The sequence below is a fragment of the Mus musculus genome, chromosome 4, assembly GCF_000001635.26.
Source record: "Mus musculus strain C57BL/6J chromosome 4, GRCm38.p6 C57BL/6J".
Lineage (NCBI taxonomy): Eukaryota > Metazoa > Chordata > Mammalia > Rodentia > Muridae > Mus > Mus musculus.
The window spans coordinates 155,704,142-155,772,700 of NC_000070.6; the positions used below are offsets into that span (position 1 = coordinate 155,704,142).

General features: G+C 47.9%; 4 protein-coding genes, 2 long non-coding RNA genes and 1 other non-coding gene across 14 annotated transcripts in view; 3 read left to right on the forward strand and 4 right to left on the reverse strand.

Moving 5' to 3' along the window:
- The first annotated feature begins 673 nt into the window (after window positions 1–673).
- On the forward strand, window positions 674–29,738 carry Ssu72 (Ssu72 RNA polymerase II CTD phosphatase homolog (yeast)). The gene is made up of 5 exons (NM_026899.3): window positions 674–1,320; window positions 11,321–11,464; window positions 27,184–27,323; window positions 27,786–27,904; window positions 29,332–29,738. The coding sequence occupies exons 1-5, from the start codon at window positions 1,241–1,243 to the stop codon at window positions 29,431–29,433; spliced, it is 585 nt and encodes a 194-aa protein (NP_081175.2). The 5' UTR covers window positions 674–1,240; the 3' UTR covers window positions 29,434–29,738.
- Gm22573 lies at window positions 15,899–16,000 on the reverse strand. Its single transcript, XR_003955440.1, has one exon. It is a non-coding gene; the product is annotated as a U6 spliceosomal RNA (small nuclear RNA).
- On the reverse strand, window positions 21,198–30,329 carry 1500002C15Rik. Of its 2 annotated transcripts, none has more exons than XR_001784583.2 (2): window positions 30,244–30,301; window positions 21,198–27,463 (listed from the first exon to the last, which is right to left on the reverse strand). It is a non-coding gene; the product is annotated as an RIKEN cDNA 1500002C15 gene (long non-coding RNA). The 2 variants fall into 2 exon arrangements; XR_391033.3 differs by lacking the exon at window positions 21,198–27,463 and adding an exon at window positions 29,582–29,697 and having other exon boundaries at window positions 30,244–30,329.
- A 333-nt stretch (window positions 30,330–30,662) lies between these two features.
- On the forward strand, window positions 30,663–36,423 carry Tmem240 (transmembrane protein 240). Its single transcript, NM_001101506.1, has 4 exons — window positions 30,663–31,005; window positions 31,257–31,363; window positions 35,423–35,631; window positions 35,705–36,423. Exons 1-4 carry the CDS (start codon window positions 30,949–30,951, stop codon window positions 35,851–35,853), a joined length of 522 nt encoding a protein of 173 aa, NP_001094976.1. The 5' UTR covers window positions 30,663–30,948; the 3' UTR covers window positions 35,854–36,423.
- A 75-nt stretch (window positions 36,424–36,498) lies between these two features.
- Atad3a (ATPase family, AAA domain containing 3A) lies at window positions 36,499–56,983 on the reverse strand. 4 transcript variants are annotated; one of them, XR_003954863.1, is made up of 16 exons: window positions 56,661–56,983; window positions 52,951–53,027; window positions 51,920–52,021; window positions 51,538–51,597; window positions 50,616–50,685; window positions 49,741–49,906; window positions 49,426–49,495; window positions 47,296–47,451; window positions 46,727–46,783; window positions 46,332–46,457; window positions 45,991–46,115; window positions 45,016–45,067; window positions 44,530–44,600; window positions 43,173–43,340; window positions 41,888–42,188; window positions 36,499–37,211 (listed from the first exon to the last, which is right to left on the reverse strand). XR_003954863.1 is itself a non-coding variant. In NM_179203.3 (16 exons), exons 1-16 carry the CDS (start codon window positions 56,860–56,862, stop codon window positions 37,047–37,049), a joined length of 1,776 nt encoding a protein of 591 aa, NP_849534.2. In that variant the 5' UTR covers window positions 56,863–56,957; the 3' UTR covers window positions 36,499–37,046. The 4 variants fall into 4 exon arrangements, 1 of the variants encoding a protein (NP_849534.2); XR_003954865.1 differs by having other exon boundaries at window positions 41,888–41,996; window positions 46,332–46,506; NM_179203.3 differs by having other exon boundaries at window positions 41,888–41,996; window positions 56,661–56,957.
- Window positions 56,984–57,050: 67 nt separating this feature from the next.
- Atad3aos (ATPase family, AAA domain containing 3A, opposite strand) lies at window positions 57,051–59,419 on the forward strand. Of its 2 annotated transcripts, NR_027972.1 has the most exons (3): window positions 57,051–57,145; window positions 57,244–57,636; window positions 59,229–59,419. It is a non-coding gene; the product is annotated as an ATPase family, AAA domain containing 3A, opposite strand (long non-coding RNA). The 2 variants fall into 2 exon arrangements; NR_027971.1 differs by lacking the exon at window positions 59,229–59,419 and having other exon boundaries at window positions 57,244–58,119.
- Window positions 59,420–64,353: 4,934 nt separating this feature from the next.
- Window positions 64,354–68,559, reverse strand: part of Vwa1 (von Willebrand factor A domain containing 1) — a 6,199-nt gene continuing 1,993 nt past the window's right edge. For 2 of the 3 annotated variants that reach the window (XR_003954953.1, XM_011250256.1), the window contains 2 exons: window positions 66,604–66,899; window positions 65,159–66,524 (listed from right to left, as the gene is read on the reverse strand). Coding sequence is in view for 2 of the 3 variants with exons in the window: in XM_011250256.1 (XP_011248558.1) it covers window positions 66,187–66,524; window positions 66,604–66,877 (612 nt within the window). In the remaining variant the exon portion in view is untranslated. Of the gene's footprint in view, window positions 66,525–66,603; window positions 66,900–68,559 lie in introns of all 3 variants that reach the window. The other variant, NM_147776.4, reaches the window with a different exon arrangement.

The window sequence follows — 68,559 nt, forward strand, 5'->3', positions numbered from 1 at the left end:
ATACTTTTATAAAGGAGGGAGAAGGGATGAAAAAGAAAAGAGGAAGATACAGGAATAATAGGAATAAAGGGTAGATTACTGAATCTACGGCTTTTTTTTTGAGACAGGGTTTCTCTGTGTAGCCCTGGCTGTCCTGGAACTCACTCTGTAGACCAGGCTGTCCTCGAACTCAGAAATTTGCCTGTCTCTGCCTCCCAAGTGCTGGGATTAAAGGCGTGCGCCACCACCGCCCGGCAAAACACAGCTTTTGTTATACTTACTACACATTATCTACCTTCTTGTCCCTGACAATCTCATACTGCTCCAACTTTAAAGGAGTTCTCAGAATCTCCAAACAACTTATCTAATCCCCTTCACTTCTTGACCATTCCATTCGAGCTAGAGGGGACAGGTCACCAGGCAGGTAGGCCGGCTGTAAGTCGACCTGATTACCGAGTTCTAGGATTAAAGAAAAGTGTGAGGCACCACGCCCAGCAGCAACTCTATTTCTCTCTCCCCCTCTCACTTGAGATCGAGCTCTCAATAGGCAACCTAAACTGGCTTCCAACAGAGAAGCGATTTTTCCTGCCAGTTTTCCGATTGGCCGAACTTGAAGAGCCCGCTACCTCACCCATATTTTTCATATCGTTTACATGTTAAGCTGCAACGGGCTCACAGAGGAAGTGACGTGCTTCTAGAAGTCCAGTGACTCTGAGGAAGGTACTCGTGATAGAGATAGGGCACAAACCAAGTGCTGGAGCCCAGTGCATCTATGAAATTGGCAGAGTGACCACCTGGAGGAAACCGGAATGAAAAACGTCCCAACCACACCAAGAGAAGCCGCGGAAAGGACTTGAGACTCCCCGGACCCGCCCCAACGCCCGTCCCACTGAAGTTTTCAGTATTGCGCAAGCGCCGCGCCTAGCGCGTCATCCGAGGCGACGGTACATTAGGACGCAGGCGCGGCTCACACCGCTCCAGTTGCCGGCGCAGGTCCTGTGACGTCACGCGCCGGCGAAGGTGGTCCACGACCGCCGGCCTCGGCTGCTCTCAGGCTGATTCGGCGTCGGCCGGTCGCCCTCCCGCGCCGGCTGCAGTACGAGCCCAGGAGAGCACCGTCGGCCTCCCCACGCGTTGCGTTGCGTTGCGTTGCGTTCACTTCCGTGTCGCAGATTTCCGGTTACCGCCATCTTCCTCGCGCGGAAGCCGGCTTCTAGGTGGGAGCTCCGTAGCGAGAGCAGTGGGTAGTTCGGTCGGTGCCATGCCGTCATCGCCGCTGCGGGTGGCGGTGGTGTGCTCGAGTAACCAGAATCGGAGCATGGAAGCACACAACATCCTCAGGTAGTGCAAGCTCCACCTGCCCTCCGCCCCTCCCTCCTCTTTCCCACAGATTCTTGTCCAGACCCCGACCCTGTACTGACTGGGCCGCGGAGGTCGGGCCACGCCCGGCTTCCACGCTCAGCGAGCCCTCAGTGGGGTCCGTGCGCGCGACACCCTCGGTAGTGTAGGCATCCCCGTAAACCCTAGAGGTGGCCACACGACAGCTGGGGCCCTCTGGGTGCTGGACGACCGGGCAGTATCACGGGGTAGGCCAAGGTCTTTCCGTGCTGCGAAGGGTGCCTGGTGTTTATCTTTCCCGTATATGTGTCGTCCGGCCACCTTGGAAAGCTCTCCACACGTCACATCAAGATGGAACGAGTCTGGAAGCAACAACAGTGATCTGAGGTGTTAACGTCAGGGACTGTTTATTGCTGTCTTCGTTTGCAAGTCTCATGCACCAGCCACCACCCCTCTCAGCCCCATAACTTTAGTCAGTAATTTCTGGAGCACACGAATTCATTTGGTTCAGTGGGACCTCCTCATATTTCTTCACGAATTCACCAGTTTCTAGTAGGGCATTCATCTTTGATAGTATTTTATCTTAAAAAAAAAAATCTCTTGACAAAATGAGAAACTGATGCATTGTATTACAGTTAAAATGGGGGTTTGTACATTTCAACTTAGTGCAGTAGAAATGTCTTTTTTCCCCCAGAGTTAACTGTTTGTGAACTTTTAAAACTTTTTTAAATATTATTTTTTGGCAATTTCGGGTTTTTTTTGTTTTTTTTTTAACCCTCAAAACAGGGTCTCTGTGTAGTTCTGGCTGTCCTGGAACTCACTCTGTATACCTGGTCGGTCTCAGACTCAGAGAATTGCCTGCCTCTGTCTCGCAGCTACTGCAATTAGAGGTGTGCTGCTGGTTTTGAACTCACTTTTCACCTGCCTCCCTTGTGTTGTTATTACTAATAGGAGTTTGCCACCATACCAAGCACTGTCTTGTGTTTTCTTAGTCACCCAGAGTGTTAGTTGCCTATTATCTCAAATTCTAAAGTTTCATTCTTTGTAATGCTTAGTACATAGACCAGTAGTTCTCAACCTTCCTAATGCTGCGACCATTTAATATAGTCCTCATTTTGCAGTGACCCCCCCCAACAATAAAATTATTTTTGTTGCTACTTTATAATGCAGTTCTGCTTTTATGAATTGTAGTGTAAATATAAGTATGTTTTTTGATGGTTTTAGGTGACCCCTGTGAAAAGGTGGTTTGAGCCTTAAAGCGGTTATTGACATAGGGCATAGCCTTTACTTAGTTTTGTTTGTTTTATAGATGGTGATGTGCTTTGAAATTAAGCAGTAGGCGCTACAATGTATAAAGCTAGCCTGGACTGTAAGACACCATCTCAAAAAAAAAAAAAAGTGGGGTCGATATCCTACTTCAGATTGTATCCTTGAACTAAAATTCATCTTGCCTCAGTGAGAGGATCACTAGGATATGATGCCATGCCCTGCCTTTGTGAGTTATCAATACACACATACACCTACAGGTCTAAAAAACACTCTATACCCTGCTCTTGTTGAGATACTGTGGACTTAATAGTTTTAGGTATTTTTACATTTGTACCTGGAGATAGAACTTTGGTTTGTGTTATCCTCAGTAATTCAATCTACCTACTTTTAGACAGGTTCTCTCCTGAGTCTTGGGACTCAAACTTAGGTTCCTGTGGCAAGCTCTGCCTCAATACTGACCCATCTTCCAGCATCCTTCCCCCACCCCACACCCTTTTTGGGCTCATCTCACACTGTAGCTCAGGCTCCCGTTGAACTTGTGTTTTGGCTTTACTGCCTCAGCTTCCCATGGTAGGGTTGTAAATGTAATACACAGTTCTCTGCTCTTTTTTCCTCTTTCATATTTACATGTTGAATTTAAATATACTAATTCATGTTTAATGAACAAATGTGAGGTTAATGAGTAGTCCAGGCTGACCTTAAACTCAAAGATCCATCTGCCTCTGCCTCCAAGCGCTGGGATCAGAGGTGTGCTCCACCACTGCCTATTGCCTTCTTGAAGTATACTTACTATTTTTCTGTTTTGGGGTTTAAAAAAAAGAAAGATTCTTTCTTGAGACTGAGAGGCAACGGGAAATGTATAAATATGCAGTACTCTGGAAAACACCCTTAAAAACTGTAAGAATGTGAAATATGCCTACCATTTGTTCAGTGATGCCATTTCCAGGAATTTATGCTAAAATAGTAACCAGAACCTGTGCAAAGACTTTTATACAGCACAAGGAAGTTGTCACTTAAGTTAGAATCTTCTGATTCTACTTGACTAAAGAAGAACAATGACAAAAATCAATGGCTGTAAAGAATCTCATCCTGGAACTCACTCTGTAGACCAGGCTGGCCTCGAACTCAGAAATCCGCCTGCCGCTGGGCGTGGTGGCACACGCCTTTAATCCCAGCACTCGGGAGGCGGGGGCAGGTGGATCTCTGAGTTCCTGGCCAGCCTGGTCTACAGAGTGAGTTCCAGGACTGCCAGGGCTATACAGAGAAACCCTGTCTCCCCCCCCCCCCAAAAAAAAAATCCGCCTGCCTCTGCCTCCCAAGTGCTGGGATTAAAGGCGTGCGCCACCACGTCCGGCCTTTGTTGTAGTTATTACATAGAGAGTTGAGAGTTCCAGGCCAGCCTGGGCTACATGGGACCCCATCTAAAAGTAAGAGACAGAGATAGACTTGTGATAGGCAAGCAGGTGTGAGGCCTAGCTGAGTATGTGTAAGTCCCAGAGTAGGAGAAACAAGCTTAGGAGAGATGGTCTGATGAGTGCCTCTGAGAATATTTTTCTTAAAGCTGTTTAAGTTCATCTTGCCTGTGTGTGTACCTGTAGTGTGGGGGTGTGGAGGCCAGAGTTAGTTAGCCTCCTGCTGCTCTCAATCATGCTTTGAGACAAAGTCTCAAATGTATCTGGAGCTTACCAATTAGACACACTGGCTGACAGCAAACTCTTAAGTTTCTGCTGTCTCCATGCTAAGATTAGCCAAACACCACCATGGCCAGTTATTTGTTTGTTGGTTTGTCGTATTTAAAGATTTAAACTTGGAAGCTCAAACCCCAATTTCTTCCCCCCCCCCCTCTCTTCTCTTTCCTCTCCCCTCCCCTCCCCTCCCCTCTTCCTTCCTCTCTTTGTTTCAGACTTATTTACTTATTTAATGTATATGAATACAATGTAGCTGTCTTTAGACACAGCAGAAGAGGGCATTGGACCCCGTTACAGTTGGTCATGAGCCACCATGTGATTGCTGGGGCCTGAACTCAGGACCTCTGCAAGAGCAGCCAGTGTTCTTAACACTGAGCCATCTGTCCAGCCCTAGTACTTCCTGTTTTGAGATGGACTTGTTTTTAGAAGCAGTGGATTCAGGATTTCAGTGCTCTGCTAAAATCATAGTTTAAAATCCCATTTATGACTGCCGAACATTAAGTGGTAGGAGAAAACCAGAACCTGTGCTAGCTTTTGGGACATTTCCTTTGGCATTTTACCATTTTACTTTCCATCTTTGGTACAATAGTGAAACAGTTTTGTTTGCCTTTAATGTAGCATTTTCTACAAAGAATTCACTAATAGATTTTTGATAGGTGTGAAAGACATTTATTTTTAGACAGAATAGTTGCCCTTCAGGCAAAGCTGTTGGTTGTCAGGAGTATTTTTATAGCATTCACTGCCTTTATGTAAGAAGAAGCAGATTGTCACCATACAAGATGGGCTGTTATGCCAGTTTCAGAAGTTTCAAAGAAAGCAGAGCTTCTGTTGCTAATTAGCCTTTTTGCCACTTGGGAACAGCTTTTTTTTTGGGGGGGGGGACCTGCATTGCAATTTAGTTTTAATTAAGATGCTTAAAAGTAATAGTTCAGAAAGTTGGGGGAGGGGAGGCACTTCCTAATGTGATGGGCTCACCATGCAGGCAGCTCTTGGGCTTGCAGTCTCATCAAGGCGAGGGCAGGTTGTTTGGGGGATGATGGGCTTGTAAGAATGTAGACAGATTAAAATGGAGAACGCTCCCTGTGGAAAATGCAGCATCGGCCTTAGAACCTTCTGGGGATTGTGGCCATGTCTACCATGCACTCTCCAGTGTTCTTGGGGACCTGCTTGGTTGTATAATGAGGATGTTATGTGCATTTAGAGTGACTCTTGTCTCCTACCTTACTTGGTTTTTTGGGATTCCTAGACTAGTCTCAGAACCCTGAGGTCAGGTTGCTTCCCCTGCCTTTTAGCCTTCTGAGAAGCTGAGACTTCAGGCCTGAGCCAAAGGGGCTCTCTCTGTATCTCACTTAAAGTGCTTCAGGGAAATGACCGAAAAGAAACGAGCCTTATGCATCCGGCCTTTTTTCCGAGACAGGGTTTCTCTGTGTAGCCCTGGCTGTCCTGGAACTCACTCTGTAGACCAGGCTGGCCTTGAACTCAGAAATCTGCCTGCCTCTGCCTCCCAGGTGCTGGGATTAAAGGTGTGCACCACCACCACCACCGCCTGGCTCTAGCTTTTTACTTTGTTAAAATATTCTGGTAATCCCTCTAGTGTAGATTTTAGGCAATGGAGGAAGGGACCTTTTGGGAAAAGTGGTCTCAGCTCTTTCTTGGTTTGACTCACTTAAGGTGACTTTTTGAATACCCAGCTTATTCACACTTGGTCACAAGTAGCTTTGGTTGTAAAACTTGAGATCTTTCACCTCATTCATGCCTGTGAAGAACATGCCAGGATTCAGAGCAGAGCCTACTCCTGATCCACACCGGAGAGCCTTACTTAGCTAATAACACAATGGCTTCTTATCACTTCAGACACAGGACTCATTGCAGATATTTTCAAGTCTGTATAATTCTCAGTTCCTGTTACAATGCTTTACTGTGCAGTTTTTGTAACATGTAGGATCTTTTAAGATTTGCTCTTTTCAGAGATGATCGTCCCTTCTTTCTGGGCATTGCTACCAGTCAATTTTTGTAGTATGATCTTCCTTTTACAAATTTGTGTGCACCACCACTGCCCAGCAAGAACAAATATTCTTAACTGCAAAGCCATCTCTTCAGCCCCTATACTTGTTCTGTTTTTAAAACACTCGTTGGCTTGAAGAGGCAAGTCTGTCTTGTGATCCCTAATCCCAGCACTCATGCAGAGCAAGCTCATGGAGGGTGAAGTCTTGTAATTAGGGCGAGTAATTGAACTGTAAAGCAGCAGAGAGGCAAGCAGATGCCCTAACCGGATTGTGTTTCTTTGGACCCCTGCCACCACACCTCATTCTTGTTCGTGTTTCCCTAAAAAGTAGTTCTTTTATTGTATATTATCCTGGTTGGTAAGCAAATGCCTTGACCCTCTCAGGAAGGCATTGTGTTTCAATTTCCTGTCACATGTCCCAGTTTGCTTGTGTAGCCTTTGCAGTTATAAACAACAGCTGGCTTTGTTGCTTTCCTACTCACTATTTGTTGGAACATTGGAGATTTTGTGTTTCAGGTTTCATAGTTTGGGTGTATGCGGATTTAGGACTTAATGATGATTCTCTGCTTTAGGTTGTATTCCTTTTGTCATACTCTGGGGGGCCTGGTTGTACAGCTTGGACATTCTAGAAACAGGGGAACTGACTCAGCGTTTTATTAACCTTAGTGGCCTCAGCTGAGGTGTCCCACAGAGCTAGCTCCAGGACACAGAAACCAAATATATATATTTGTATATATTTGTTTTTTTTTAGAATCTAATAAAATATAACCATATTTGTGTGTACATATTATATATATAATATATGTGTGTGTGTGCTTGTACATATGTGTATATATGTATGTATATGTATATATAAAAATATATGTATATAACATATTTTTTAATTTTTTGACGAGGTTTCTCTTTCCTGGAACAAGCTCTGTTGAACAGGCTGTCCTCAAACTCAGGAATCTATCTGCCTGTCTCTACCTCCCAAGGGCTAGGGTTAAAGGTGCATACCACAGAACCTAGCTAGAATTATCTTTTATATGTCTGCCTTTGTGACTCTTTGTAAGTGATGTGTGTTCTGATCTAGGACTGTGTTGCCTGGTACCAGTTCTCTTTTATTAATTAATTATGCTCCTGTTTTGGAGATGATGATATAGAACTTCAAAGGATTCTGCATAAACTTATAACCAAGTGGCTTATAACAAATGGCCTTTTTGGTCACAGGCAACACTTTGAATGTCTTTTGTGTGTCCCCCTCCCCCTTTCTATGTTTGAGCTTCTGGAAGTGAGGTTCTGGGTTTGCAGGTGTAGGTGGTTTTATCCACATAGGTGTGAACTCATCTACTGTAAATGCTGGCTGAGCAGCCTTGTGTCTAGCTGCACTGAGAAATCTATCTATCCTAGTTCACGTCGTTGTGCTGCTGTCTGTTCACAGTCCCAGTCATTTCCTTTATACCTGCAGCATGCTACCATATGACATCCTCAAGATAGAGCAGTGAACTTGTCTGATTGGTCCTTCCCTATTTGTTCCTGACTCTGTAAGAAATAACTCAAAAACAAGCCTGAGCTTTCAGTTTTCCTTACTCTTCTTTACTGTCATATTTATTTCCATCATTACTTTTTAAGGTCTCAATATAGACTTTTGTCCAGTACAGCCTCAGATTTATGGTCCTCCGGACTTAACATCAAATGATGGTGGAATAGGTCTTCATCACTTCCTTTTTCACTTTGAACTCTTAAATGGAATAGTTGAAAACTAGTACCTGCACATTTTGTTTTCCTCTTACACATGAAATAAAATATTGTTAGATGTACAGGTCACTTTCTTAATTCTACGTTCATGTTAATTGTCCCTTCTGTGGGGTTATGAGTCATGTTTCTTTTAGCATTTGGGTCTGGATGGATGAGTCTAAATAAGCTCCTGTCCTGCACATATCAGGACGTTGAACAGCATGCTTACCCAGTAGTGACAGTCAAAGACGTTTTAGATAATTCTGAATGTACTGAGTTACAATTAAATGAACAACAATGAAAACAGAATTGCGTGTGTTGGCTTCAAGGCTAGCCAGATAAATATAGTGAATTCCAGGTCAGCTTGGGTTACATACTGAGACCCTGTCTGAAAACAATAGCAAAAATACAGAAAAGCCGTACCAGAGTGATACTTTTATAAAATCATAACGATTGAGCTAGGCATGGTGATACCAGCCTTTAATCTCAGAGTTAAGAAATCAAAGGCTGTTAGATTTCTGTGAGCTCAAGGCCAGCCTGGCCTATTAAAGAGTTTCAAGACTGCAGGGCGTGGTGGCACAACGCTTTTAATCCTAGCACTTGGGAGGCAAAGGCAGGTGGATTTCTGAGTTCGAGGCCAGCAAAGACTACATAGTGAGATCCTGTTTCAGAAAGCCAAAAGTGGGGGGGGGGGCGGGGGGGGGTGGAGTCCGCTATGAGTTGCATTTTGGGAGCTGGAGGGGTAGCTCAGTGGTTAGGAGTATTTGCTAATTTTAGAGGACCTAAGTTTAGAGTTTGGTTTCCAGCATCCACATGATGGTGTGCAATCATCGGCAACTCCAGTTATAGGGGAATCCAATGTTCTATTCTGACCATAGACATCATGTAGGCAAAACACCCATACACATAAAGTAAATAAATCTAAAAAAACATTTTTAAAGATTTATTTGTTTTATGTACATGAGTGTTCTGTCTGTCTGTATGGTTGCATACAAGTAGAGGGCATCAAATCTCATTATAGATGGTTGCGAGCCACCATGTGGAAATTGAATTCTGGACCTCAGGAAAAGCAGCCAGTGCTCTTAGTCACTGAACCATCTCTCCAGCCCCCCATTTTTAAAAAACGAAATTTTAAGGATTCTACTTTTGTTAAGTTTAAAAGAACCCAAGTCAGTTGAGCTTTGTTTTGTTGTTGTTTGTTTTTTGCTTTTTCCGAGACAGGGTTTCTCTGTGTAGCCCTGGCTGTCCTGGAACTCACTTTGTAGACCAGGCTGGCCTCGAACTCAGAAATCTGCCTGCCTCTGCCTCTCGAGTGCTGAGATTAAAGGCATGCGCCACCATGGCCGGAGTCAGTTGAGCTTTGTGGCACATGCCTTAAATCCCAACAGTTAGGAGGCAAGAGGTAGGTGGATCTGAGTTAAAGGCCAGCCTGGTCTACATAATGAGTTCCAGTACAGCTAGAACTACATGGTGAGATCTGTCTCAAAAAACCACAACCACAACAAAATAAAACCCAAGTTCTATTCTAAATTAACTTCTTGTAAATGTAACCTGTTGTGACAGACAGTGGTAGGTCCCTGGTTAAACACGGACATGTCTGTTTTGAGGTGCTTTTCTCTTGATGCAGATATGGCTTGTAGGGTCTAATTAGGTTGGTCTGTAACTCTTTGCATTTTCTCTGGTTTATCAAAATCTGCACCCTGCTGGGTTCCATGAAAGTCACTGCAGCTGTTGTGACTATTTGTCCCTGCAGGACCCAGCTTGTATACTTAAGTCTTCCTTGCTAAGGTGTTGGTCAGGTGACTACAGTGTTCTAAATTTCAGTCAGTCAGCATTTTGAGTTTGGAGTAACAGCATTGAACAGCTAGAATTTCCTACATTTAGCTTTGCAATACCAATTCTCTTCTGATTGAATTCATGTAACTTGTTACAGAATTTTTTTGTTTTTGTTTTTGTTTTTTTGAAATATTGTTTCTCTGTATAGCCCTGGCTGTCCTGGAACTCACTTTGTAGACCAGGCTGGCCTCGAACTCTGAAATTCGCCTGTCTCTGCCTCCCAAGTGGGATTAAAGGCGTGCGCCGCCACCACCCGGCTTGTTACAGAATTTAAAAAAAAATGGTTTTAACATTCAGTTAACAATTTTAAAATGTAGGTTTGGTGTGGTGGCATAGGACTAAAGTCAACACTGGAGACTAAAGCAGGAGGGTCTCGAGTTCAAGCGCAGCCTGATTGGTTTGGAAAGACCAAGCCTCGATAGACAAACAAACAAACAGGTTGGGAGATGCTCATTCTTTCAAGTGCCTGCTCTGTAAACATGATGATCTAAGGTGCAGATTTCCAGCATCCACTTAAAAGTCGGGTGGGTGTGTATGTGGGTGTGTATGTGGGGGTGTGTGGGTGTGTATGTGGGTGTGTATGTGGGTGTGTATGTGTGTGTGTCCCTAGCACTAGGGCAGGTACTTTGGTTGAGAGCACAGGTGGATTCCTGCAGCTCATTGGCCAGCCATTCTAGAGGAATTGAACTACTGTCTTCTAAAAAAAAAAAAAAAAAGGTGGAGGGGGCGCTGAGGAGGACAGTGTGGTGGCTTTCACACGCACAAATGTGCACACATCCGTGAAAACCTACATGTGCACTAAAAAGTAAAAACTTAAAGCATGTTCTTAATACTTAAGGTTCACTTTCGTTGTTTTTACTGTTTTAATTTCTTTTTTAAAATATTTATTTATTTATTATGTATACAGTGTTCTGCCTGCATGTGTGCCTGTGGGCCAGAAGAGGGTGCCAGATCTCATTGCAGATGGTTGTCAGCCACCATGTGGTTGCTGGGAATTGAACTCAGGACCTCTGGAAGAGCAGACAGTGCCCTTACCCTCTGAGCCATCTCTCCAGCCCTTGTTTTAATTTCTTTAAACCTTATTTTGTGTGTATGGTGTATATGGAAGCACGTACAGTGAATGTGGGGACACTATGTGTTTGAGAGCCAGAGGACAACTTACAATGTTAGTTCCAGGAATTGAAAGTCATCAGGCCTACACAGCAAGGAAATTTACCCATTGGGCCATTGTGTCCCCCTAAAAGAGAGTTGGCGAGATGGCTCAGCTGATAAAGGCACTTGCTACCAAGTTTGATAACCTGAGATCTTTCTCTAGAACCTACATGATAGAACTAGAGACACATACATAAATAAATAGATACATTAATTAATTAATTGATAAATTATTAAAAGAAAAGTAGGCTGTTCATTTTTGATTTATGTCCTTTGGCTAAGAACTGTATGTTTTAATCCAACTGTGATGTTTTTTCTTCTTTGTGTCTTCCAGCAAGCGAGGTTTCAGTGTCCGCTCCTTTGGAACAGGAACTCATGTGAAGCTCCCAGGACCAGCACCTGACAAGCCCAATGTTTATGACTTCAAAACCACATATGACCAGATGTACAATGACCTCCTCAGGAAAGACAAAGAACTGTATCCCATGGCTGACCCTTAGAGAAGCAGAGAGGTCATCTGGTGGGTGTGATGTGTGACTGGTGTCACTCTGATCCCCCACCCTGCAGGCTGTGTTTTAGGAGAAACAGGACCTGCAAATGTGTTCTGGCGTATAGGCCAGTGGTGCCTACGTCAGTCCTTTTTTATTTATAAGAAGTCAGTTTTTCAGTTTCCTCCTTTTTTTTTCTTCCTTTTTCTTTTCTTTTCTTTCTTTCTTTTGTAAGTTTGAGATAGAGCCTCACTATGTGACCCTGGCTAGCCTGAGATTCACTCTGTAGACCAGGCTGACCTTGAACTCACAGACCCTCATGCCTCTGCCTCCTATGTGCTGGGACTACAGACATGGGACACTAGCCCAGTGGAGCATTCAGTTTCTTTCCTCCTGCCCTGGAGAGGCTAGAGCAGTGCTTCTCAGCCTGTGGTTGGGACTCCTTTGGGGGTGTCAAACAGCCCTTTTACAGGGATTGTCTAAAACCATTGGAAAACACAGATATTTACATTTTGACTCATAACAATAGCAAAATTACAGTAATAAAATAGCAAGAAAATAATGTTTGGTCGGTAGTCACCAGAACATAAGGAACCATATTAAAGGCAGCATCAGGAAGGTTGCGGTTGAAGCGCTGCTCTAGAGGCAGCCACACACGTAAAGCCTGCTGGATGTGATAGTCAGAAGGCCCTGCTCTGTTGTTACACGGCAGTGCATGGCTGAGTAAATAGAAACTGCATCACACGGTAGGCCGCCTAGCTGCTCCCTTTACAAAGGTGCGTGCACATGGAACCATTGGTAAGGCGGTTTGACATTACTGCAGCTCCTGGAAATATATTAGCTGGGTTAGTGGCTCATGCCTATAATCTCAGCCTTTGGGTGGCTGAGGCAGGGAGATTGCTGCAAGTTTGATGCCAGCCTGGGCTGCAAGTTTGAGGCTAGCTTGGGCTATAGACCAAGACCCTGTCACAAAACGTTGCTGTGTTTACCAAACAGAAGCATGAAAAAACAGTATTCTGAGAGAACTTCAAGAAGAAGTAAAACAGGCTGAATTTTGTACTGGACACTTGTGGGGAAAGACAGGGGTATTTTAACGTCAGTTCTCCATACCACACATCGTATAATGGTTAAGCTAATCAGTGCTTCAGGTTTAATGAGCAGGTCATCTCACTTGAAATTTCCCATGTTCATAAGCTTAGCCTGTGCATAGAGGCCAAATGTGTGCATCAAACAACTTGGACTTTTAGAGATCAGACCTCTGGGTTTTGTTTTGTTTTTTTGAGACAGGGTTTCTCTGTGTAGCCCCGGCTGTCCTGGAACTCACTCTGTAGACCAGGCTGGTGGCCTCGAACTCAGAAATCTGCCTGCCTCTGGTTTTATACATCCTCTTTTTTTTGTTTGTTTGTTTTTGATTTTTTTCGAGACAGGGTTTCTCTGTATAGCCCTTGCTGTCCCGGAACTCACAGGCTAGCCTTGAGCCTGCCTCTGCCTCCCGAGTGCTGGGATTAAAGGCGTGCACCACCACACCCGGCCATTGAGTCATTTCTTATACAAACTTTCTGTTTTTAGAGACATGTTCCCACTATGTATCCCTGGCTGGCTTGTAACAATATGTATAGACAAAGCTAGCCTCCATTTTAGATCCACTTCTCTCTTCTGCTCCACCTCCTGGCTGCTGGGGTCACTTGTTAGCTTCACTTTTTAAGTTTTTAGGCAGCGGTTTCACTACATTGCCCAAGCTGGCCTTGACAAAACTGTAGCACCGGTCAACCATAAACATGTTACCCTGGCACTGCTTCCCCAGAGTCTGAGGTTATAGTCTTACTCCTTTTAATATAAACGACACTTTAAGCTAGTGTAGAGTCCTAGCTACTCTAGAAGCTGAAGCACTGGATCCAGGAGCTCACGGCTAACCTGGGGAACTGGGAGGCTTGGCCTCGAGGAAAAGAGCAAGCTCTGCGTATTACCGCACAGGTCGCACTCAGAACTCAGGAAGTTGAAGTGGGATGATCTTGAGACTTTCTCAAGAAAGAAGAATATAATAAACCAAAAATGTTTATATAAGTTCAAACAGGAATTAGGTAGCTTAAAGTGTCCAAATACCTTCTAACAAAATGTAAATCCTTGTAGTCACATCCCAGTCCTCCCTCAGCTGCAGGCTGCAGTTGAACAATGGTAAGCGCGGACATTGGGTCAGAAACACAGGTGTTTCCTGTTAGCCTTACTTGCCTTTTGGGGTACAGTTGGGAGTGTTTAAGGTTGTAGCGTGCCTGTGGCCTGTACCACAGTGACACTGAACCCACCCTGGGATAAGAGAGTACTTCTGACACTTCACCCCACTCAGAAGGCCAGGAGCCTAAATTGGGGGGAGGGGTGTTTAGTATTCCTCTGAATGTTGGGTGGAGCCGGGTGTTATAGTCTCACGTCCTTTCCCAAAGAACTCCTAAGTTTGGGGTGAGGGGTGCATCTCACAACAGCTTCTTCCTGGAGCGAGCCTCTTTGGTAAATGTGATATACTCCTTTCCCTTAGAGTCACAGGGACGGAGTACCGTAAAGTCTCAGAGACTCTGATTTTGGGGGCTTGGTGTTTTTCCTTGGCTCTAGGAAAAAGTTGAGGGTTTTTTCTTTCTTTTTTCTTTTTTTTTTTTTTTTTTAATTTTTTTCAAGACTGGGTTTCCCCAGGTAGCACTGCTGTCCTGGGACTCATTCTATAGACCAGACTGGCCTTGAAAACTTTTTTGATTGTTTTCAAGATAGGATCTCTTATGCAGCTCTGTTTGTCCTAGAACTTGCTATGTAGAACAGGCTGGCCTCTGTTAGGATTAAAGGCATGCATTACCATGCCCGGGTCTTATCTGCCTTTGCAGTTAGTACTGTTTTTTTTTTTTTTTTAATTTTTAAAATATTTATTTATTTACTTATTATATGTACGTACACTTGTAGCTGCCTTCAGACACTCCAGAAGACCGTATCAGATTTCATTATGGATGGTTGTGAGCCACCATGTGGTTGTTGGGATTTGAACTCAGGACCATTGGAAGAGCATTCGGTGCTCTTAACCGCTGAGCCATCTCATCAGCCCAGTACTGTTTATTTTTGATACTCTTTTTTTTTTTTTTTTTTTTTTTTAAAGATTTATTTATTTATTATATGTAAGTAGACTGTAGCTGTCTTCAGACGCACCAGAAGAGGGCATCAGATCTCTGTTACAGGTGGTTGTGAGCCACCATGTGGTTGCTGGGATTTGAACTTCGGACCTTTGGAAGAGCAGTCGGGTGCTCTTACCCCCTGAGCCATCTCACCAGCCCTATTTTTGATACTCTTGTATTCTGTGACAGGATTAAACATGCAGTAATGCACATGTTAATATTCTCTTTATTATAAAATAAATTTTAATATTGAAACCAACAGACTTCCCAGTTTCTGGACAGGGTCGCTCTTAATATGTTTTACAAGCACCAGGATTAGGCTTCAGCTATTTAGGCAGCTCTAGAAGGAATGGAGGCCAGCATCTAGGAGTGGTATATTTTTTTATAGGGTGATGGTTTAACTGTCAGTGGCTCCCTCTTAATATGTGCAGACTATACAGAAAGGAACTACATGTATGAGCTTTTAATGTGTTGGGGACAGGAGTGGCAGGCAGGGGAGCTGTAGCCATGTTGGTAGCTTGGTGATAAGTCTTGAGTATTTGCCTGTTGACATCCCTCGAGGCGGCTCACCTCTTGGTTGGCCCTCAGGAAGCTTATTACTTATTTACTTGGTGTAGGAAGTATATTGGTCTAGGTGGGGCCAGAATGAGGCATAACAATGTACTTAATGCTTTTCTGTATTTTCAGTATTATCCTTGTCCCAAAGGAGGTCTCTTCCAGGGAATTTACTAGACAGTGGCATTAAGCCACATTAGATGAGAGCATTGTTGAGATTATATGAAGGGGTTGGGGATAGAGGTAGGATCACTATATGGGATACCCATTTGTTCCAGGGCAGACCATCACAGGGAATTGGGAAAGGAGTGATTCCTCGCTTTGGAAATAACTCTGATAGTGTTCCTTAGTCAGTAGGAAGTGTCCCTGCAAGTGTCCCTTTACATAAGAGCCATACTTTTATAGTAGAAAGCTAAAAGAATATTTTAAGATGTAACTCAAAGGTGAAAGCACTCTATATTTTCAAGGAGGAAAAGATACTTGATTAGGACTGGGGGGCCCTAGACCACCTCTGACATACTTTTTTTTTAAATTTTATTTATTCACTTAATATCTCAATATCAACTCCCCCCCCCCCCATTCTCCCAGTACCCTCTCCCTTTCTCCTCTGAGAAGGGAGCCCCCCTCTGGGTATCACCCCCACAACCCCCAAACACATCCTCTCCCACTGAGGCCAGACAAGGTGACCCAGTTAGGGGAACAGGATCCAGAGGCAGGCTAAAAAATATGGAACGGTTCATGGATTTGCATGTCATCCTTGCACAGGGACCATGCTAATCTGTACCATTCCAGTTTTAGTGTATGTGCTGCCAAAGCGATTACTCTGCCATGTTTTCTATTCTCTGTGTAGCTAGGACCTCAGTTTCTTCATATGTGGCACGTGATGACATCTGGTAAGTGAATTAAAACATACAAGCTGAGCAGAGTAGCAGCCACCTGAAATCCTAGCACTCGGGCAGCAAACATAATAGTTAAAAAAGAAACATGCAGATGCCTAGATCAGTGATAGGAATTCTCAGTTCACCTGATTTCTACAGATTCTGTCTTTGAAACCAGATATGGTGGTCATGTACCACCATCTAAGCTGCTCTGTGCAGTGAGACAGGAGGATGACCAGGAGGCGCTTGCCAATGCAGGGTCTGCCTGGATACCAGACGATTTCCCTTTCTTAAAAATGAAAGAGCCAGGCAGTGGTGGCGCTCGCCTTTAATCCCACCACTCAGGAGGCAGAGACAGGTGGATTTCTGAGTTCGAGGCCAGCCTGGTCTACAGAGTGAGTTCCAGGACAGCCAGGGCCACACAGAGAAACCCTGTCTTGAAAAACCAAAAAACAAAAATGAAAGAAAGTGGTAGACATAGTGTCACATAACCTATTTTCCCAGTATTTAGAAGGTTCAGGTCGAGTTTAAGGCCAGCCTGTGTGAAATAAGCAAGACCCTGTCTTAAATCTTCATTTAGGTGGTTTTGTTTTTTGTTGTTTTTTAATTTCATTAAGAGGAGCCCATTAGTTCTGTTTATCAGTGTCAGATGTACCTGGAACAACGTTGGTGATATGAGTTGATTTTTGTTCATGGGGAATGGTCGGTCTTACCAGTGAACTATCAAGAGATTAAGGAAGTGGGTCAGCACAAACGCTCGCCGGGAAGCACGCCCTGCTCTTGCTGCCTCTGCTCCCACTGCTAATGCGGAGGCCATGAACTGTTCATAAGACACTACAGGGCGTAGTTACTACTCTTCCTGAAACTTGCATATATGTTGAAAAGTGGACCTGTAAATCTGCTCTCTCTAGTATGCTTGGATTTATCTTTGGGATCTTGCAGTCACCTTTTGAGTTTAGAATATATTTTAGCTATCCATGTTATTTAGTGTTCATCCTCAGTCTTTTATTACTGTACATTCTTTTTCCTTGAAAAATGGTTTCTGAGATAAAAAATGAACCAGAATTGGCCTTCTGATAGTTATTCTTGTCATTGATTGGATGAGACACATCTAGGAGATTAGTAAAAACGTAGCTCTGGGTATGTCTGTGAGAGTGTCCCTTTTTTCCTATTTAAAATGTTATTGTTTGTATGAATAGTGGTGCGTGGACATGCCAAGTTAAAGTCAGGACAACTGGAAATGATTCTCGCCTAACCTTTGTGGGTCTCAGTGGGCCATTAGAAGAAGTAGGTCATAGACAGCATACCTTTTAAATTTTTTCTATGAATTTTCTTTTCTTTTTTTTTTTTAGTTTTTTTAAGACAGGGTTTTACTGTGTGACCCTGGCTGTCCTGGAACTCACTATGTAGACCAGGCTGGCCACGACCTCAGAAATCTGCCTGCCTCTGCCTCCCGAGTGCTGGGATTAAAGGTGTGTGCCACCACCACCCGGCCAGCTTTTTTTTTTTTTTTTTTTTTTTAGAATTTTTTTTTTAATTAGGTATTTTCCTCGTTTAGCCAATTTAGCTTTTTAAGAGTGCTCTCTCTGCATATACACCTGCATGCCAGAAGAGGGCACCAGATCCCAGTATAGATGGTTGTGAGCCACCATATTGTTGCATGTATGAGTGTTTTGCTGGGATCTATGTCTGTGCATCATGTGTGTACCTGGCGCCTGAGGGGGTTTAGGAGAGCATGCCAAATCTTCTGGAACTGGAGTTAACGGACTATTGTGAGCCACCCTGTGGGTGCTGAGAGTCAAGTCCAAATCCTCTTAAAAGCAGCTCTTTCTCTTAACTGCTGAGTCACCTCCAGCCCATTGGGATTATATCTTAGGCTAGTCCCTTCCTGCATTCCTCTTTCTCTGCTTCCTAACATAAGTCACCCTACCTCGCAATACCTCCTCCTTGAGATTGAATGACATCGCAAACTATGAGCCAAGTATCTTTGCCAAACTGTTTTTTTTCTTCCAGATATTTGATCATGATGCAAAAGTGACTTTAATACAGTCCTCTCGCTGAAGACCATTGATAAACACAAGAGCCATGAGACTTGATTTTTGAAGGTTTTACTAATCTCTACTTTCAAGTGAAGCTTATGTTTATCTTGCTTTTGTTGAGTGTAGGATGGGAATCATGGGCAGTCACCATATTTCTTCCTCCTGGGAGTGTGCCTGCTATGCAAACACAGTAGTCATGGTTTCCCACTAACCATGCTGTTGTCACATGTCACGGCCATGTTCCCTTTGGTAGCGTGTGGTGCCAGCCTAGCAGGCCAACCCTGACAGTGATTTTCAGTTGTGTCTCTATTTTCATCTAGTTAGCAGCTCTTTTTTCCTCCCCAGATTTATTTAATATTTATTTGTGAGTGTTGTTGTTTTGTTTTTGAGACAGGGTTTTTCTGTGTATCTTTAGCTGTCCTAGAACTCACTCTGTGGACCAAACTTGGCCTCAAATTCATAGAGATCTGTCTACATGCCTCTGCCTCCCGAGTGCTGGGATTAAAGGTGTTGCCACCACCACCTGGCCCAAGATCTACCTATGCATAAGACACTCTATACCTGAATGCTGGAAAGGGGCATCAGATCCCAGTATAGTTGTGAGCAACCATGTGGTTCCTAGGAATTGAACTCAAGGCCTATGGAAGAGTAGCCAGTGCTCTTATCTGCCAAGCCATCTTTCCAGCTTCTCTCTAGCTATACTTTTTAAAAGAAGTTTTAAAAATTGTGTGTGTTGCCAAATAAATAGCTCATTTAATTTTTCTAAAATACCGATTGTATCTCCTATATGTTCTAGTACAGGGCTGACATGGAACTGTCGTACAGGGGCTGTTTATCTGCTGCCTTTTTTTTTTTTTTTTTTTTTTTCCGAGACAGGGTTTCTCTGTGTAGCCCTGGCTGTCCTGGAACTCACTCTGTAGACCAGGCTGGCCTCGAACTCAGAAATCTGCCTGCCTCTGCCTCCCTAGTGCTGGGAGTAAAGGTGTGCACCACCACACCTGGCTCATCTGCTTCTTATTAATCAGGTTTATCTAAGCCGATTGGCCAAGGTTTGCAGTGGACATTGCAAATGTCTGGATGTAATAAATACTCTTGGGTTTCTCCTTGGATGCTTCCCTGCCTGCACCAGTGAGTGAGAAGCTGCTGCTAGCCAGTCACCTAATGAAGCCAATCACCTGTATGAAGTCATCCTTCCAAGTAAGGACTTTCCCTGGCTTTCCTGGGCTTATCCTGGAAACCCAGAGAAGCTCTCTCCTCAACCCCTATTTCAGGAAGGGTCCAGGTATGGGTCAAGCGGTATCCCATCTGGGAATGTAAGTCTCCTGCTGCAATGCTGAGGAATTAGGGTGCTCTGAGAATGGCTGAGAGACTCAACATCTCTGGTGGGATATGTGCAGATAGCCATGCCTTGTCCTGACCTTGTGTTACACTCTAGTCTTATAATTACCCCCAAAGAAGTGAAAATATTAAATCATTGGCAAAAAATCTAAACAAACAAAAAACCAGGCTGGGCTTCAGTCGGTTCTGTATGGGCAAGTATGAAAAGCAGGCTGCTGGAGATACAGGTGGCCCCATGCTTGTTGCTTACCCTTGATATACCTGAATTCAGACTTGTCCGCAGAAGTAAATCTCAGTCCAACATTAGTTCTTGGAGTTGCATTTATCTCTGCTCTTGTGATCATCAAAAGTCCTCGGTGCCCAGTTCAGGCAATTACCCCTGGCCATCTCAGTCCTCTAGACTAGGACCTCCTTCCCACTTGATAGCCCAGTTGTGCTTGGAGACTTGTAATACACAGTTCATCGTGCACTAGTTATCCTAGGGATTCAGTTCAGAAGGTAGACTTGAGAAGAGTGTGGGAAGTGTTTTGTTGGAATAGTGTATAGTGCACAGGATGTATTCAAGCAAGCCTACTTTCCACTTGGTTTGAGCCAAATAGCGATTTTGCCATCACTTGAAATTTTGTGATAAGTTGTTAACAACACCTCTGGTTTGGCCTGTGTTCTGCTATCATCTTTGGTGCCTGCGAGATCTTCAACTCTCAGGCTGTGTCCTAGGACACCTGACAGCTTCTAAGACTGAAGCCACATGCTTGGAATGAACATTCTTCCTGAAAGTTGTATTTATCTAAGTTTTTTCCTTTTCTACCAAAGTAACTTTTTTTTAATTAGATATTTTCTTTATTTACATTTCAAATGTTATCCCCTTCCCTAGTTTCTTCTCTGAAAATCCTCTATCCCCTCTCTCCTCCCCCTGCTCCCCACGCCTGCTCCCTGGCCCTGGCACTCCCCTATACTGGGGCATAGCACCTTCACAGGACCAAGGGCCTCTCCTCCCACTGATGACCGACTAGGCCATACTCTGCTACATATGCAGCTAGAGGCACGAGTCCCACCATGTGTTTTCCTTGATTGGTGGTTTAGTCCCAGGAAACTCTGGGGGTACTGGTTAGTTCATATTGTTCCTCCTATAGGGCTGCAGACCCCTTCAGCTCCTTGGGTACTTTCTCTAGCTCCTTCATTGGGGACCCTGTGCTCTGTCCAATGGATGACTGTGAGCATCCACTTCTGTATTTGCCAGGCACTGGCAGAGCCTCTCAGGAGACAGCTATATCAGGCTCCTGTCAGCAAAATCTTGTTGGCATCTGCAATAGTGCCTGGGTTTAGTGGTTACCAAAGTAACATTTGTCTAACAGTAGTACTGTTCATATTTCCTGCTAGTTCCCTTTAGCCACTCTGTGCTCACTGTTCTCCAGTAGACATTGTTTATGGGATGCTGTGAGTGAGACATTGAACCTGGGTGCTTTAGTCATCCGTGTGGATCTGGGGATTTAAGCAGCCTGAACTCACTGTGCCAGAGTTCCCACTAAATGACTCGACCAGCTCCCTTACATCAGCACACAGCACTGAGCCTTGTCTCTTTTACTGTTTATGGCTCATGAATTTTGGTTTAATGTGGCCTAGTAAGTCTGACGGTGTAGACGTGTAAGACCCAGAAGAGTGGTTTTCAACCTGTGGGGAGTTGCATATCAGATATCCACATTTTGATTCATAGCAGTAGCAAAATTACAGATATGAAGTAGCAACAAAATGAAATGGTTGAGGTTTACCACAACATTAAAAAACTGTATTAAAGGGTTGCCACAGTATTAGGAAGGTTGGAAACCACTGCCCTAGAAGGTTTGTTAAAGTGTAGTCACAGGCCAGGTGGTAGTAGCATACACCTTTAATCCCAGCACTCAGGAGGCACAGGTGCTCTGTGAGTTAGAGCCCAGCCTGGCTTACAGAGCTAGTTTCAGGACAGCCACGGATACACAGAAAAATCCCCATCTCGAAAAACAAAACAACAACAACAACAAAATATAGTCACGGGGCCAGCCAGCCAGCTTAGCAGGAAAAGACAACTGTGTTCAATGCCCCATCCTGGAAGGAAAGAGCTGACTCATGCAAGCTATCCTCTGACTGTCCGATGCACACTGACACGTGCACCAGTGCGCGCGCACATTTGACACATCCACATACAACACTTTTTAATGTATTCACAGGTAGTGAATAGCCATTTCTGAGTTGTGCCTTTGAGAATCTCAAGTTGAGACTTGAGTTTCCTCTCAAAAATTGTGCGTTAGCAGGGCAGCTGCAGTGGTGGTGCCCACCTTTAATCCCAGCACTCTGGGGGCAGAGGCAAGTGGATCTCTTGAGTTCGACCAGCATGGTCTACAGAGCAAGTGCCAGGACTACACAGAAAAAACCCTGTCTTAAGGAAGGAAGGAAAAAAACAAAGAGAAGAAAACCTAATTAATCTTCTAAGAAATGGAAAGGTAGTTGCAGCTTCTCTGGCCCAGCCTGGAAATGCAGGTACATCAAACAGCTAGCATGGCACAGACCTGCAGACATAGTTTGTGTTTGTCGTTGAGTATGATGGTGCACACATGTAACCTAACCACTTAGGAGGCTGAGGCAGAAGATTGGAGGTCACTGTGGGTTACACAGCAAGATGCTGTCTCGGAAGGTGGTGAGCAGGATGATAGCCATCAGTAAAATGTTTGAAGACCTGAATTGAGTCCCCAGAACCCATGTAATAAAAGCTGAGCAAGATGCGCTTGTAAGTCCTGTGCTGAGGACAAAGCGACAGGTGAATCCTGGGGACTCACTGGCCAGTCAGCGATGAGATCCTTTCAAAAACCAAACAGGTGGCAGCGCCTGAGGAACACCAGCTGAGGTGTTCTGGCCTGATGGTATATGTGTGCACACCACCTGAAGTGTTCTGGTCTATTGGTGCATGTGTGCACACCACCTGAAGTGTTCTGGCCTATTGACACAAAAGAGTTTGTAACTTAGCCAGAAAATGTAAAAACCGTGAGTTTAAAGGATGGTGGCTAGTACACTTGTCGACTGAAGTCATGGGCTCTTAGTGCTGAGGACACTGAATTTCTAAAGAATGTGTGACTGTTTAGTGAGCACGCTGAGATGAGGCTGGACCTGTTCAAGTTTTCAAGGCTGTTAATGAAACCATGATTCATTAATTCATTTAAAGTTTATTAGTCTTGATGGTGGCTGTTTGTTTTGAAACAGGGTCTTTGTCGCCCTGGCTAGCCTGGAATTCGATGTGCAAACTAATCTTTTGAATTTAGAGAGATTTGCCTGCCTCTGTCTGCTAAGTGCTGGGATTAAAGGTGTGTGCCACCATGCCAGGTTTAATAGTCCATTGAAGAGAACTTGGTGCCCTGTCCAGTGCCTGCCTTCTGTTTCTTTGAGGGCCTGGGAGTCCTGCAACTGCCCCTCTGCACATCACCATTCCCTAACTGCATCTCTATGACTGAGAGGATACTCGTGACTTGGGGGTGCCAGGACAGTGCAGAGGGCACCAAGGTTGAGAGCCACTCAGGTCCTGTCTCAGGTAACATTGCCATGGTGTTCTGAGTCAAGCTTGTCTTAAATTTGGTTCTGTTTCTGGGGAGATGAGGCCTGATTAGTGCTGGCCCCTTGGCTAGCTTCTGAACAGCAGGATGGGTGAGATCTGTGTGTGAGAGGGTTATGTGAAGATTTATCCATAGCAGGAGCCAAGGCCTGACTCAACCTAGGAAGTTCAGCCGGAAGGTAGCTCGATAAGAGGCGCCTGAGAGGCCCTGGAGCTGTAGGGTGCTGAGGATCTGTGTAACTCCTCACAACAGATACAGGTATTTTGTTGTTGTTGTTTTGTTCTTTTGGGTTTTTTGTTTGTTTGTTTGTTTGTTTTTCGAGACAGGGTTTCTCTGTGTAGCCCTGGCTGTCCTGAAACTCACTCTGTAGACGAGGCTGGCCTCGAACTCAGAAATCTGCCTCCCTCTGCCTTCCAAGTGCTGGGATTAAAGGCGTGCGCCACCACTGCCTGGCATAAAATTTTATTTATTTTATGTATATGAGTACACTGTAGCTGTCATCAGACACACCAGAAGAGGGCATTAGATTCCATTACAGATGGTTGTGAGCCACCATGTGGTTGCTGGGATTTGAACTCAGGACCTCTGGGAGAGCATTTGGTGCTCTTAAGCACTGAGCCATCTCTCCAGCCCCAGCATTTTGTGAAAGTAGCCAGGAAGGCAGGGTAGCAGTGCTGTTTGCAGTGGAGAGCCACAGATCAGTAAGTGGCTGGCTCTTAAGCAGTTCCTGCCCTATACACGCTTCTCCTCTTTCCAGGAAGCTGCTCACCCTTGCCTTGGGTCGCTGACGTTTCGGAAACCATTTATACTGCTGAGGCTCTAGCTGGTGGCTGGCCTCACCCTCTGTTGACCTTGATGGTGAGAGCCTGCCTATGGGTCTCACTGGTCTGGCCTTTCTCCATAGGGTGTTCTGTCAAAAAGCCCTGAGCTCTAGGGAAAACATAAACATATGTCCTTTTGTGTGTAGTTGAGGATGCCTGATTCTGCTCCCACATAATAGGACAGCTGGCACTGCTACATGAAGAGCCTGTGCTGGGGTCCATGGACTCAGCTGTGGGAGCAGCTTCCCTTTGGGGAATTGCTTATTTAGTAAACACAGGATTAGGACACCACCTGTCAAGCCTCAGATCCTATGAGGATGAGTGAGTGACTATCTAATCCCAAGAGGAAGGTGCTGCGTGATCAAAAGCAGGTCAGTAAGATGCCGGCCCTTCTCAGCTTCAGGACCCTACAGACAGCCCAGGACATGACAGTATGTCAGTAAGTTCTGTACATGTGCGGGGGACTAAAGGAAATCGCTTATGATTACCCCATATTTCATTTTTCTTTTGTCTTTTGAGAATGGGGTCTCATTCTAAGCCTGCCTAGCTTAGAATTCACTATGTAGCCCAGGCTGCCTTTGGACAATGGCAATTCTTCCGCCTCAGCTTTCTAAGTGGTACATTAACAAGCATAATCCACCATGCCATATTATAGTTAAGATTTCATTTTCTAAGGATGTGGATGCCTGAAATTGGTGTTAAAAGTGTTAAGTTTTCTGATGTGAGCGCTGGGAATTGGAGTCCTGGAACGGTAGGACGTACTCTTAACTGCTAACCCATCTCTGTTTTGAGTCAAGGTTTCACATAGCTCAAGCTTCCCTCAGACTTGTGTAGCTGAAGTTGGCCTCCTCATAACCCTGTGCTAGGATTACAGATGTCCACCCGGAATCCCAGATCCACTGTTCCTAGTTCTCCTTTATCCATCCTGTCATATCATGTGGTATTAAGAAATTGTATACTCTACAAGGAAAGCAACTTGAATTGTTTGTGTGATGGTAAATCGAGATGTTTTAAAATTATTCTGAATTGTGCTTCTGTTGTGAGACAACATTCCAGGTCTTTTGGGGGCCCTCAGTGTGAACCCTGAATGAACCTTGTTCCCCTGTCAGGCTCCTCAGAAGGCCAACAGGAACAAGTAAGGGAGCCCAGGGTTGGTGGGAGTGGCTCCTCATTCAAGAGCAAGCCAGCAATTGGCCATAGCACACCCTTCAGCTTTTAGGAATCTCACTCCACGTGCTGGCTAACTGGAACCAGGAGGCATAGCCAACTTGACACCTGCATCTCTGGCTCCTAGAACACTTTGCTGGGAAGCCCAAGCCTTTGCTTAAGCTCGGGACTCTTGAAGTTGCCCAGCTAACTGGCTGTTCAGTAAGGTTAACAAAAACAGGGCAACAAAGAAAGAGGACTCTGGGAAAGTGGCAATGCTTTCTATGTCACCCACGCAGTCTAGCCTGGTCTCTGAACTACTTCTAGACTGGTTGTCAGAGTTGTTACAAGTGTCAAGTTCTCTGGGTAGTGCTGTGTGCCTTAAATCCCAGCACTTGGGAGGCAGATGCAGGTGGATCTCTGCCTTTGAGGCCAGCCTGGTCTACAGAGTGAGTTCCAGGACAGCCAGGGCTACACAGAGAAACCCTGTCTTGAACCTCATCACCAACCCCGACCACCACCAAAGAAAAAGGTGTCAAGTTCAGTTTAGGTGCTGGCATGATTAATGGTCCCCAGCCTTCGTTAAACAGCTAGCTCTTTACTGAGTGTACTCACTTAAAAGTAGTCTCTATCCAGGCAAGAAGTGCAGACGTGTGCTGGAAACCATGACAGGGCCTTCCCAGGCAGGGCCATTCTGTGACCACAGTTCTTGGAACACTTTTGGGTCTGACTCTGGGTCGTGGGGAATGCAAAGTGGCTTTTCCCACTAACCCCAGCTCCATCCACGTGACTTCTCCTCACTGTTCCAGCTTTTCCTTGGAGTCAATGCTAATTCTGAGTACCAGGATCTTGACTGGATCTCTGCCCCAGGAAAGGTCTAATACTCCCTGTCCTCTTTCCCAGAAGTTATATGAGCCACAGGGTTTGTTCCTTAACTCGTTCTTTCTGTACGTTTGAAGGACTCTAAGTGTGGATGCAGCCCTTCTTGTAGGCAGCAAGGAGACGGGGAAGGAGTGTGCTCCAGGGCCTAGCCACAGAAGCAGCCCATGATGCAGGGAATGGAACTGCCTAGGTATCTTCCAGTTAAACTGTTTAGATTGGCAACTTAAATGTGTTCTAAAATAATGTAGGAGCTATTTTGAAGGCACTATGAACTTAAATAAGTTGACATGTTAGTAAGATGGCTCAGTGGGAAGGTCACCTGTGTTCAAGCCTGATAACCTGACATCAACCCAGACCCCATACGACTGGCTGAATGGCCTCCTCTGTCGGACTGACCACAGCTCTGATTTTGCTTTTGTACCAGTTAACGAATCTCTTTATCTGTGCCTATTTCTTTTAGTTTCGCACTAGAGTCCAGCTAAAGACAAAGCCCCAATCCAGCTAAGCTACAACAGGAAGAAAATCTGAAAGAAAAATAAATTCATTGAATTTTTTTTACATTTAATTTAATTTTGGTTTTTGGAGACTGAGCTTCTCTGTGTAGTCTTGGTTGTCCTGGAACTCTCTCTGTAGACCAGACTGGCCTTGAACGTGAGATCTGCCTGTATCTGACTCCTGAGTTCTGGGAAAAAGGACATGTGCTACCAGGCTTCCACTACATTTCTTAAACCCCAGCAACAAAAAAGTCCAGAAAACTCACACTGATAATCTAGTAGGAACAAGTTCTGGTTCAACTGAAAGCAGGGAGACTGCCTGGTGAGCCCAGAGGGATCTTCCAGATGGTACCTCTATCAGGCTCATCAGCCCTGGCAAAATCCAGGAGAGCCACTGCCTCTGGGCTTTCAGATTTGGGCCACCCTATCCTCATTGAGAGCCTATCCTCAAACAGTCCCTGGACCATCCGTCGTCTAAGGTCTACTCTGTGCTGCTTTGGACACTTAGAAACAAGCATCTGTGTGGCCTGATCTGTCTTGAGAGGAGACAGTCCCTGCCATGCCTCTACTTTCCAGTTACAATGGCAAGGCTTTCTGGAGCCATTCTGTGGGTTTGGGTTATCGTGGGAGTTATGATCTCTCTACGAAGTCAGCACCTTCCCTGTGCTTCCCATGTTAGGGCAGTGGTGACCCTGCTTGTGTTCAGGCCTAGAGCTATGTTGCCCCTGTTGACAATGGCCAACTTGGAACCCCCTAGAGGCAAGGGGCCATTGACAGGTCTAGGTTAGTAACTATCTTTAATCCAAAGCTCCTTGACTCTGGTGTTCAGCTATACACAAAATGGAATTTTACATATGTTGGACAGAAATAAAAGGATCAAGCCCCGTCCAGAAAGGTTCCAGAACTGCACGGACCTGTTTGACTTGATCCTCACTTGTGAAGAGAGAGTCTATGACCAGGTTGTAGAAGGTGAGTGCACAGAGCCTGACCTGCTGTTCAGGTTGTACCACCAACACTAGGCTGGTAGACTTATGCTGCCCTGGGCGACAGTGATGGAGACAGAGGGTGCCCCCACATCCTCTGACCTGTATGGACATCTGGAGGACAACCTGTGAGAAGCAAGCAGAAGACTGATGTCCAGCAAAACTCAAGCCTTGTGGCCTTCAATGTTTGCTTTTCCTATGTTAGGCCTGACATTTTATAGAACATGCTATTGGTGCCAATACTGACTGGCATAGGATGGCTTGAGGATTCTATCTAGGATTCTTAGCCTATGTTGCGGGGCTATTCCTCATGTTAGTTTCTTGGGTTTGGGTGCTCAATCCTCAAGTTATAGTCTGCAAAGTTCAGGGTCAGGTAATGGTAAGACCTGGACTTGGGACACATCTGCCACCTGGTGTCTGATAATATTTATATCTCTTTACCAAGCAGATCTGAACTCCAGAGAACAGGAGACCTGCCAGCCAGTGCATGTGGTCAATGTGGACATCCAGGACAACCATGAAGAGGCCACTCTGGGAGCATTCCTTATCTGCGAGCTCTGCCAGTGTGTGAGTCTAAGCTCCTGGGTCCTGTTGGGGCTTCTCATAGCAACTTATAAAAATAAAATAAAATAAGTTTTTATAAGTTAAATAAACACATCCTGGTCAAATACTAAATTTCTAGTAAAAACCAAGAAGTACACTTTCTAAGAAGTTGACCAAATGCTTTGGCTTGAATCCCTACCCCCCAGTGCTTCTGTCCATGATAAAAGTGATGTATGACATCTCTCAGGGCACAGGCCCCTCTCCTGGAAGAACTGACATTTCACTTTTTCCTCTGATGGACAACGGCTAGAAGAGCTTATCTAGTGGTGTCAAAGATAGGTCTGGAGACTGGAAGAGATAGCAGCCACAGTATAAGGGTCTGTGTCCCTTCACTTGATCTAAGTATCCATCTCTAAAAGCAATCTTGTAGGAGCTTCCTAAAGGCTTGTGTAGCTGCTGTATGGAGGCATTCCATTGTTCAGGTGCTATGGAGGGACTTTGGGAAGGACCATGTGCCTTTCCCTTACTTTTAAAAAAAAAAGATTTATTTATTATATGTAAGTACAGCTGTTTTCAGACACATCAGAAGAGGGCGTCAGATCTCATTACAGATGGTTGTAAACCACCATGTGGTTGCTGGGAATTGAACTCAGGACCTCCTGAAGAGCAGTCAGTCATAACCGCTGAGCCATCTCTCCAGCCCCTTTCCCTGACTTTTGCCCTTAAGAACTGTGATTAGCTGACTGTGGCAGAATTGATTTCCTTTTGGCTTACCAAGTGAAGGCTGATGGGGAAGTTCGCGTGGGGGATCCAAACTCCTGCTAAACTCCACACTGCTTTCACTCTTAGTGTTATTGAAGCTCTAGCAGTTGACCTTGTGGTCTAGCTGATGATCTGGAGAAAGGGCTGAGACCAAGGAGACTGTGTAGCCATGCCAGAACAGTGTGTTCAACATCCAGCCTTCTTCACTTCAAGTATTCAAGGGACTACTACTGGCAATGCCTGGTCACCTTTTAAGTTTTCACAACCAGGAGAAGAACCAATAGGTGTCTGGAGGGTGGAGGCCAGATGTGAAGTTGATGCTGCAGTGCACAAAGCATAGTCAGCATTCACACTGGACGACTGTAGGAAAATGCATGCCGGTATCTGTGTGCCTCACTTCACTCATTGCAGATTTGGGATAGCACTGGTTGATGAGGCTTTCATGTACCTACGACGCCTGAGAACAGAACCTGAGTTCCAGCCTTGGGGTCCAGGCCTCCCTTTGAATCTAGCCGTCCCACTCCCAATATGGGGTACTCCTATGATATGTTGTATATGTCTGGTAGGAACAGGCTGTGAGGGAGCTATCCTGAAGCCTGGGTCCCTGCAGAAGTGAAGATCAGTGGAGGGCAGGGTCAGGGAAGGCGCGTCACAATGCCCGGGTTCACTCAAGGCCGTGCTTTTCCCAGATCCAGCACACTGAGGACATGGAGAATGAAATCGACGAGCTGCTGCAGGAGTTCGAGGAGAAGAGTGGCCGGGCCTTTCTGCATACTGTCTGCTTCTACTGAGCCTCCTGTGCTCGGTGCATGGCCTGCCCTGCACAGCCACCTTTGTTGAAGCCACTTTTTCAGTGTGTTTTCCTTTCAGATATTTGTTTTTACTGCTAGGTGTACATCATCAATGTACTGTACATATGGAATGAGACGTACGCAGAAATGCCAGATTCAAATCCATTGTTTTTAACCAAAAGAAATAAAGATGGTTTACTCTACAGCCTACAGCAAGTGTCTGTTGTTGGCCCTTTTCTCTCCACTGCTGAATTGTACAGAAACCTAAATAAAGCAACAGGCTGTCTTATTAAGGGGAAAAAAAACCTTGGAATTGCCACAAAATAGGTGCTGCTAGAAGTCTTTGGTTTGTCCTGAATTCCTGGCCTGACTCCCTGCTGAGGAAGAGACTACTCGGCCATTGAGTCCAACCCTGTGATAAACCTGAGAGCACCCTTCTGAGAAGTAGGGCCGGACCCTGGTGCCTTAACAGCTCAGGGCCTGTGTGAGCTGATATAACTGAACTCCTGTTGGAACCTTCAGATACAGTGGGGTCTGGACTTGGGGGGCTGGAGGTCAGCTGTCCTCTTCCTGCTTTCCAACACAGGGCAGGGTTGGTTCTTCTGTTGTCAGCTCTGTGGCCAGCACAGGGCTTGGGACTCAATCCCAGCATGACCGGCAGCCACAAGAGGATCATAGACGCTGGCAGCTGTTCCAGCACCCCTTCCTCCTCAGAAATCGCCTAGTCTTTCCCACAACTGCCACGATCTTTATGGCATACTTGGCCCATTCCGCATCGCATCCGTATCGCCTACCCTCCTGCCCTCCTACCTCTGCTCATGTAGTCATTAGTCCCTGGTTCCTCTGACTTTCCAGGCCCCTCCTCTGATGGCACTTTCTTGCTGGAGGAGGCGGGTGCTGACACTTCCTGTCCCTCTCTGGAACCCGGAGAACCAGAAGGAGGGGCCTTACTTGGGGAAGTAGAGCAGAAACGACCACCTGGTCCAGGCCAAGGCCCAGTCCAGCGCGGCACTGGGCAGGGAGACCGGAGCCAAGGCTGATGACATGGGGCACAATGTGGAGCCGAGGCCGGAGGGGAGGGGTCTCGGGCTGCGTCACAGGGACAGGAGTGGAGAACCTCGCCCCTGGATGCTGGCGCGGGGCGGCGAAGTCCCTCCCCGGAGGCGGAGGCAGGAGGAGGAGGGAGGAGATAGTGAAGAAGAAAAGGAGGGAGGGAGAAGCCTGGAGGAGGGAAGAGGGAGGAGGGAGGGGGCCGCCGCGCAGACCGCAGGGAGCCGGGCGCAGGGAGCACCGGAGGGCGGAGCGGAGGGCTGCCAGCAACGGGCGACAGGCGAGCGACCCCACGTCAGCCCCCACATCTCGGCTGCCTGTGCCCGCGCCTGCCCCCGGGGTCCGCGGCGGCCCGGCGCGCGAGCGCTGACCTCTGCGGAGGCGGCGCGGGCTAAGCATCGGGCCGGGGCCGGGAGGGGCACCGGGGCCGGGGGGCGGCGCTCCGGCCCGGCCCGGCCCCGCCCGATGTCCATGAGTGCGAACACCATGATCTTCATGATTCTGGGGGCGTCGATCGTGATGGTGAGCGGAGGGGCTTCCCGCGCGCGCCCCCTGCTTCTGCCGCCCGCCCGCGCGCGCGCCTACCCCACCTCGCTTCCTTGTTTACCGGCCCGTGCGGCCTGCGCTGCCCTCGCTGCGATCTTGCGCTGCCCTCGCCCTGGTTGCCCTGCGTTTCCCCACCCACCCACCCACCCCTGCAGTCTAGTACTCCCCCTTGGCACCCCTTTCGGCCCGGCCCACTCCTCGCCCTGACCGGTCATGGGCTCTTCCAGGCCATCGCGTGCTTGATGGACATGAACGCGCTGCTGGACCGATTCCATAACTACATCCTCCCGCACCTGCGGGGCGAGGACCGCGTCTGCCACTGCAACTGTGGCCGGTGAGTGCGCCCCGGCTCTAGGCACTACACGCGTGATCACACTTGTGCAGCGGGCCCCACTTGGCCGGTGAGCCCGGAGCAGGCTGGGCCGCAGAGCCTGGCTGGATGATGGGGGCCGCTTCTGCCCGCCAGGTGCTGGGGGAGGGGTGGCTAACGGGAACCCTAGGTCAGCCAGCCGCTCCCTGGGAAAGGAAGCATGACTGAGTCTGTTAGGAACTCCTTCCTCCAGTTCCTTTAGAGAAAAGGCTGCCTGGTGGTGGCATTATGGGCCAAGGAGCCTCCTGGTCCAGGGCCCGGAGGCCTGAGAGCAGCATCCTTGAGTAGTGTCCACAGTGGAAGCCAGGAAGCTGGTTAAGCCTGGGGCAGTAGTCTTGCCTCCGACCCAAGTCTTCCTCCTGGGCCTACTGTGGCCATGGCAGGCAAGAGCAGGAGGTCAAGATAGGAAGGGCCTACCTTGAGGAACACCTGCCACAACTGATGACTATTGTGCAGGGGAGGAGCTGAAGTAGCTACGCTGGGGTTTGCTCAAGGTCACAATGAGACCCACCACACCCTTCAGGGACCTCCCCTTCTGTGCATGTGTAGTGATGAAGTCTTCTGGCCTTGCATGTTTGTATGTCCATGTATGAAATAAACATCTTCTCATGAGCCGCGCATGTGTGTACTGTCTGTGCATATACATGTGCGTACACAGCGCACTCGAACATCCGCATGCACTCATTCCAGAGATGCCCTCATGCGATAACCGTTGTCCCTACTGTTCAGACTGGGAGGAAGTGGATGGAGGCTTTACAGAGTAGACTTCCCCAAGGTTACACAACTAGGAAAGAATAGGGCTAGAATCCCAGAACCTCAGTTTCTTATCCCACCCTATGTTTCGGCTCCAGAGGTGTTCCTTCACACGGGGGTATAGGGTATGTCTTGACAGTTGCATATATCCTAAGTGCATACATGGCTGTGGGTACAGGCAAGTGTGTTGCAGATCATGGACGTTACAGTAAGTAGAAGGTGGATATACAGGACCCTCACATGCATTGGACATGGTAGGAAAATTTGCTGCGTGGTCACACATTCCTAGAGAGCCCTGTGCTCCAGCTTGGTGCACACCATCTGTCTATCTGATACATCAGAGGGCTCAGAAAAGACATGAGGTTAGCGCTCCTGTTCCCAGGCCATGTCTGTAGGTGAGTTCTGAAGCCTTTCCAAGATAGTATGTGCATACTGGGCCCAGCCACTGGGGCCGTGAACACTGGGAATAGGTGCTACATACGGGACTATTGTAAGGTGGTGGTTGATGAAGTGCTGTTCATGACAGCACACTGAATGTTCACCAGAGCACAGAGGGTGTGTTCTTAGAGTATATTTACACAGTTTATACATGTCTATCTCATGTAGCATCCCAAGTACCTGTGGACCCATGTAAACAGACACCTGTAGAGTGGAACCTGAAGTAAGGCTTGTGTGTGCAAAAATGTGGAGAGCCACATCATGTAGACAGTGTTTCTGCGTGTGTCTCTCTACATGTATGTGCTTTGTACACAACTCTACATACATGGTATGTAAATTCGTTGTACAAAGCACTTTTGTATATTGATTACATATACGTGTATGCAAAGTACACGTATATAAAACAATATACATTTCAGTGTGCTCAGGGAGAATGTCGGAACATCTCAGTGTGGGTGCAGTGACTGCAGATTAGTTTGCAAATGGGGTATCTGTACACATACCATGTGCACATGTGGTGTTGACAGTTTGCCTATGTGTACACACTTTGTAGAATAACTGTACACACGTGTCTGCCTTGTACATGGCTATTTGCAGAATTTTAGACAGAAGACATGTATGTAAACTAATGTTTTGGACAGAGCACAACAGCAGGCAGCATTTGTGTGTACACACAGATCTGTGCACATGACAGCATCCCCACAGAAAGGTGCCTGGTTCAAAGCTGAGTGAATGTGCATCTATGTGTAACGCACCATACTCATACCCAAAGTGTGCACAGTGCATGGGTGTGGGGCTTGTGGGGCCCATGTCCACAGTATACATGCTATGTCCTGTGCATGCGGACAACGTGTATACACATTGGATCTCAAGTGGACACATGGCAGCATGTGTCATGAAGGTAGAACACATCAAAGACATTCATTTTGTACACAACACATCTTGCTTTCATTTGGAAGACCTGAGCCCCTGCCCTCAGGAGCTTGGTATAGAATTAGGAGGAGCCAGGCCAGGGGAGGAAGCATTCTAGATATCCAAGTTAATTGTAAGGGCACAGGGCCTTTAACCCCTGGATTCCTTAGGTCACAGGGTGGCTGGGGCCTCACATTGCTCTACTCGTAGGCTACCTAGAATCCTTCTAGTTTCTTTCTGTTTCCTGGAACAGCTCTGTTAGGGCTAGTTCAGAGGAAGGACATGGGTCCCAGGTTGACCTAGTCCCACCAGTGCCTGGCAGTCCCTGATGGTGTGGAAACACTACCTCCTCCAGGGCCTCCTGGTCAGCAATACTTTCTGTGCAGGATCAACAGCATCCATTCATCACGATGGCAGTGGCTGCCATGAGCAAGGGACGGCTGCTGGGTGTCAGTCACGGTAGCTCCGGTGACCAACTGAGAGCTGCAGCCTGAGCTTTGCCCACTGGGATTGGCCAAACTGTAGACCGCGGAGTTAGCCCCCAGGGGATCTGAGGAGTCTCACTGCTGCTCCTCCCAATCCCTGCTAACCTGGGTTCAGGTTTAAAAATACCAACTCCACTGTGAAGAAACACCCATGTGTTTCTTACTGGGCCCAGAGAGAGAGGAAGAGTTTTTAACTGGGGAGTGGCTCAACGTCTGCTACCGGCAGACACAGGTTCCAGCCTCTCACTGAGAGGAGGAAGGGGTGCAAGTTTAGGAAGCGAGAAGCTATTTTCAGCATACATTTGAGGTGTCTGTAGATCCCACGTGGAGATTCACAGGCAGCTGGAGCTCTTAGCAGACATGGTGGGCAGTGGAAAGGCCCACCCACTAGTGGCTCTGAAAGTGGGTGGGCCAAGAAAGGCAGGCTCAGCAGAAGCCCAGTCAGCCCCTGCGACTGTCAGGAAAATGAGAGATGCAAAGCATGTGGTCCCATGGCACCCTTCGTATCCAGACCGGTGGATCCCGACATAAAGACTGCTGGCTCTGTGGAGTGGACCATCAGGTGGCTCACTCCTCCTGGAACAGGATAGAAGGACTTCCTGAAGTGGTGTTCAAACAGCTCTGAAAGGGGGATGAGCAACCAGCGGGAACCATGTGGGAACTCTAGTGTAAGCAGAGGTGATCGAGGGCATGAAAGCAATGGGCAGTTCCAAGAAGCCAGCTAGGACAGGAAAGCAAAGAGGCACAGAGATCAGGGCCATAGTGCTTATACCTAGGAGAGGGCTCTAAAACCTGTCTAGCTTGGACTTGAATAGCTGGAAACAAGCCCATTATAAGAATAGTAAGTGTATGATAGACATGTGATCTGTGGGGGACATGAATGTGGGGAAGAGAAAGATCCCTCAAACCTCTGGCAGAATGGGCACAAGGTAGATATTGAAAGCCAGAGACCCAAGGCAGTGACTGTGCCAGGGGAACAAGAACAACTATTGGTCTTGTACCTGGCCTCCTGAGAGTATCATATAGAGGCCAATGAGCATGCCTGGGGGGGCCTTGGTCATTGGCTGTGCTAAGACCTTGTTAGCCCCTCAGGGCCAGTAGGTGAATGTGAAACCTGCTACAGGTACCGTTGGAAGGATGGGGTAGTGGGTGGACGTTCGTCCCAGCCATTCCTACCCACCTTGAACCTCGCTCCTGATCTCCAGGGCTACTGTCTCCACCTTTCCCTGCAGTTCTGCCAGGTGATCTGATCTGGGCCTGGGGGTGCTGTTTCCCCTCCCAACCCAGCACACAGGGATTGCTTCAGAGAACTTCCCAGGGTGGCCCATAGGAACCAAGCCATCCACTTTGGGTCCCCTAGCCAGCCCAGCACGGACCCGGGGAAGGCTGGGCCAGGGTTGGCAGGAGAGGTGCCAGCCCACCCTGCCGCCCCCAGGCACCACATCCACTACGTGATCCCATACGACGGGGACCAGTCGGTGGTGGACGCCTCTGAGAACTACTTTGTGACAGACAATGTGACCAAGCAGGAGATCGACCTTATGCTGGGCCTGCTGCTGGGTTTCTGCATCAGTTGGTTCCTGGTGTGGATGGACGGCGTTCTGCACTGCGCTGTACGCGCCTGGAGGGCTGGTCGGCGCTATGGTGAGTGCCTCGCGCCGCTGCGGGCACCACTCCTGGCCCAGCCTGGCCACCTGACTGCCCTGTCCCCCTGCAGATGGCTCGTGGACCTGGCTGCCCAAGCTGTGCAGCCTGCGGGAGCTGGGCCGGCGGCCACACAGGCCCTTCGAGGAGCCTACGGGGAACATGGTGCACGTGAAGCAGAAGCTCTACCACAACGGCCACCCCAGCCCGCGGCACCTCTGAGTGCCCAGGACTCGGGGCTGCCGTGCACATATAAAGGGACCTCGTGGACGCCCGGCTGCCAAGACGGGACTGCGGCCTCAGGCCCAGGGTATGCTGGGCTGTGGCCAGCTGGGCTGTGGCCAGCAGGCAAATCCAGTGGAAGGTGCTGTCTCTTCTTTTTATAAAGGGGGTTGGGTGGGGGCTGGGGTGGGGCCGGCCTCTGGGCTTCAGGGACAGCAGCCTGGTCTCCACCGTGAGCAGGACACAAAGGCAGGCTCTCAGAGGTGCTGGGGCCAGGGGTGGTGGGTCCATGGTGGGGAGAGGCTTGGCCTGGTCCACACTAGCCTAAGGCCACATCTCAGCGAAAGCACTGTTTCTTGAACACCTGTTGTCCATCCGTCCGTCTGGAGGGGAGGGATGTGTCAGGGCCTGCGCCCATCTGCACACGGGAGCATGTGCATGGGGCGTGTGCGACTGGAGGGTGGGACTGGAGGGGCGGGCCCCTAGCAGCAATAAGGATGTGGTGGCCCCAGGTGTCCCAGCCCTCACTGTGAAGCCCACCCTGCCTGGCCAGTAAATTCTCCAGAAAGCTCCAGCCTGTGCTTCTTCCGTCATCTCTAACCCCAGGGGCGGTTGAGGCCCCTCCACCTCAGCCATCAAGCAAAATCAGAAAATCAGTCACAGTTTTATTCGATTCTGGATTTAAAAGGCCCGGACTCAGTAGAGGGAAGGCGGTAGTTCTGACGCTTGGATGCCACGGGCCAAGCGCTGTCTAGCACCAGATCCACTCTACCGAGTAAAGACTGGGCCAATTCTTGGCACAGATGTGTATATGGTAGGAGTAATGTCCAGGAAGCTGAGGGCCCCCTGTGCCTTTAGCCTGGTCCCTGTAGGCCCCAGTCCCGCTGGCATAGCCACTGGCTTGTGGTACGGCACTCTGCACACTCTCTGCTCTGCTCTGGGCTTGTAGACATGTCTCACCAGTGTACTGAGGTAAAGGAAGGCAGTATGCCTCCCTCTGCCAGCACTCAGAGTCAGAGACGAGGAGGTGTGGGAGGCAGAGAAGCTGACACCTCCAGTATCCCACAACTCCGCAGAGGCATTTGGAGCAATGTTGACCTCTTACAGAGGTCAAAGAAGACAGGAAAGGAGGGAGCAGTGTGGTCATAGAGACTGGCTGCCCCAGTCAGGTGTACAAGGTGTCCAGGTCCAGCTCAGCAGCTGAGGAGTGAAGGATGTGGCGGCTTGTTGGTCTGGGAATCGGGTCTCTCTACTTTAAGCCACTGCATCTTCTGCTGGTGCTGCTGCACAGCATCCTGCACACGGGCATCCATCATAGCTTCCGTGAGGACTCCATCCTCAGATGAATATGCCATGGCCTGGTAGAAAAGAGGGTGCAGAGGAGAAGCTAGTTGCTTGCACAGGGAGGCCAAGGCCCTCAATCTAGACCCACATTAGACACTAGCACAGTGGGCACACCTGAGCTTAGTACCGGGCCCATAGCCCAGTGCTACTGCCCAGTGCTAAATTTCCCAATACGTTTCTAAAATAGAAAGCCTGAACAGAGCTGTTTCCCCTCTGCACACATAAGCTAACTCCCTCTGAGCAGGACACAAATACAGAGCCCCCATAAACCCCTAAATTATTCTGGCTCCACTTCCCAGCTCAGGCATACCCCAGGTCACATAGCAACTACTCAGGCCAGATTATGCAGTTGTATACTTTACAGGCCTCCCGAACAGTGGCTGCTGCTGGCGGGCCCCTATCTTCGGGGTGTATGGTGTTAAGTGTGAGGTTGCTCCAATCAGAACCAAGTGGTCCTCTCTGGATAGGCTGCTCCTTTTCATGTCTGTTCCCACTGGATGACAATGGCCCCTCTCACTTCTTTATCCTCCCCAAGGATGGCACTCTAGGACCAGCCAGCAGGAGTTTGAACTGGTCAAGTTGTACCTTTTAGATACTATAAAGGGACCAGGGCTCACAGGTGGTCGAGACCACACTCCTGCTGGTTTTCTGCTTGAAGCAGAACCTGTCCCGAAAGCCATCAGCACAAGGTACGGAGAAATCTGAAATGAAGGGAACACTCCGGGCAGAGGATTTTCCACCCAGGGCACTAGGACACACTGTAAAGGAACAGGATTGCAGAGTCTCATGTAACAATTCTGCCAAGACACTGCCACCTGGGAGGAGATGACCATAATGGTATTCTGTCTCATCTGGACAAGCAGGACAGCCAGGAACAGATGGGCCTAGGGTCCACTATCTTACTATGATTCACTGTGGAGGAAGTCTTGACCCTACAGCCAGACCACCAACTCTGAGAGTTGTCTGGTCGTCACAGATACTCTCTCCCAGTTTGGGCTCACCAAGGCCAAAAGCAAGGTAGGCAGCTACACAGGAGCCCTGGCTGGATGGACAGGGTGGCAGCTCTCTCTAAGTGTCTACACCTTGCCAAAGGCCTAGCGGAGGAGAGCTCACCCACCAGCTAGCCAGGAACTCAGGTCAGGTGGAACAAACCAGACAGACATGAGGGCCCATGCTATGGGTATCCTGGGCTGGACCCTGGGTTACAAGCAAGCCAAGGTGGAGGTAAACAATGCTATGAAGCAGCATCACTCACAACCTGCTGGTGGCAAGCATCTTGCAACTCTATCTTCCAACTATTCTGTAAATCTAAAACTATTCAAATGTTTTAAGTTTAACTAGGTGTAGTGGTTTGCCTATAGTACTAGCCTCTCCTGAAGCTGGGGCAGGATTGCTTGACTGTGTAGGTCAAAGCCAGGCTGAGCAATGTAGTAAGACTCCAGCTCGAAATGAGTAAACAGGTGCTCAGGAGTTCACAGCACTTACTGCTCTTGCAAAGACCCAGGTTCGGTTCCCAGCACCAACACGGGGTGGCTCACAACCACCTGTAACTCCAGGGGAATCAATGTACTCTTTTGTGTTTTGTTTTAAGGCAGGGCCTCTCTAGATAACTGGCTGGCTTGGAACTCGCTATGCAGACTATGCTGACTGTAGACTCATACAGATCTGCCTGCTTCTGCCCTGCTGGGTCTAAAGGTGTGTGCCACCATTCCTAGCCTCATGTCCTCATCTAGCCTTCGTAGACACCAGGCATGCATATAGTGCACATAAACAAATGCATGCACTCATGCACACACATAAAACACATACAGTATATTACACATATGCATACTAAAAAAATCTTAAAATATTTCAAGAAATAGATTTTCCTTAAACCCTCAACAATGAAGGGGAAGGGAAGGGAAGGGAGAGAAACACTAGCTGTAGTTATCCCACACACTATCACCACCCCCTTGACATCAAAGGCAGATGAAGACAGCAGTGAAACTTATAGACCAGCAGTCCTGATGCATAAGCACTGAGAGCTGCAGCCCAGTCTTAAATAAGATTTGTCTTAAATAAACAACAACAGCCTAAGCCCAGCCTGGTGGAACACATCTGTAATCTCAATACTTGAGAGACTGAGGCAGGAGAATTTTAAGGGAATTCAAGGCTAGCTTGGGTGGGCTACAGAGTGAGATCACGTCTCAACAAACAAACACACACATTCCCCGAGGGCACACCATTGTTGTGATACGGGAGATTAAGGCCAGGAACGCACATAGGCAGACACTCCTCTCACCACTACATCCCCAGCCTTGACTTCAATTTTAAATGTTAAGATAGGATTTCATTGTGTTGCCCAGGCTGATTTTAAACTGGCAACCCTCTTGGCTCGGTTTCCAAAGTACTGGGATCATAGGTGTGCCATCATGTCCTGCTTGGTAATGGTTTATTAAATGGTATGACAGACAACAAAAAGAAAAAATAGATAAATCAGACTCCATCAAAATGTAAAAGTTTTGTACACAAGACAGAGGCGAGTGGTTCTCTTATGAATTTGTAGCTGGCCAGGTCTACACAGCAAGTTCCACGTCAACAACCAAAAAAGAATATTACCAAAAGAATAAAAAGACAGTCTATCCAATAGAAGAAAATATTTGTAAACCACATATCTGGTAAGAGGTTAATATCAGCATTATGTATGGAGAAGAGCCCCTACAATTCAAAAACTAAAACTCCACAACTTCAAGGCTGGAAGAGGGCAGTGTGAAGAGCACTGACTGCTCTTCCAAAGGACCCAGGGTCAAGTCCCTGCAACCACATGGTGGCCCACAACCTCATCTGTAACTCCAATCCAGGGGCTCTGGCATCCTTTCTTCTGCAGGCACCAGACTCTCAAATGGTATGTGGACATGTATACAAACAAAAACACCCCACGTGAAACAAAGCAAAACAGATACGGTGATGCACACCTTTAAGGCTAACCTGTTCTATAGAGTTCTAGGATACTCAAAACTACCTAGAGAGACTTTGTCTCAAAAAACAAGAACAAGGTAGTTAAGACAGCATTCTGTGTTAAGGGGGGTGGGGGGTGTGTGTGTGTGTGTGCTGGAGTGCACAGTCAGTCCCTAGAAGGGATGATTGCAAAGGCAGCACTTGTATTATCCTGATGCATGGAAGATAGAGGCTGTAGAACAAGGAAGTATCCGTGATGTGCAAGTATTCAGGAGTCCTATGGGGGTAAAAACAACAGCAGCATCCGGGTCTGTGTTATTCCATGGCTGGCAGGACCGAGGCAGCACCTTAGACAGTCCCTCTGTATCACCTGTTCCTCTCCAGAGAACAGCCTAGGTGAACCTGCCTTCGTCACGCTGTCCACTTGCCAGAACCCTCAGGGAGCATGCCCAGCTCTCCCTTTTAAAGCCTTGCTTGATCTGTTTTCTACTCTCTGACAGAGGTGAGCTATCTGGGTGACAGCTTTGTGAGCCAGGTAACCTGCCGAGATCAGCTCAGTGTATTGCCCCATAATATTTAACGTGACGAAGGTCTGACATTCTCATAGGTATATATTTAGAGATCATTCTTCAGAGGAAGTAATTTCCTTGAAATGAGGGCACAGAAAGAGTCCCTGGTTCCTTGGAATTCATGCACAAGAAAAAAAAGCTCACGGATGCTGTCTATCATATGAGGACCCAGCAAAACCCTGACCTCTATTAGCCAGAAAAGAGCCTTCTTTAAGGTCTGACCATGTTGGCACTAACTTTTGTACTTCAGCCTCCAGAAATGTGGAAAAATTACTTCTTGGTTTATAAGCAAGCCACCTATACTGTGCTGGGCTCCCTGTCCTCCACCATTAGTTGTGGGAACAGAGCTTGAACAAGGGCCACAACAGGGTGCTGCTTCTGAGATATGTGTTGCGAGCGTGTATGTCCCTCATGTACCCAGTGGCCACAAAATCCAAACCTAAATAGGACTGTCCCACGCATACCTTTAAAAGCACTGCCAAGTTTAAGTGGCTAGGCTGTCATTTGGTTACAGAAAGTTGGCTACAGGGACATGGTAAAGTTGGCGCAAAGTTTGAGATGGCCATAGCACTCTCCATCCCCCATCAACATGAATTTTCTTGACAACACTAAAGGCTGAAATTCCTAAATTGCCCTGTCCCGGCTGTAGGAGCTCCCTGCCACAAGACCATGGAGCTGTTACTAGGCAGCTTCAAAGAAAAAAAACAAAACATGATTTTAGGGAATGACAATAGGCCACTGTGGCCTATGCCTTGAGCCAACAACACCTTTATCGAGTTTCAGAAGGAACATTCCTGCCCCCTTGCTCAACTTTAACATAAACGTGTCCTAAAAAGCCGGATACCCAAGAGCACACATCCATGAAGCGCAAATCTGTTGATCCGAACTTGTCTGCAATTGTCTAACAGATAACTCAAAGCAGCCCTCTAGGCTCCCCCAGAGACTCCTGCACATCTGCTGTAGTACCTGTCATCCCCCTAAGACTGTGACAATGCTCCAGATTTGGGCCAGAACAAGCTGAGCTAGTGATATCGTCCCATCCTCCCATGAGTGACTCATTAGCCCTCAGTAGAACCAAGGGCCACATGTCTGTCTATCCATGCTTAGAACATCCTCCAACATAAGACTCACTATGGGATTAGGATAATATTCAGAGTGGGTTAGATCCCAGGACCTTAACTTACCTGCCACGCCACAGCAAGCTGAGCAATCTCCCGGCCTGACATCCCCTCCGTTAGCTGGGCAACCTCTGAGCATTTCTTTCCATAGTCAAACTGGGCCACCTTCAAGCGCCTGGAGGAAAAGTTCCTAAGTGGGTCTGGGCTTCCATGGCTCTATACAAACGGGGCTGGGGAGATTGGCGAGCAAGGCTGCCCAGGATCACACTCTTATCAGATGCTTCCACCATTAGTGCGTGGGCTTTTTTGTACAGCCGAAGTTGGATGAGGTAAACTCTGCCAGATATCCTCAGCCTTCCTTCCTGACCTGCAGGAGATGCCAGGTTGGAGCCAGGAAGGGTTGGCAGATGGAGCTATACTCTCCCAATCTGTCTTCACTCTTCCTTACTAGACCCAGCCTACAACTACATATTTAGCACCCAAAGAGCAGGCATACTTAAATGCTCAGCAATCAAATTCTAACAGAGAAGGTCGATTTCCAGGTAAGGAATAGAACAGTTAAGTAAAAGGACCTGCAATTCAAATTTTCAGCATTAACATTTGACCAAAAGCCACAGAAATACATGAAACATGAATAGAGGTCGCATGCCTAAGCAGAAGGTTGGGGACATGAGGCTAGCAGGAGGCAGGGGACTTGACCAGACCGGGTGGAGGATGGGCCCATAGGAAACAGCAGGGCCACCCATGTTTTCTCCAGAATATAGTAAAAGGCAACAGGCAGCAGGCGAGATTCAGGTCAGGACATGGAGACTGAATGCCATGGAGCCTGGGCCCCAGGAGACAGCTGAAAGCAGAGCAGCCTCTGCTGATGGGAGACAGGGGAAGTGAACCAGACACAGCAGTGAGGGCCTGTACCAAGGCCGCCTCATCACAGCCTGGCTTCTCCCCACACGGCTGCAGAGCAGCTTTGAGGAGTGGCAGGGCAAGTATGCAAGTAGACAGAAGAAAGCCATGTCACACTTAGTCAGTAGCTGAGGGCGGGAACTGCAACTCCCAAACCTGGTACAATAGGCACAGAGCAAATGTGGTGGGTGCCACGTGGAGGATACTATATTCTCCTGATACCCAGGACTCAGTGACTCAGGCACTTAAGAGCTGTTGGGGCAGCTTGCAGCTGTCCTCCCGTAAAGAGCAGTGAGAGGAAGGGCTCAGGGTCCCCATGACAGAGCCACCTTTGCCAGGGCACATGTACAGAATGTGACCCCACACAGATGGCCTAAACCCCAGGGAAATGAAGCGCTCAGACAGGTTCCAGGTCAATAAGGGGAACCCCGCGGGGCTGGATACTTACTGCTTTCCTTCTGTGGCCGGCTTAAGGACATACTTGTCAAAATACATTCTCACCAGGCGCTCTCGCTCCTCCCGCTGTGGCAGGGCAAAGCAGACCATCTCGTCAATGCGGTCATTGATAGCCCAATCAAACTGCTCAGGCTGGTTACTGGCCAGGACCAGCATGAACCTGCAGCCACAAAGTGCATTTGTCCAATCACCAGTCACTCAGAGACAGAAGGGCCTCTTCTTTTTTTTTTTTTTTTTTTGGTTTTTCGAGACAGGGTTTCTCTGTGTAGCTCTGGCTGTCCTGGAACTCACTCTGTAGACCAGGCTGGCCTCGAATTCAGAAATCTGCCTGCTTCTGCCTCCCAAGTGCTGGGATTAAAGGCATGTGCCACCACGCCCAGCTCAGAAGGGCCTCTTATGCCTCCTCAGGTAAACCTGATAGATGGATGTAACTTGGCAGCTCTCCCTTTCTTCCTTGCTCCCTTACCTTCCACGTTTTTTGTTTGTTTTGTTCGTCTGGGGGTTTGAATCCAGAGATTAAAGAATGTTGGGCAGGTGTTCAGTCACTGAGATGTACCTGTCATTCCTGACAGCTTTTTAACTCAGGAAACCCCAAGCCCACCAGATCATTTCTACAACCCTGATCAAGGTTGCCTGGTATCCTCAGGCCCTGTGCCAGTCCATGACCACAGCAAGTAAGGGGCTTGTGATGGATAAAGTGGCCTCATATTTACGAAAAGGCTGGGTCCTACCCTAGTGATGAGCAAGCTAAGAATAGAATTAGGGGACTTGGATAAGAGAAGCTTGTCTGACCATAGGCACCGACCCTGCCAGTGGCTTTTGGACAAAATCCTGGGAGACAGCTCTTACTGGGGTCTCTTTCAAGGCCTAGATGCTACCCTAGTCCCCGTATCGCAGATAAAGACCAAGGCTCTATTCTTTCAACACATGACACTTGGGATCAGCTCCCAGAAAGAGCAAACACATTCTGGGCTCAGGCCTGGGTGCCGGTGCCCTGAAAGCAGTCTTCGGACATGGTCAGTAACAGGAGTGTCTTAGTTCAGCTGCACATGGACAGCTGGATGTCAAAAGGCATGCGTGGGGTGATGTTCAAACCGGGTGGCCATGTTGACAGGAACTAACCTAGCAGAGTTTCCCATGTCTCATATTGCCTTAATGGGCCTTTAAGAGCCCTTCCCAGGTAAGAACATGAAGACAGCCCAGAGAGTTGCCCACCTACATACTACATGCATTGAACTCATGAATTCATGATGGTTTGTCAATTATATCTTTGCTCCCCTGTGAGGACCAAGAACTAACAATGCCCAGAAATAGCCTGCTCAGGGAGCTAGGGGCCGGACTGCACTTACTTACTACTGTGCTGTCCTGTCCTGTGTAGGAAGGCATTCAGAGTAGCCCTGAGGTCTTCACTTATCTTTTCCTACAGAAAGAAAATATTCAGCATCACTCTCCAGCCTGAGGAGCAGTTTTGTACACGGCCCGAGTTAAAGTGTCCACAGGAGACACTGCTGGGAGAGAAAGGCAGGGGTTAGGAGCACAGGCCTGACCTGAGAGCCAAACCTGGGATTCCTGCTGATTCGGGATCACTGTAGAGGGCGGGGTGGTCCGTGAGGAGGATGTTATGTTACGCATCTCCAGGACTCCGGCTCAATCACAAACTTCCCAAACTTAGAGGGAAAAGCAACTAAACTGCAGCCTCGGCCTGTGCATCATGAAGGCCTCGCCTTTCTGTGCTCTAGGTCATAGCAACCTCTAGGCCAGTCCTTTGCGAGACTGGCTTAGAGCACCCAGCTCTGACCAACTCCCAAAGCCAGACAGGGTTCTAGAACACTCACAGTCGCTCGTTTCCTGAGGAAGGCGTCTGCTTCATCCACAAAGAGCAGGAGGCTGTGAACCAGAGTAGTCAGGTTAAGAAGATGCTTGAATGCCACAAGCCAACATCAGCAGAAGCAACAGGAAGTACAGTGTATATCCCTGAGAGGAGCTGCCCCACACCAAGACCACAGGTCACGCCCTAGCAAGGATTCTTTTTTAAAAAGATTTATTTATTGTTATATGTAAGTACACTGTAGCTGTCCTCAGACACACCACAAGAGGGCATCAGATATCATTGCAGATGGTTGTGAGCCACCATGTGGTTGCTGGGATTTGAACTCAGGACCTTTGGAAGAGCAGTCAGTGCTCCTACCCGCTGAGTCATCTCACCAGCGCCTCCTATCTGGGTTTCTTAACATGCTAACCCAGTGAAGACCAGAGCTCAAAGCCTCCAGGACTCCAACACTAAAAGCCCAACTGTAGCTCTGATGTTCCTTCTACCTACAGGTCTCACTCAAAGCGGTCAGACAAGATCAGAGCTGAGAGCCTGTGTTCCGCATCAGAAAGAAGTGATTATCTAAGGTGAAATGGCAAAGTTCAAAGGAAAGGACATACCAAGGCACAGCAACAGTGCCAGGGACTTCTAGCCATGTACACTGCATGCGTTGGAATGACATTCTTAGCCAACTCTCAGAGGGTCCAACAGTCAAGGAGGCCTCGGGCCATTCCTTTCCCCATTTGAGTTGGCTCTTCACTCCTGGCAGTAATTATATCTGATTGGCAGCACCCTTGTACTGGAAGCCTTCTGTCCACCCTTGGCATGACATCTTCTCTAATGGACCCTTCAGCATAAGCATCCATCCCTAGCTGTCTTCAGAAGAGGCTACCCATGTACTCCCACACAACTTCAAGGACAGGACAGTAGGGAGGCCTTAGCTAGGTACCTGGTGGATCCATAGGAGTAGAAACCTACGTACATGGGGTTATATGCTCACCCTCGTCGGCTGGTGCTTGCCCAGTCGAAGACCTTGTGCATGGCAGTCACACCCTCCCGCCCCATTGGGGCCACGTCCCCGCCTGTCATGATGGCGTAGTCCATGCCTGAATGCAGTGCAAGTTTCTAGGCAGAGAGCGGTGGGGAAACAGAGCAGATGTTCCCTTCAGAGTCCCAACCCTACACCTCCACCAGCCAACCCTGTCTAGCATAGACAACTCCACCATCAGAGCCAGTGCCCCCTAAATGCACTGCAGTGCTCTGAGAACAAGTGACAAACGCTGCCAGAGGGTGAGATGCCCAGCTGAAACCAGTCCCACCTTCATAGTCAGGAATTTTTACCTTGGCAAATAGTGTCTTGCCAGTCCCCGGGGGCCCATACATCAGAACGTTCCTATACAGGCTTTTGTTCTTCTTGGTATTTCTTGTTGCGATGGCAATATCTCGGACCCGTGCCTCCAGGCTAGGCTGCCAGAGCAAGATGAGGTTTGGGGAACCTGGTCTCCCAGCCTACAGCCTTAGGGAGTGGAAGGACCACAGGTATTCTAGTGCAGCCTACTCCTTGTACATACAGACTGGCCTATGAGGTATCCGAATATAGGTTTGGTTGACAGTAACATGCGTTTCAGGGTCCCAAAGCCACGAGCACAAGGATCACATAAACACAACAGCTCAACTCTGTTGTCCCTCCCCTGGGACCCACAGGGCCACAAGCCACAGATGCCACATCAACTCACACTGAGGATGACGCCCTCCAATGCATCCTGGGGTCTGCTGACCAGTCGCCTGCTGACCTGGTAGGGGAGACCACCACAGTTGGCAAGACTCAAGTACCATGAAGTACTGCCCCACACAGACCAAGACTAGAACCCCAGTGTCAAAGCTGAAAAGACAGTGCCTGTGTGGGGCTTGAGCAATTGATTAGCTCTTTACTACAGATCTTTATCTTTCCAACCACCTGTGCTGATTATCTGAAGAGACCCAGCTAAAGCCAGAGAATAAGCCTGTCAGAGAGAGCAAAGAGCAGCCGAGCCTAAGGGAGGCGCTAGATGCCACACTACAGTCATACCTTCTATGCAGGACAGAATCTGAGCTCAGGTTATGAAGAGCTAAAGCAAACCCAGGGGCAGTCATATAATTAGAGAACACTGGTTAACAGACCTCATTGGTATAACATAGTTGTGAGAAAACACCCATGCCAGCATGACAGGGAAATCAACCACAGAGAAAATGCACACCACTTGTTTGTGATATGGGAAGAGACCTGGCAAGGAAGTGTAACCCTGAACCCTTACTGTGGCCATACCTGGATGGGATGCCTCAATGCCTCTAGCACTGAGATTCGGGAGGTCTCTCTCACCAAGGACGGCTTTCCCAATCGGGCCTCAATATACCGACCAGCAACAGAAGTAGCATTCTTTGCAGAATAGACTCCAACAGCTAATAGTGTCAACCCAGCCACCTGGGACAGAAAAACAGCAGTCTACATTGCATCTCTGCCCCACAGTTCATCCTGTGCCCCCAAAACAGCTAAGGCAACCCATGGTGGCCTATACTGACCCTGGTTGGATGCCTGACCCTATACCACAGCCAACCAAAGCTCTTGCACAATTCAGGTGATAACAAAAGCTTTATCACTGGCGCTCCACACCACAACACTTTTCTTTGTGCCTTATAACATGAATCCTCAAAAGCAGAGGCAGTGAGATGGAATGTGGCTGGCTGTACAGGGCTAGAGACTCTCTAAGGGTCTTGGCTTCCACTGTTCTCTTACCAATGAAAAAATTAAACTTCATTCTTAGAAAACAAGGCTAACCACAAACCATAAATCCCTTTAAAAGTCAATGTATTAGCACGTCAAGCAGTTCCATAAAGAGGGGCATCTTCCAGGCTAGCTTGTGGTTTACCAGAGTTCCCGCCTAGCAAGCCTAAGACGTCAGGTCCAATCCTCAGCACGCTATATAATAAAAACCAGTGTGCCCGCAGCACTCCCCGTCAGTGGATCAACCTCTGCACCTCGCTGGCATGAAGTCTCCAGTGACTCCCTGAAGAAGCTTCAGGTATCAGAGTCCATCTCCTACAGTGCACAACACCTCCTGCCTCATGAAGTTGTGGACTTGGCTAGGCATGATGGCGAACACCTTTAACCCCAGCACTTGGAAGGTAAAGGAGGGTGGATCTCTGTGAGTGTGAGGTCATCCTGGTCTACAGAGCAAGTTCCAGACACCCAACCCTACATAAATCAGAGCTGTAGAATTAGAACGCCTGTCTCAAAAAAAAGGAAGGAAAAAAGAGAGAAAGAGAGAAAGAAAAAGAAAAGAAAAAGGCAGATTAAAAAAAAAGAAAGTGGGCTGGTGAGATGGCTCAGCAGGTAAGAGCACCCGACTGCTCTTCCGAAGATCCAGAGTTCAAATCCCAGCAACCACATGGTGGCTCACAACCATCTGTAACAAGATCTGACTCCCTCTTCTGGAGTGTCTGAAGACAGCTACAGTGTACTTACATATAATAAATAAATAAATCTTTAAAAAAAAAAAAAAAAAGAGAAAGTTATCCTGGGCTGGAGCAATGGCTCAGCGGTTAAGAGCACTGACTGCTCTTCTGAAGGTCCTGAGTTCAAATCCCAGCAACCACATGGTGGCTCACAACCACCCATAATGAAATCTGATGCCTTCTTCTGGTATGTTTGAAGTCAGCAACAGTGTACTTATGTATGATAATAAATAAATCTCTGGGCCGGAGGAATCAGGGACAGAGCGAGCAGGGCCATCTGGAGCCAGCGGGATTGACCAGAGTGAGCAGAGGTCTTAAAAATTCAATTCCCAGCAACCACATGAAGGCTCACAACCATCTGTACAGCTGCAGTGTACTCACATACATAAAATAAATAAATAAATCTTAAAAAAAAATTGTTATCACTACCTTCTCCCAAGGACACTGGAAAGTGACTTCTAGCCGTTCCCTATATCGGTGCCTGGAGGTAGGCTACTACTGCCATGACTAGATGTGACTTGTCCTTCTAAGATTTATATGATAAGTACTTGGTCTTATGCAATGCTGTAGTTTACAAAATATTAGAGAGTGGGGCCTAGAAGTCATTAGGTGGCACTATTTAGCCTTTCCAACACCAATTAACCTTCTTGTTTTGTATGTTAGTCAGCTTTGGGTAACAAGTTAGAGCAACGTAAATTGGATTCAGAGAAGACTGAATTGTCTGAAATGCCCCTAAGCCCAAATACTTTATCAAGTCTCACTATAGTTCTTAAAGACAGTTATTACAGCTCATGTCCCTTATCTGAGCTGGCACAACAGAGATGAGTGTATCTGCAAGATATCAGGTGTCCCCACAGCCAGCAGGTATCAGGGAAGTCCCTGGAGACTGTGCCCTAGAGCTACCCCACTAGTGTCACCCCTAGGGATATATGGTAGTACACACCGTAGCTGTCACTTTGTCCCAGTCTGTCACAAATGCACGGAATCCTTCACCAAGCAAGGTGCCAGCTGTCCTGCATGAGGAAAAGTCACATGACTTTCTAGACGAGATGCTGGGCAAGGGCAGAAAGAAACTAACAAAAGTCTCTCAGGTCAGTCTCAGAAGACGAGTCTACCAAGGTGGGAGTTTTAAAGAGCAGACCAGAGCTGTAGGATAAGGAAGGATAGAGGCCCTTCATGACCTTCAGGGACTCGCTAGCTTGAGCTAGGAACTACAAGGCAGATGGACAGCAAGCACTAAGTTCTGGCTGATCCTTACCTGATAGACTCCAAGATGGTCTGGCGGTGCTCAGCAGCCTTGAGTCGAATCTGTTCCCGGATGATATCTGCATTCTCTCGATCAGCCTTGGCCCGTGCTCGGGCTTCAGCTTCCACCCGCAACATCTCGTTTTTATGCCTCAGCTCCATCTCGCGCTCCACAGTGGCTGTCCCACAAAAAGGCAAAGACAGTGGTCTTCAGCCCACATTGTACCTGCCTCTGTCCGCACTGCTGACATGCACACATAGACCTAGATACTGCATGGACCAGGGACAGCATTGTGTCACAGTGAACAACCCATACTTCACAGCAAACCCTTCTAGAAGACCCCTGAAATGGCCTGGACCACCTTTTGGATGACAATTTTAAAAACAAACAAAAAACGTGAATAATCAGGACAGAAACCTACTTGTACTGACATCTATCAGAATACCAGGAAGGTCATGAGATGAAATAATGTGCAGTAGTGAAATAATTTGTCAGTAGTAAGAACCAAACACCCAGCAATGTGTCAATTGTCACTGCACAGAGACACCAACAAACTGCCTCAAACCCTTCCTGACAGACTCCTGGAGACAGGAGATGCTCCCCCTGCTGGGACCCATATGTGTAAGGTGGCAGGGCGGCCTGATGATAAATGAAGTCCTGCCACAGGAGCTAACCATGGGCAATTTTCCTATCTGAATCAACTAGTTCTAGACCTTTCTACTCAGGGGTCAGAGTTAGCTCTGTGAACCCGAGGTATCCACTGTGTCTGATATCAAAGCGCATACTGTAAATGCAGTCCTTATTTGTGATCTTAGTGAGTCTCTGTGGGGGCATTTCTTAAGGACTAAGATGCCCAAGAAAGGCACCCATCCTTGGCGATGTCCTACCTCGCCGTATGGCCTCCTGCTTCTGCACAGACTCCTCTTGTTTCCTTAAATTCTCTTCATTCAGAAGTTGCTGAGAAGTCACATTAAAGTTAAAAGCTTTTGAGGATCAGAAAGAGAACAAAAACCAAGCCAACAGGTTGCAGCTGCTCTAAGCCAGGAATGCTTCTGCCCACCTGAGGATCCCCAACTTTCTTGGGGCTCTAGCTGGTACACTCCAATGCAGACACATCTGATGTAGACCCCGGGGCAAGCACACATTAAGAGACTGGCTTCAGAGCTGCCCCACCTGCTGAGGCAGAAGCAGCCTTTATAGCAGCACCAATGTGGTTCCTAACCCCCAGGGCCTGTAGCTCTGCTTTACAGAATTCTGATCTCTGCCAACTGAGAGTAACAGCTATAATGCCCAGCAAACAAAACAGGAACATAAGCCTGAGGCTGCTGAGCTCCTATAGCGGGATCCAGCCTGGATCAAAGGAGGCCTCTCTAGGTTTTGGACAGCCCAGGATCCCAGTCCTCCACCATTCACTGACCTTGCTAATTAGACAGATGCCCATCTAGCAAGAACCCTCAAGGGTAACTAAAACAAAAAACAAAAAAACAAAAAAAAAACAAAAAAATCCCCCCAAACCAACCCACTTCTACTGTGGGAGCATCACAAGAAGTTATGTGCATGGGCTTATTATATATGTGCTTGAGTATGTCTATACACATGTGTATGTGTACAGCACATCTCTGCCTTTAGGTGCATGTCTGGGCACATCCATCGTGCACACAGGTCATGAATATGAACATGCCAGGGTCTATGTCTGAGAAAATCCACCCAGAACCAGCAACACTTGTATTCTTGTCTAAAACGCAGCTGCATGGTCTCCTATGTCACTCCAAGAACACTGCACGATTCCCAGAGGTGTGCCTTGCTTACCTGTTGTTTCAGCTGGTCCTCATAGCGCTGTCGAGCGAGCTTATCCTGGTACTGGGCCCTCTAGGGGAAAAGACAGAAGTAAAGACTCGCTCTGGCTGGAGAAGCCACTAGAAGAATCAGAGAACATGATCTGGACCTACCCTGGGGTGGCTGCTGAGGTAAGTGGCAGATGAGCTGCCACCTCCTACAAATATGCGGATACAGAACGGCTCTGTACCAAGGAGTCCATGGCTTCGAGGTTATTGTGTTTTGTTTGTTTTTACAATAGTGGTCCAGATCTCAGTACAGCAACCACCACTTTGTAAACCCTTGGTTAGTCAGTGAGTTAAAGATCCGGAGGGGTACCCCACTGTCCCACTCGCACTCCTGCCTGTGCACTCACAGCCTGGTGCTGTCGTGTCTCTTCAGTCAGGGTTTTCCTTCTTTCCTCGGCTTGCACACGGATCTGTTCGCTCTTCAGCTGCTCTACGGCAGCTTCGTACTCCTAGAGAGTACAGGAGAATCTGTGTAAGACTCACCCTCTACAGCCATCCCATCGGGCTGCAGATTACCAAATGGCAAGGATAGTATTCCCCTCCTACCCTGAGCTCGACTGTGTTGTCCAACAGACAAGGACTAAAGATGGAGACTGTTCTGAGCTCATTGAAAACCCTGGCATCAAGTGTTCTTTTGAGTTTTGTTGTTTGTTTTTCAACACAGGGTTTCTGTGTAGCCCTGGCTGACCTGGAATGTCTTCTGTAACCAGACTGCCCTGGAACTCAAGAAATCCACCTGCCTGTCTTCCAAGTGCTGGGATTAAAGGCATGCATGACCCCATCCAGCTTCAAGGATTCTTCTAAGCACAGAGAAATTAAAAAAAAACAAAACAAAACAAAACCAGGCATGGTGGTGCATACCAGTAATCCTAGCACTTAAAAGGCTGAGACAGAAGGACTGCCAAGAGTTTGAGGCCAGCTTGGGATACATAGAAAAACTCTCAGCCAGGGGTATCATGGAGTATGAGGTTATATTCCCAGCACTCTGGAGGTAGAACAGACAAATCTCTGAGTTCAAGGCTAGCCTGGTCTACAGAGTGAAACCAGGATAGCAAGGGGTATACAGAGAAACCCTGTCTTAAAGGAAGAAAGGAAGGAAGGAAGGAAGGAAGGAAGGAAGGAAGGAAGGAAGGAAGCCATCTCAAAATAAAACAAAACAAAACAAAAAACCCCAAAATTTTCAAGAAAGATCCCTTGCCTCTAAGCCCAGACGTTCCTCACCTACGACTTCCCTCTCAGGTACCTCGACTACAGGGTCATAGCCAAATATGCTCAGCTTCCAGCCCTTACGCCCCCCAATTCGCTCATAGACTGGAGAACACATCCATAGCCTGTCATCTTGCCTGGCCCTCTCACACCCTCATGGCCCACAGCTCACCTTGAGCTTGGACTGCTGTTCCAGCTGCAGCGTCTGCTCCTGCATCTGTGCGAGACTCAGTGCCTCCTTGGCATGGCCTGCAGGGAACAGAAGAGAGGGTATTACTACGCTGCCAGTCAACATTATCTGTGTGGCTAAAAATGGAACCTCTCACTCATGCCAAGGGGCTTTCAGTCTTGGATCGTTCGTGTGCCTTCTCAGCCAGTCTCACCCCTGCCTCGATTCACAATAACCGTTCCTTTCAAAGCCGCTGTCCCGCCTCCGACAGAGAGCCCGGAGAATTTGGATATGAGCTTGGTTGTCACAGAGCTTGCCCAGCATGCAAAAAGTCCTAGGCCGGATCCCTAGCACCACACACAACCAAGAGTTGTGTGCACGCCTGTGATCCTAGTATTCCGAAGTTGGAAGCCAAAGGATCCTCAGCGGCGTAGTGAGTTTGAGATAGCCCAGTAGCCATGAAACGTTGGGGGAAGGAGAACATGTAAGAGTCCCATCCCCGGGGATCATCGCATTGCCAAGAGCTCCATCAAAAGACCACCACACACTCATCCAGCATCAGGCTGTGCAACTATAACATGTCAGGCATCTTCCAGTTAGGGAAGCAGAGCTCTAGCTGGTGTCTGTATCTGTAACCATTGATGTTGCAAAAAACACGCAGGCAAAAAAGAATGGGTAAGGATCAGATATCAGACAACGCGCCTAGGTTATTAATGTCTTCTACATGTTTTGTGTGTCAGGGGGCACTGGTGTTTGTCAATACTTAGTGGGAAAGCCGGGCATGGTAGTGCACGCCTTTAATCCCAGCACTTGGGAGGCAGAGACAGGTGAATTTCTGAGTTCGAGGCCAGCCTGGTCAACAGAATGGGTTCCAGGACAGCCAGGGCTACACAGAGAAACCCTGTCTCAGGAAAAAAAAAAAAAAAAAACCTTAGTGGGAAAAACTTTACTTCTAGTATATTCTAAAGAGGCCTAAGAAACAAGTCTAGTCTAAATTTCCATGATAGTTTTCCATTACTAATACCTTATTGTAAAAAGTTTCTACCACAGAAAAACACGGGAGTGAAGATCACCAAGGAAACCCATACCTAATACAACGATGTCCATGTTTTGCTATTCTAACCCTTACTTTCTATCCCCATGACTTTCTTATATTTTTGAAGTCTTCAAAGTCAGCTGCAATTTCTTCATGTTACTTTCAAATGTCACAATCATGTCGTTAGCCAGAGCTTTACGACTGTTAGTGGTATGATTATGGGGAGGGAAAATGGCCTAAGACAGGAGGCAACATGGCATGAGCATTCCACAGGTTTAGATGAGCACGGCTGATGTCCTGACATTTGGGATCAATTTAGACAGAACATGCAGTTTGGCATGAACTCGACCAATGAGCAACAGTGTCAGAGCTTGGGAAGGACCTTCCAAGACAATCTTGCCCTAGACTCTCTTGTCTTCAGTGACCAGGACAGAAGACAAAAGAACTCACACCTGAGCAGAGAGAGAGCAGCAAGGCACAGCCCTACACCAATTCAGAGAGTCAGCTGCGAGGCCAAGTGCTGAGCAGGTTATCACAATGGCCTCTGATACACTGTCTCTCTCTGACAGGACAGGGCTGGGGACAGAAGCACTCTTTGGGGTCTCATCCCAGCACAGTAGGCAGGAATGGAGGTAGCACAGTCCAACAAAACTGGGGCCAACCTCCAGCTCCTGTTTCTTCTTCATGTGGCTTTGGCAAGCTGAGCTAACTTCTCTGAGTCCATTTTCTTGTAAAGTGAGTCAGAATAGGTAAACCTCAGCACAGGTTTAGTGCCCACCTGAGACTGCCCTACAAGAAAAGGGCACAGACCTAGACAGCCCATGAGGGCATGCAGAACCCATGGAATTTGTTGCTGGCCCAGAAAAGAGAGCTCTGTTAAAGCATAGTAGAGGCCAGGGCACTGAACCTAGATAGCGCATGCTCTGGGCAAGCCCTCCAGGACTGCCAGGACAAGCGCCTGAAGAGCAATTTACATGCAAGAGTAGTCAGGATGTAGCTGAGGGTTGGAACTACTGTTCTCCATAGTCTATACAACAGCCTGCATTAGTGAGACTAATAGCCAAGATTCAATTCTGAAACTCTAGGTGTGTCTAGAGAGTGATCTCCCCAACCCAGGAGTTACCGAGAGTTGTCCCCTACGTAACAGTGTAACAGGACACGGGATCATCTGCCAAGTCTTCTAATACTGGAAATGCCTTGAAAACCAGCCACTTTTCCTCATTTCAACCCAATCACTGAGATTATCTAGCAAACACAATAGATTATTTACAAAATTACTAGCTCTGCTGGACCTCAAGAGACAGGTGACCCTGGACCTCAATCTGAAGGCTCTGAATGTCTATATGGAGATTTGAGTCTGTGGGGCTCAAGAGACCATTGCCAAAAGTGGACAGGATCTCACAGTGTACCCCAACTAGCCTGGAACTTACTGTACAGAGCAGTCCAGCTTCAAACTCAGAGATCTGTCTGTCTCTGCCTCCCAAGTATTGGAATTAAAGGCATGAGCTCAAGACTTTTTTTTTTCCTACAAGAGCAGAGAATTGACTCACCAAGTGCCAGACTCTCTCTCAGAGGGTCTGCATATTATACCTATTTAAATTAGGGCTTCCCTATAGGATCTTTTGAAAAACAGAACACCCGCATAAACACAAAATTGAGAATGGAAACATCCTTCAATAAGTATTCATTCAACAAAGCTGACATTTCAGGCTTTTAAAAAATTTTTTATGTATTTGAGTTTTTGCCTGCATATAAGTATGTATATGTCTGGTACCCTTAGAAGCCAGAGGAGTCCTTGGATGCCCTGAAACTGGGGTTACAGAAGGTTTTGAGCTGTCATATAGGTGCACAGAATTGAACACAGGTCCACTACAATAGCAACAAGTGCTCTTAGCCTTTCAGCCATCTCTGCAGCCCCCTGCAGGCTCTTAAAAATATTTCAACTAGCTAGGCATAGTGACACACGCCTCAGGAGGCCGTGGCAGGTGGAGCTGTGATTTCTCTGACAGCCTGGTCTACAGGAGTCTCAGCCAGGGCTGCACAGTCTTTATAAAAACAAGAACAAACAAAGCAAAATAATCAAAAAAATCCACCTTACATTACACTTTGGCACAAACTGTCAACATCAAAACAAAAATGTGTCATTTGTTGGGAAAAGTCCTGGCCTTTGGGATCCATCAATGCTAAAATCTGTCTCAGAGAGGATCAACCTTTACGGACACCCTCACCTCACGTTCCACAGTGGAATGCTATCATCCAATAGTAAACACGACATCTACTCTCTCCTTTTTAAGTGAGAGATTGCTATTAACTACCACAACACAGGATCGCCTGACCTGGCTATGACTTTTGGCCTGCACCACGTGGAGGCAGCTAGAAAGCCCAACAGTAAAGTAGGTAAGGCCAACATTGGCACAGGGTCTCTCCTACGACCTACGTGTTGACAGCTACAAGTGCAAGAGGGTGGCAGGATCGGGGTCTCCCCCAATGCAGGACGGCTATGACCAAATGTCCCATAAGCGGCCATTCAGGTCACCTGAAAGGTACGGCTGCGAACGACCACTGTGCTGCTAAGACGTCAAGAGGACCAAAGTCCTAAGGGCAGCAGCTAGTGCCTCCGAGAGAAACCTCCCATTTCCCAGGGCCTCGGCCCGCCAAGCCCAGCCCGCGCACTCACGCGAGTGCTCCAACTCGCGAGCCGCTTTGGCCGCACGTTCCAGGCCCGTCGGGTCGAAGTTGCTCCATTTGTCCTTGGGCGATGGCCGGTCTCCCGCCCCGCGGTCACCGCCGCCCTCCGCCCCGGGTTGAGCGGGCGGCAAGGGCAGCGGAGGCCCTGTGCCTTCGCCCTTGGGGCCCTTGATGCCGAAGAGCCACGACATGGTCTGCAAGCTCCGCGCGCCCTCGGCGGACCGTACCGGAGCGTGACTCGCGAGGCTCCTCGCAGTCACCACGCGCCGCGGGCGCGACTCACTGCGCAGGCGCGAGCCACACCCCTTCCTTCTGGACGACGGAAACCTAGGAGGGTCAAGACGTTCTCAGCCGCCGGATTGGCCGCTGACATAGGGACGCCAGTGGCGTCGGTGGCACGATTTGCCCAGCTTTCTAAGGAGGCGGAACTGGACAGAGCTCCTGGACCAGGCAAATAGGAGCAAAGTTTTCGAGGTGGGTGTGCCTTCATCCTAGAAAACTTTTTTTTTTTTTTTTTTTTTTTTAAGCAAAGGTGCTATTCCTCTGGGGTCGTTCTGTACCTGTCGCTATAGGCATTTATGGAGACGCCCCAGCCACAGAGCCCACAGACGATCAGAGACACTGGACTCACACCACGGAGGGTCAGAACTCTTCTGCTGTGAATCCTACCCAAAGAACAGAAGAGGAAGGGAAAACCTGAAGGTGCTGTGGGTCTCCCGGAGCTAATTTTTTCCGGACTTGAGATGCCTCAGGTCACTGCAACTAAGGGCGAAGTAATCGGGGTGAGACCTCCAGCCGGGAGGACTAGAGAAGGGGTCCCTGGCGCCCCTCGACCGGCCGGGCACCCCTGCTGTGACCCCACGCTTTCTCGGAGCCGGATTCATGTATATCTGTGGCTGCTTTGAGCGTCTCCAGGCCAGCGGCTCCTACAGCCAAGCGTGCATAAGAATAAGAGAGTTACTTAGGTCAGAGACTTGGGCGCCTCTGACAAACAATCCTGCACCATTCTGCTACGATTGCTCAGGCGGTGTTTTGAGCCCGATCCTCTTTGGTGTTTTGGCAACCCACGGCGGCTATTGGCATGCTGCTGCTTTGCAGTACAAGCCAGAAAGCCAAGCCGACTCCCAGAGCCTGCAGAGGGTACATTACACTCAGGAGCTACTTAGAGTGAGGGCTGGTGCTCCAGGCTTGTGCTTGTTAGCCAGTGAGCGCTCCTTGGGAGCCTGCTGAGCCAGGTGCCTGCTCTGGACCTAGGGTTGACCTAACCTTTGGGCAAGTGGAAGGTAGCATGGACAGTGGCAGTTGTCACTAGGAACCCACATTTACCAAAGTCAGCGTCTTGGGTCCAGGCATCTTTCATAAAACCGGTTGAGTTCACAGAATTGTTTGGACTGTTTTTTAACACTGGACAAAAGGCAATTTTAAATGATAAAAAAGGAAGTTGAAGGTATGTTATTAGTCGTATTTATTTTTTATAAAACTTTAATTTTTTAAAATCTTACTATTAATGATAGTTCTTGAGTGCTGTAACCTTCCTTATAGCCCACCACCCATCAGAGATAGTGGAAAAAGGATATGGGGGAGGTAGACCTGTTTAGAAATGGTTCTTTGGAACAACTCCTGTCTATGTTGTCTGAAAATCAACAGTTCATTTCCCAGGTTAACAGCAGCAGCTCCATCCATTCCCATACACTTCACAAACACACTAACAGTCCAGTTCGATAGTCTGGATAACAAACATGAATCAGCAGTGGTGACACAACCTAACGGAGACAGCCAAGCCACCGCCTCTGTAGGAGGGACCAAGAGGAATGCCAAGAGAAGTTCTCAACTAGGCCTCTCTCTTTGCAACAAAGATCAGCAAAGATGTGTTGTACAGCTAGCTCAATAAGCAAGTCTAGCTCTGCTTCCATCACTGTCCATCACTGTCCAGTGTTTCTTGATATAAGGTTTCTTTGAGCTCTGACACTCCTGGAACTTAAGCTGCAGATCAAACTGTCCTGGAACTCAGAAATCTGCTACATCCCAAATGCTTGGATGAACCGTGTAGGTCACCACCATTTGTCTTAAATTTAAATCCTAAGATTATTCTACCTGTGACCCCTGTCCCCCAACAAAACCAAATGAGTTTCCCAGCAATAGCCAGACATCACTCATTGGCCATAAGGGTTTTTTGTTTGTTTGTTTGTTTGTTTGTTTTTAAATGGACAAACCACGTCTCTCATAGCAGTCGCCTTTGAGCTTAGATGGGTAAGTAAGGAGGGTCAGAGCTTTTTTTTGTTGTTTTTTTGTTTTGTTTTGTTTTTCGAGACAGGGTTTCTCTGTGTAGCCCTGGCTGTCCTGGAACTCACTTTGTAGACCAGGCTGGCCTCGAACTCAGAAATCCGCCTGCCTCTGCCTCCTGAGTGCTGGGATTAAAGGCGTGCGCCACCATGCCCAGCTAGGGGGTCAGAGCTTTTAAAGCCACACACCTTTCAGTCTTTTGCTGTATTTGGTAAGCACATAACCTTTATAAAATTCTGAATCTTGACTTTTTCAATTTTTTTTTTTTTTAAAGCGTGGGCCTAGAGAACGGCTTCGTGGCTAAGAAGAGTATGCACTGCTCTTCTAGGGGACTTGAGGTTTATTTCCAGCAACAACATCAAGCTTCTCCCTGCTGTTTGTAACTCCTTTCTGAATCCTCTCAACTCACAGATACATGTACAAACCCGCACAGGTCATGAACACTATTAAAATTAAACATACTTTTGTTTGTTTGCTTGCTTTTTTGAGACAGGGTTTCTCTGTGTAGCCCTGGCTGTCCTGGAACTCACTTTGTAGACCAGGCTGTCCTCGAACTCAGAAATCCGCCTGTTTCTGCCTCCCAAGTGCTGGGATTAAAGGTGTGCGCCACCACGCCCAGTTTAAACATATTTTTTTTAAAATATTTATTTATTTATTATATATCAGTACACTGTAGTTGTCTTCAGCCACACCAGAAGAGGGCATCAGATCTCATTACAGATGGTTGTGAGCCACCATGTGGTTGCTGGGAATTGAACTCAGGACCTCTGGAAGAGCAGTCAGTGCTCTTAACCGCTGAGCCATCTCTCCAGCCCCCCATATTTTTTAAGTATTAGGATGAAGCAGGTGGGAGGATCACTTGAGCCCAGGAGTTCGGTTAGGCTGAGCAATATAGCAAAACTTCGCATTGAAAAAAAGAAGAAAAGAAAGAGAAGGAGAAAAGGAAGTGAGACAAGTCTGGGAAGGTTGGCAAGACCCTGTGTCAGATAGCAGGGGGGTTGATTGATTGATTGATTGATTACCATTAAGAGGGCAGAGGTATAGCCTCTCCCTCTGAGCAGCTAACTCTATACCTTACAGTCTGATAGGATGTAGACTGTCTCTGAAATTTAACTATTTATGGATAAATGTCTAGGTCATAAGCTTTGGCTCATTCCCCGACTAGTTTATAACATTATTGTATTCTATGTGCGCCACATGGCTGGTTACCTCTCCTCAGTTTGATGTGTCTGTCTGCTAAGAGTTTGGGGCAAATCTCTTCCTGCACCTGACTCTATCCCAGAGTTCCTCTCTCCCTCCATGACCTCCCAGCACCTTCTATTTTTTGCCTTAGCTAAAAGACCCTCAGGTTTTTATTGACAGATGATGCTTCCACACAGTACACAAGAGATTCTCTCTACACCTGATGGCTCCTTCTTTAAATATGGCTCTGGTTGCAAGACCATATTTAATTGCAGAGAGCTAACTGGCATTTATGATAGGAACAGTTGGTGATTAATCTTGTCCTGTTTCTGCCCAGAGACTTCACACCTCCCACAACACCTTGTCTCACCTGGGTCCTGCTCCCATCTGAAAGCTGGATCTCTTGGCGTTTGTCTGGTCTGCTGTCTCACCACACTGTCCTCCTAGGGAAGTTATGATTGATTGGCTTTCTTTCTTTCTTTCTTTCTTTCTTTCTTTCTTTCTTTCTTTCTTTCTTTCTTTCTTTCTTTCTTCCTTCCTTCCTTCCTTCCTTCCTTTCTTTCTTTCTTTCTTTCTTTCTTTCTTTCTTTCTTTCGGGCTTTTTTTTTTTTTTTTCCGAGACAGAGTTTCTCTATATAGCCCTGGCTGTCCTGGAACTCACTTTGTAGACCAGGCTGGCCTTGAACTCAGAAATCCGTCTACCTCTGCCTCCCGAGTGCTGGAATTAAAAGGCGTGCACCACCATGCCCAGCTTGCCTTTTTTTCTTAAAGAGTTTTTTTAGATTGGAGGTTTTTTTTGTTGGGAATTGAACTCAGGACCTTTGGAAGAGCAGTCAGTGCTCTTAACCACTGAGCCATTTCTCCAGTCCCTTAAACTTTTCTGCTAGGCACACATCATTAATCCCAGCACTGGAAGGTAGAAGCTATTGGATCTCTGTAGATTTTAGGTCAGACTGGTCTATGTTTAGAGCTTTGGGACAGCAAGAACAATATACAAGAGACCCTGTCTCAAAAAAAAAATACATTTTAAAAATAGAATAAAATTTTGGGAAGCTGGAGAGTAAGATCACTGGCTGCTCTTCCTGAGGTCCTGAGTTCAATTCCCAGCAACCACATGGTGGCTCACAACCATCTGTAATGGGATCAGATGTTCTCTTCTGTTGTGTCTGAAGATAGCTACAGCATCTCATATACATAAAATAATTTTTTAAAAAGGTTCTTGCTGGGCAGTGTTGGCGCATGCCTTTAATCCCAGCACTTGGAAGGCAGAGACAGGTAAATTTCTGAGTTCGAGGACAGCCTGGTCTACAGAGTGAGTTCCAGGACAGCCAGGGCTACACAGAGAAACCCTGACTCGAAAAGCCAAAATAAATAAATAAGGTTCTTAAAAATCTCTCAATCTCTCTCTCTCTCTCTCTCTCTCTCTATATATATATATATATATATATATATATATACACACACACACACGTATGTATGTATGTATGTACATACATACATACTTAATCAAACCCAGGAAAACAAAAAAATGTTTTAAAAAATTTGGTTCTATTTTTATTTTACACACATGTATTATATGTGTTTATTAGTGTTCCGTATGTAGTCTGTGCATACAGGAACCAAGGTTTCCGGAAGAGGTGTCAAATGTACTTGGTGAAAGCAACAAATGATCTTAACTGCTGAGCCATTTCTCCAGCCCCAGATTAGTTTTATTTCTTTTCTTTTCTTTTTTTTTTTTTTTTTTTTTTTTTTTGGTTTTTCGAGACAAGGCTTCTCTGTGTACCCCTGGCTGTCCTGGCACTCACTTTGTAGACCAGACTGGCCTTGAACTCAGAAATCCGCCTGCCTCTGCCTCCCAAGTGCTGGGATTAAAGGCGTGCGCCACCACACCCGGCTGTTTTATTTCTAATTATGCATATGTGTATATATCTTTATTCGGGTAGGTACAGATGAATGCAGGTGCCCAGAGGGCAGAGACTTTGGAATCCACTGGAACTGGAGTTACAGTGATTGTGAGCTGCCCAATGTGGGTGCTCAGAATCATACTTTGATACTTTTTTTTTTTTAAAGATTAATTTATTATGTATACAGCATTCTGCCTGCATGTATGCATGCAGGTCAGAAGAGGGCACCAGATCTCATTAAAGATGGTTGTGAGCCACCATGTGGTTGCTGGGAATTGAACTCAGGACCTCTGGAAGAGCAGACAGTGCTCTTAACCACTGAGCCATCTCTCCAGCCCTAGATGATTTGTTTTTGTTTATGTGGGTTGGTGTTTTGCCTGCATATGTGTCTGTTGGATTCCCTGGAACTGGAATTCGAGACAACCATGAGCTACCATGTGGGTGCTTGGAATTAAACCCTGGTCTTCTAGAAAGGCAGCCAGTGCTCCTAACCACTGAGAAATCTCTCCAGCTCCCCTCCCTTTGTTTTGAGATGGGGCTTCTCTATATAGCCCCCCGCTGTCCTGGAACTTGCTCTGTAGACCAGGTTGGCCTCAAAGTCAGAGATCTGTCTGTCTCTGCCTCCCAAGTGCTAGAACTAATGGTGTGCACCATCACTGCCCAGACAGAACTTTTCTTTTTTTCCACAATGAAAGATCGCTTCATCCAGAAAAAAAAACAAAAACAAAAACCGGCAGAAAGACACAGCTATTGCATCTGAGCTTCAGGGTTCCTGTCCTGTCCTATCTTCCCCAGCAGAAGGCTATCTTCAGGGCTATAATTCTGAGGCTTCAACAACCTTTATTGCTGTTACTATAGATTGCACAGTTCCAAGGTGGCAGTAGCTATACTGAGTAGTCTCTGACTGCCCAGCCACTCTTGAACCTGGACCTCAGACTGCCCCACCATCTGGTTTCTCATAAACAGCATCGTCCCAAGAACATGAAAAGCTAAAGAGCAGAGGCCTTCATCACTACTACCCTCTGCATGCTCACAAGGACATGGGCACCAGCACTTGCAGCAGCCTCCCCCTCATAGTATCCAGGATATTCTCAGTTCTGCCTCCCCAGCTTCCTGGATGCTTCACATTTTACATGGATCTCAACCAGGAGCAACCACGAAACAGCCAGCCCTTCCTGGTGTCTTGGTATGTACTGAGAAGCAGAGTGGCCATTCTTGGCATCTATGTTAAGCTTTGGGTGGCATCTGCCACTGCTGATCACCCCAGACACTGAGTGAATAGAGTTGGGACCAGAGGAAGCACAGAGGCAGGAGGCATTTTGTGGCAAACAACTAATAGGAAATCCCATCCCATTAAATTATTTCCTGGAGCCAGCAAAATGGCTCAGCAGATAAAGATGCTTGTCACACAAGTCTGACAAAGTTTAAACCCTGTTTCCTATAGACTTCCTCAGGACCTGCACTAATCTGAAATGTATATAAATTCAGAGGTTGCTGGGAAGTAGTGGTGCATGGCTTTGATCCCAGCCGTCAAGAGGCAAAGACAGGTGGATCTCAGAGATCAGAGTTCAAGATCAACCTGGTCTACAAATCGGGTTCCAGAACAACCAGGGTTACACAGAGAAAACCTGTCTCAAACCCACCTGCCCCCACCACCACCACCACATACACACACAAAAGGAAATGCCTACTAAATTTAGAGATTTAAGATGTGCCTGGGACCATGGGAGGGCAGCTCCTTTGAGATGAGGACCGTAGAAGAAGCATTCTATGTTATCTCGGTGGGAGTGCAGGCTTTCACCTCTACCACCTGAAAACAGATGGTACTGGTGTTAGGTCAAGATGAGCTTGTGCCGAGGATTTATGTGGAAGTGGACTCCCACCATCAGCTACGTCTCTTATGCCCTTCCTACTTTCTCAGGATTCTCATGAGGGTTTTGTTTTGTTGTTGTTTTTTTTTTTTTTTTGGTTTTTTGGTTTGTTTGTTTGTTTTCGAGACAGGGTTTCTCTGTGTAGCCCTGGCTGTCCTGGAACTCACTCTGTAGACCAGGCTGGCCTCGAACTCAGAAATCCGCCTGCCTCTGCCTCGCAAGTGCTAGGATTAAAGGTGCGCGCCTCCACGCCTGGCTTGATTCTCGTGAGTTTTAGCCATTAACAGAGGCTACCATAAACACTAATAACAACCCCTCTGGTACTCTTCTGCCACCTGCTTAGTGTTCTGTATGTCAGGCACAGGGACTCATTGTGGCTCTCTCCAGTGGCCAGTTGACCTACAGTCATCTGAGCAAACAGAATGGGAAACACAAATTGCTTGGAGGAACTTCCATATTTTAGGGGAATGTGAGGCCAACATACCAAACCTACATCTGTCCTGGATGCAGATGGCCTCAGCCTCTGGCCTGGAAACTGACATCACAGGAAGTATCTGAGCTCCAACTTTTGATCAACAGGTGAAACATGAAACCTGTAAGTGCACACATAGGCTTACTGCCCTGACAAGGACACATGGAGAGGGCCCCCCCCTCCCAAACACACATACCCCAATGGCTTCTGCTCCATGAGCCGGCTAGGGCCTTGTATCTCAAGCCATCGTCACACAAACAGCCACCTCCCACCAACACAACACGTTCGGTGCATGGCCAGTGCTCCTTTGGGTGTCCAGGATGAGCCCTACCGTGCTCCTTCAGCTTCTCGGGAAATGGTAGAGGGCAAAGTCTCAGGAAAGCCACCTCTGCTCTCTCCATACCCAAAGTCTACCCCACCTCTCTCAATACTTAGCTCCTGGATCTCACTTGCAGCCAAAGTAGTGTAAGGAAAACATGTAAGAAGAGGGCCGAGCAGTGTGTAGTACAGCACAGGCGGTGGTGGGGACACCCCTGTAAAGCCTCCTGCCCTCTGAGTTGTAGCAGCAACAACTTGACCTACTGCAGACACTGGATCGCTCGCGGGCTGCAGAAGTGAGGCCCTGGTATGAAGCTGGCAGGGAACATGGAGGGACAGGAGCCTGAATGATCCGTGTACGGATGCTGCAGACCTGCTTCCCCTACTCCCCAAACGTAATAAACCCTGTACGTCCAACCTTTCATGCTGCCCACACGAGTACCACAGCTGGGGAGAGTTTTGACGAAAAATACAGCATTTTAATGAGACTGCAGGCACAGTTTATGTCTGTCTGACTGTATTGTTGTTAGAGTCCGGGTCATTAGTGGGGAAGAGATGGAGTAAGCTTGGGATAAGGCAAATGATTCTGAGAGGAGAGGAGAGGCCTACATAGGGACTTGAGAGGAAACCTGTTCCTGACCACCCTTAGGTATCTGTCAGATGCCCCAGGGTAATGGTGATGGCAGGAGGTAGCCCACCTGCATGACACCTTGCTCCCTACACTAAAGCAGGAGGCTCCCTTAGAATCTGTCATAGTGCGGCTCTCCTATCCCTGAGGCCCTAAATGCCAAGGTCTCGTCCCATTCCTGTGAAAAGACTGCATCCTTGGCACTGATCGAGGGCCCAGTGCAGGTCCTGGGCAGGAAGGCAGAGTCAGTGACCCTGACAGATCCCGGCCTCTAGGCTGGCAGGACATCTTGATGAAAACCAATGCCACATCATCAGCCTCCCAGCATACCTCCCTATCTTTCCTTTCCTTGAGGAAGTTTTCGGGAATCCTGTCTACACTAGTCTCTCTTCCCTTTCTCCTACCCACTTTCTAGGCCCAGGCAGGACCTGGATGGTCCTGAACGCCTCCTCAAAGCCATGCGTAGTCCCTGCCACCAGAGGGCCCAGCCTTTGGCACAGGTTGGAAACTCTGTGGCCTCCTCTCCTGAAGGCTTGTCCTGGGTCTTATGTCCTCAACCTGACCTCAGACACTGTCCATCCCCTCGCCAAGAGTTGCCCAAGGACCACCGTGTGCTCAACTCCACTGGCAACCGGAGAGGACCGCCATTGCGCGTGAGGCTACCCGGGTTTCCCGGAAGTCAGGCAAGGGCGGCGATGACCAGTGGGGAAACGACGAAAGGAATTAACGCTGGTCAAAGGCAGGACCGGCATCCCATCTCCCCACCCGACTCCATCCACAAGAAAACCCACGAGCAGCAGTGTCTCTCTCTCCGGGCTAGGGAAGAGGGCCCCCGGGTGGACGAGCAGGCAGGCAGTTCAGGGCTCCCGCGGTCCAGCCTCCGGCCGCATGGACTGCGGAGCACGGGTCCGCGCGCCAGAGGCCGTACAGGCCTTAGCCGACAGCGCCCTCTGGCGGCCGGAGCGGAAGGCGGCAGTCACAGTCACCAGGTAAGTGGTGCAGGGCGTCAGGCCCTGGACGGTAGTGCTGTTCTGGCCTGCTGGCACCTCCACGCGCTCTAGGGACCCGCCCTGCAGAGGTCCGAGCTGTACATGGTAGCCGAGAGCGGAGTCCGGGCCAAGCGCGGGGGCCCAGCTTACGCGGAGGCTGCGCGGCCTCGCATGCGAGATGACGATGCGTTCTGGCCCGGCCTCCTCTGCGAAGAAAGAGGATAGTTGCGTGGAGGAGTGGTCTTCCCATGCCACCCTGCCCTCCCACGAGTGCCCCTGCCTCACCTTGCAGTGTGCGTACTCGCACGTGCTGCGGCCTCAGGAGGTGCACGTTGGACTCAGGCAGCAGTGATACTTCATAGTCTGTGTCCGGGTCGAGATCTGTCCAGGTCCAGCTGGTAGCATTCCCGGGCAGCTGTTGGCGTCTTGTGGTTGCCAGTTTGCCGCTAGGTACCAATTCCAGCACGTAGTAACCAGAGTCCGCTGTCAGCAGGGGCGGCCAGGACAGGCGGAAGCCACTGGACAGAACCTCCGAGGCATGAAGCTGTTGTGGCTGCATCGCATCTAAGGGTGGTTTAGTGCTGGAGTCAGGGAGCAGAAGTGACCGTGTCACCAAATGGGGCTCTCACTGATTTGGAGAGGACCCTAAGATTGGAGCCCCCAATAAAACAGGTGAGGCCTTCTGCCAAGGAGAGGCGGGAGCCAGGTAGGTATATACCACCAGCAGATGCTAATGACTAGGAAACTCTGACTGGGCTGATAGAAGGACAGAGAGGAGTATAGCCCCCAACTCTGGGCCCCGTCATAGACTTCCCTGCCTACTTCACCACAAACCCAGACCTATAAGATATAGTGGCTACTCCTCACCCAGACAAACAACCTGGATGAAGGTACCTCAAAGGTGGCAATGCTCACAATGTTATCTAAGAACAGAAGTCCAGTCCTCCAAGACTGTGTGGCCAACACGAGATGTGTCGTGAGACAGACATATTCTGACATATTCTGAACAGTTCTGGAGGAGGAAACAGACCAGAAGCTGGGAGACTTCATGTTAGTGGCCCCTGGAGCAGTAAAAGTGTGACAAAACCCTTTTAAAAGCTGCTGGACCTGCTGGACCTAAGAGTGAGGAGAGAGTAGGACCTTCCTATCCGAGAGTGGTAGGGGGGCTCCAGAATGGGCTCCTGTGCAGCGACAACCAACACATGATCAGCCAGCCATCTGATCAGCTTGCAGCTGAGTCTTGGTAGGCCATCCAGATCTTGGCTTTCTTGCCAAGGTGCTAAGTTCGGTCAGCTGGGCACTCATTTTCCTGCCCAGCCTCCCACTCAAGATTCTGACCTTAGTTACAGACGTCTCCACCCTAATGTTTATCTCTGGTGATATTCTCTTCTCCTTCTGCCCCTTCCAGGTTCATCTGGGCCTATTGGCCCAGGGTCTACCAGGAGATGTCCTCAGAAGATCTCTTGAGGCAGACCTTTCACCCCTTTCCAACCCATAGACCCACACCTTCCTCTTTAGTGTAGATGATTAACCTGCAGAAAGAGACTTGGTAAGAATGCTACCCTGAAGTGATAGCATTCTTCAGTGCCCTCCACAGGCTAAGCCAAACACCAGGCCCTTAGTCTCCAGCCCCTTCCTTCTCCTTGGGTGACTGACGATAGGAGGCCCAGGAGAAAGCAGGTGCGTAGGTCCTACAGCGGATCTTCCCAGCAGTCCCACAATAGACACGATTGAAAGCCACCTCCAACCCCTCCCTGACTGTGGTTCCCAAGCATGGAATAGGTAGGGCCCAAGCTTTGTAGGAGACATTCCCTGACCTGTTTGGTCACTTCTCCGGGAATTATGGGACTGGCAAGCCATTTGGTCCCTGGATATACACAAAGGCACATGATGCCATAGGCATACACCTGGGGGAGCCCTGGACCTCCTTTATCCTCTGTACTTGGCCCCTCCACACACAGCCCACTCAAAGTAGCCCTCAGTTCGTTGGCCTGGGAGTTCCCGTGTCTGGGAGTCCTGTCTTGAAGTGGTTACTCAGATCTGCCACATTCTCTCTATAACCCAGGTGTCAGGGTACATGTAGGCACCCAGAAGGAGTACGTGCCTGGATGGTATGCAGAGACTGGGTGGGCCACTATCACATACTCAAGGGCACCAGGCTCATGGGTTCTCCCTGGTCTCCACACAGATCCTCTCCCTGCAGCAAGCTGTCAGCTAGGGATTCACAGGACCTGCCTCTTC

Bases quoted from the DNA above. Each gene is read 5' to 3' on its own strand.
- Tmem240 (NM_001101506.1), top strand. From the start codon at position 30,949: ATGTCCATGAGTGCGAACACCATGATCTTCATGATTCTGGGGGCGTCG. The intron at 31,364-35,422 runs GTGAGTGCGCCC...TGCCGCCCCCAG, and splicing joins TGCCACTGCAACTGTGGCCG to GCACCACATCCACTACGTGA. The intron at 35,632-35,704 runs GTGAGTGCCTCG...GTCCCCCTGCAG, and splicing joins GAGGGCTGGTCGGCGCTATG to ATGGCTCGTGGACCTGGCTG.
- Atad3a (NM_179203.3), bottom strand. From the start codon at position 56,862: ATGTCGTGGCTCTTCGGCATCAAGGGCCCCAAGGGCGAAGGCACAGGG. The intron at 45,068-45,990 runs GTGAGCATATAA...TCTGGTTCACAG, and splicing joins GCAAGCACCAGCCGACGAGG to CCTCCTGCTCTTTGTGGATG. The intron at 44,601-45,015 runs GTGAGTGTTCTA...TTCTTTCTGTAG, and splicing joins TCCTCAGGAAACGAGCGACT to GAAAAGATAAGTGAAGACCT.
- Ssu72 (NM_026899.3), top strand. From the start codon at position 1,241: ATGCCGTCATCGCCGCTGCGGGTGGCGGTGGTGTGCTCGAGTAACCAG. The intron at 27,324-27,785 runs GTGAGTGCACAG...TTTACCAAGCAG, and splicing joins CTATGACCAGGTTGTAGAAG to ATCTGAACTCCAGAGAACAG. The intron at 27,905-29,331 runs GTGAGTCTAAGC...TGCTTTTCCCAG, and splicing joins TCTGCGAGCTCTGCCAGTGT to ATCCAGCACACTGAGGACAT.